The sequence below is a fragment of the Coregonus lavaretus genome (genome assembly GCF_964263955.1).
Source record: "Coregonus lavaretus genome assembly, chromosome: 12".
Taxonomy (NCBI): Eukaryota; Metazoa; Chordata; class Actinopteri; order Salmoniformes; family Salmonidae; genus Coregonus; species Coregonus lavaretus.
In genome coordinates, this window is record NC_139999.1 from 16,219,661 (window position 1) to 16,291,749 (window position 72,089).

The following is a 72,089-nucleotide window of genomic DNA, read 5'->3' on the forward strand; positions in this document are numbered from 1 at the left end:
GGGTATTTAATTCATTTGGTTTCAGTCCTTTGAGTTTGACCAAGGGGCCAGGGTTCCTGTCTAGAAGCACGGTTTCGACTACCCCTACAGTTTTGCTTCGATACTGCAGTTTCACTGACGCCCGGCCCAGAAAGACAATTTCCATAGACGGCCACATAGAGAAGTCAGATTTGAAAATTCCTAATAAGACACTTTAGTCATCACATTTATATTCCTCCATGTCTGCCATGCTTTTGGATGAGGTAATGACGTCGTTGATGCTTGCGCTGCTCCCTGTGCGCACTGAGTGCTAGTGCGCATGTGATGTTGGTCCGTATAAACCGGATGAAATATAGACGGTCCATGAATCGGTGTATGTGAAAGTGAGTAGATTACCTTGAAAACAACTGTTGGACATCTTAGACGCAGTCTCCAGTTCTTATTATACCTCAGTAGTGGCGCTGCAGTGGATAGCAGCCGTCTTACGGGCTCCTGACCAATTCTGCTATTTTGTGTTTTTTTTACGCTGATCTTAACTTTTTTTTGCACATAATGTCTCCGGCATCATTTCCTATGACCGAAAACAGCTTCTGGACATCAGAACAGCAATCACTAACCTTGATTTGGATTAACATTTCTACTTCAACAAGTCAGAAGCTCTGGACATTATGCTTATTCCGTACCAGGCCCTAATCCCCGAGACTCGAAAAAGGAAGCAGCGTCAAAAGAGAGGCATGTGAGGCGGCATCCTGACGATACTATGTAGGCGAGCAAATAGACCGCCAATGCCCTCTGTTCTATTGGCGAACGTCCAGTCACTTGAGATCAAACCGGGACCTGAAAAACTGTAATATCACATGTTTCTCTGAGTCGTGGCTGAACGGAGACATGGATAATATGTATCTCGCTGGTTTTTCTATGCATCGTTAAGACCGGACGGCAGACTCAGGTAAGGGAGGAGGGGTGTGTCTCTTTGTTAACAACAGCTGGTGCGCAATCTCTAATGTTAAGGAAGTCTCAAGATTTTGCTCGCCTGAGTTAGAATAGCTCATGATAAGCTGCAGACCATACTACTTACCAAGAGAGTCTTACCATCTCTATTTTTCATAGCTGTATATTTACCATTCCAAACTGATGCTGGTGCTAAGACTGGACTCAACAAGCTGTATAGGGCCATACGCAAACAAGAAAATGCACATTCAGAGGCGGCTCGTGGCCGGTGATTTTAATGCAGGGAAAATTGAAATCCGTTTTACCCCATTTTTACCAGCATATCACCTGTGCAACTAGAGGCGACAAATCTCTAAATCACCTTTGCTCCACACACAGAAACGCCTACAAGGCCCTCACTCGCCCTCCCTTTGGCAAATCAGACCATAACTCTATCCTCCTGCTTCCTGCTTTCAAGCAAGAACTCAAACAGTGACGCGCTCAATATGTAAGTGATCCAATGAAGCGGATGCTAATCTACAGGATTGTTTCGCTAGCACATACTGGAATATGTTCCGGGATTCCTCCGATAACATTGGGGAGTTTACCACATCAGTCACCGTCTTCATTAATAAGTGCATCGACGACGTCATCCCCACAGTGACCGTACATACATACCCCAACCAGAAGCCATGGATTACAGGCAACATCTGCACTGAGCTAAAGGCTAGAACTGAAGCTTTCAAGGAGCGTAACACTAATCTGGACGCTTATAAGAAATCCTGCTATGACCTCCGAGACATCAAACAGGCAAAGCGTCAATACAGAACTAAGATCGGATCCTACTACACCGGCTCTGACACTCGACGGATGTGGCAGGGCTTGCAAACTATCACGGATTACAAAGGGAAACCCAGCCGCAAGCTGCCCAGCAACACGAGCATACCAGACGAGCTAATTGTCTTCTATGCTCGCTTCGAGGCAAGCAACACTGAACCATGCATGAGTCACCAGCTGTTCTGATGTGAGTAAGACCTTTAAAAAGGTTAACATTCGCAAGGCCGCAGGGCCAGACAGTGTTTTCACTGACATTTTCAACCTATCCCTGACCTGGTCTGTAATACCAACTGGTTTCAATCAGACCACCATAGTCCCTGTGTCCAAAAAACGCCAAGGTAACCTGCCTAAATGACCATTGCCCCGTAGCACTGACATCTATAGCCATGATATGCTTTGAAAGGCTGGTCATGGCTCAAATCAACACCATCATCCCAGACACCCTGGACCCACTCCAATTTGCATACCGCCCCAAAATATCCACAGATGACACTTTCTCTATTGCACTCCACACTGCCCTCACCCACCTGGACAAAAATAATACCTATGTAAGAATGCTGTTGATTGACTACAGCTCAGCATTCAACACCATAGTCCCCTCCAAGCTCATCACCAAGCTCAGGACTCTGGGACTGAACACCTACCTCTACAATTGGATCCTGGACTTCCTGATGGGCCGCTCCCAGGCGGTGAGGGTAGGCAACAACATATCCGCCACGCTGACCATCAACAAGGGGGCCCCTCAGGGGTGTTTGATTAGTCCCCTCCTGTACTCCCTGTTCACACATGACTGCGTGGCCACGCACGACTTCAACAGCATCATCAGGTTTGCTGACAAAACAATGGTGGCAGGACTGATCAACAACGATGATGAGGCAGCCTTTAGGGAGGAGGAGAGAGACCTGGCAGTGTGGTGCCAGGACAACATCCTCTCCCTCAACGTCAGCAAGACAAAGGAGCTGATCGTGGACTACAGGAAACGGAGGGGCGAGCTCGCTCCATCCACATCGATGGGGCAGTAGTGAAGCGGGTCAAGAGCTTCAAGTTCCTCGATGTCAACATAACTAAGGAATTAACATGGTCCACACACACCCACACAGTTGTGAATAGGGCACGACAGCGCCTCTTCCCCCTCAGGAGGCTGAAAAGATTTGGCATGGGCACTCAGATCCTCGAAATGTTCTACAGCTGCACCATTGAGAGCCTCTTGACTGGCTGCGTCACTACTTGATACGGCAACTGCAAAGCACCCTACCGCAAGGCGCTACAGAGGGTGGTGAGTACGGCCCAGTACATCACTGTGGCTGACCTCCCTGCCATCCAGGACCTCTATACAAGGCGGTGTCAGAGGAAGGCTCAAACATTTTTCCAAGACTCCAACCACCCAACCCATAGACTGTTTTCTCTGCTACTGCATTTACATTTAGCAGACGCTCTTATCCAGAGCGACTTACAAATTGGTGCATTCACCTTATAGCCAGTGGGATAACCACTTTACAATATGTTTTTTTATTTTTTTTTTATTTTTTTTATTTTTTGGGGGGTTGGGGTGGGGTAAGGGGTGGGTAGAAGGATTACTTTATCCTATCCCAGGTATTCCTTAAAGAGGTGGGGTTTCAAGTGTTTCCGGAAGGTGGTGAGTGACTCCGCTGTCCTGGCGTCATGAGGGAGCTTGTTCCACCATTGGGGTGCCAGAGCAGCGAACAGTTTTGACTGGGTTGAGCGGGAACTGTGCTTCCGCAGAGGTAGGGGGGCCAGCAGGCCAGAGGTGGATGAACGCAATGTAAGTGGACCACTGCAAGTCTGGAACCAACAGGACCCTGAACAGCATCTATCCCCAAGCCATAAGACTGCTAAATAGCTAATCAAATGGCTACCCGGACTACCTGCATTGACACATTTTTGCACTAACTCTCTTGCACTGACTCTATGCACATACTTTGGACTCTACCCACACACTCACACATACTTACACTGACACCACAACATACACATACACATACACACACGCACTACATACGCCCACACACACATAACATGTGCACACATACATACTGAGGCCACACTCACACACACTCACACATTCACACACACACACACACACACACACACACACATACACACAAACACACACACAAACACACACACATACACACTTCCACACACACAAACACACTTCCACACGCTGCTGCTACTGTCTTACCTATCCTGTTGCCTAGTCACTTTACCCCTACCTGTACCTCTGTTACCTAGTACCCCTGCACATCGACTCGGTACTGGTACTCACATTATTTAGCCATGTTATTTTGACTCATTATTGTTATTCGTTATTCACTGTGTATTTATTCCTTGTGTCACTATTTCATTTGTTCTTTTTTTTCTTTATCTTTAACTCTGCATTGTTGGAAAAAGACCCATAAGTAAGCATTTCACTGTTAGTCTACACCTGATTAGGCCCACTCAGCACTTTTATTCAATAAATCCGGTGGCACCTTTTGGAAATCCTGTGCCTACCCATCACCTCCTCCCTTGGCCGTGAGAAAAGGTACCCTCTGACACATCAACCATGTTAAGCATAGTGAAGGCCTACTATTTTGCTACATTGTATAACGAGTTATAGCCCCACAGACTAGACTAGCTGTTTCCATATCAGACATGAAAAAATATATAGCATATGAGCACTTCATAAGCCATGGCAAAATGTCTCCCGAGTGGCGCAGTGGTCTAAGGCACTGCATCGCAGTGCTAGCTGTGCCACTAGAGATCCTGGTTCAAATCCAGGCTCTGCTGTAGCCGGCCGCAACCGGGAGACCAATGGGGCGGCGCACAATTGGCCCAGCGTCGTCCAGGGTAGGGGAGGGAATGGCCGGCAGGGAGGTAGCTCAGTTGGTAGAGCATGGTGTTTGCAACGCCAGGGTTGTGGGTTTGATTCCCATGGGGTATGAAAATTAAAAAGAATAATGTATGCACTAACTGTAAGTTGCTCTGGATAAGAGTGTCTGCTAAATGATGTAAAATGTTTAGAATTACTGGAAATTTGCTTTACAACTGCAAAATTGTCTGTCTGCCCATTGGCAAAATGTGTAGAATAGCATGAGATTAGATACAAAACTGCACATTTTTCTCTCTGCCCCATGGCATAATGTGTAGAAGTTTGCTGCCTTGAAGAGCCTCGCAAAACTGAGGTAGCTTGTCCACTGACTCTAGCCTCAACTGTAGGCCAAACTCAAATCTAGGCTGTCTTCACACTGGCTCAGTTCGGATGTCCTGTTTATTGGTTGCACACAGGCTACATTAGAAGCCTACAGCTTTCTGAACCATTGAGCTTTCAACACATGATACATTTTTTGTAGGATATTGCATATAGGCCTAGAGCTAAATAGATGTAGTAGATATAGCTAAATGCAGTAGCCCTACTGTGGAATACATTTGAATTGGGCTATTGACTTTGAATCCTGGTCTTAATTTAATAATCATCTCAGGACGATATGACTTTCATAACATTCACTATGCAATCACCATGAGGTATTACACAAATTACCCTGACAGTCATGAAATAAAACTACAGCTGAAACTCCCTCCATTTGGATGGCTGTGACTAATTCCAAATGGGCAACGCATATACATTACCGTGTGCCATGTTATATATATATAAAAAAAATTGATCTATTTGGCTTTGAATGTGGAAATTAGAGTATGCAGGGTGTGTATTGAGAGCCTGACCGGTGGTGCATTTCATTTGCCCGCGTGTTTTCACGTGTCACCAGTGAGCGCTTCACTGCCTCTGCACAAAGGCTGAAGCCCGGGGATGCGCAGAATGTAAATACATCTCAGCTCAGAGATCACTCTGTCACAGTATTCCTCCAGACTGGCACCATTTCTGGAGTGTCTTAGTTGTTGAAAGCACCTGTGAGTGAGAAGGCGACGTCGGAGCTGGAGCTGGAGCTCTGTGACTAGCTAATTGCGTGGGACTTGCGGGACTTTTTACGAGAAGTGTAGTGTGCTCGGACTGGGATTCTGCGGACCAGCGTTTATGCACAACCTCTCGTTGGGATCCTGAATGAGAGCGCCAAAGCTGTTATGAAAATGTATATTTTTTAGAAAAATACCACCGCTTATGTCCGGCTCATTTCTCTGATCATACAATTTCATGAAGAGGAAAAAACATTCTGTTTAACAACTCGGTAAGTATTTATTAGTTGACTTGATAAGCTTCTACATAGGTCAAAAAGCTATTTTAAATGTCTCTCATAATAGTGTATACATTGCATGTGAGTATGAGTGTCTATCAATTCCACAATCCCTCATAGGCTATAGCCTACTAGTATTTTTCGACATGCTGGGAAGTTTATTTTTCATTATCAGTAATTGAAAAGGCAGTGTGAAATATCCGAATTATTTCATAGTTAACAATGTTATGGTAACCGCAACGTAAATCACACGGTGCCTATAGCCTATAAGCACATTGTTATGGTTGGTTTGTCATGCTTCCCATTTTCACTTATGGTCAGTGGCAAGAGTGAAACATAGAAACAACACCCTGATTCAAGCATTTATTCAACTTCCTATCTTCTGAATTGTAGAAAACGCTATATATATATATTGAAGTGTGTGAGGGGGCACCAGCAGACATTACGGGATATATAATGGTTGTGCATGATCATCTCATGCATAATGCTGATATAGTAGGCTGCTCCAGGCTACTGAGATTTATCTTGCTGCTCAGGCTCAGGGGCTGCTTTGCTTTGTGCCATGCGGTCAGGGAAGGTACTGGAGTCTTCATAGCTCTTGACTGCAGATAGGCTATAATGCTGTTGGTTGCAACAGAGTCCCTTTCTCCACATACAATTCAGTCAGATACACCTTGTGGCTCTTTTGCACACCAGCTTTTCAATTTTAAACCGTGATTAGTCATCCAACACATAATTAAATTATGCTTTTAATTATGTTGTTATGCTTTTAATTATGTTGTTATGCTTTTAATTATGTTGCTGGCATTGTATTTTTTATTGTATTTTTTTTATTATGTTGCTGGCATTGTATTTTTATTGTATTTTTCCTGATAAGTACTTTGACACCTCTGACTGTGTGGAATGATTGCCTACAGGCTGCCCTCTGGGGGACCTTTGTGACCAAAACCGTCTCACGTTTGTTCTATTTCCTCTAGCTAAATACATATATTAATGTCTCAAAACTCTATCTCTTCTGGTTTGACCATATTATGGACCCCTTAAAAAAAGACAGAACACCAGCTGCAGCAGAATTGCACATGCTCAGCCAATAAACATCTTCAAAGTATGAGCTATTCATGAAGGATTTTGATCGTTCTCTTCTCTATTCATGTTTATTTATAGATTTCTCTCACATGCTTTGCTCATCTCATTTTGTGGCTAACAAGCACAGCCAAATGAGAGGTGAAAACATCATAAGCACCTATGGTTCTGAATTATTCCTGAACACTGCAATATACCCCTGACATCTATTACTACAGAGGAAAGGGTTGTGTCCCTTTTTATTTGAGCTCAATTGGTTTTGAAATCCCTTCTGAAGAACATCAGAGTGGCAATCTTGGTACAGTAAGTGCATTTCTGTTTGGAAAAATCTATGAGGTTTGAATATAGTGCTGTAAATTTAGTCATTTAGCAGACATTTTAGTCATTTAGCAGACGCTCTTATCCAGAGCGACTTACAGTTAGTGAGTGCATACATTTTCATACTGGCCCACTGTGGGAAACGAACCCACAACCCTGGCATTGCAAGCGCCATGCTCTACCAACTGAGCTACAGGGGACTAAACGGTTGCAGATATCCAGAGATCTAGGTCTAGTCTAGAGAGAATGTTCCCTCTACCTCTCTTCATGCCACACCTCCCTCCAACCCAGTGATGTATCTATGGCTATTTGGATGGGGGTCTGGCGATATGCCACCACGATGATGGGGTTGTTGAATGGATCACTGCTCCCTGTCTCACTCTGAGGTTTTGTATCATTTCAGCCAGTAGTTTTGAAAGTAGTGCTCATGAGCCAAAACAGGTCCCCGAAATTTGTGCACAATTGTGAACTACATCATCCGTCAATTCGTACAATATGTTACAAATTTGTAAGTGCTTAAAATCCCAGACTGCCTCTTTAAGTGCATTTACTTGTCTGCCTGGCCCCATGGTTTGCAACAGCTGTTGGGTTCACCGATGCATTGGCCCCTTGGTTAACATCTGAGGGAATGACTGGATTATACTGTTTGTTGTCTTTTGAACAGTGTGGCCTTCCATGAATTATTATGTTTTTCACAGTTATAAGAAGCTTCCTTCTTTGGGTGACCAGATAATTATCAATCACCTCACCCTTTGTGCACAGCTGTTATTGGGGGGTTAAACAAACTTTCTTCTCCTGAAAATATCTTGTTACATAAAATGTAGTTTAATGGATTACATTTGTGACATATTGATTATGTCTTCAAATGCAAGATTGTTGATAAAAATCGTAATCTTTACAAATCATTTTCAATTTTGAGGTTTGGCGTTACTTTCTCGTTTTCAGTTAACAATTTATCTGTTATACTATACTGTAGCTACATAGAACAATTGTGACTCAACATCACTATAATGTTTCTTTGACTGACAGAAGTGAGAAACGTAATAACATTCGCCTCGTCTTTGAGCTCGGTCTATATTACTCATTGATGCGATCTGTGCATTTTTGGTCTTAGTCACAGCCAGTTTGTCAGTTTCTAATCACATGTTATCTTATGCACACATGTACGTAACGACATGCCAATCAGTCATCTTTATGGAGCGTCTCAGTGTTCTGCATTATGTGATGTGCTTCCATGGCAGCCGCACTTGAAACAGCAGACAGAGATATCTCAGGAGAGGTATTCATTTGATTATGTAAAACCATTATTTCATTGGATGGAAATGGTACAAAGCTGTAAGGAGAGGAAGGGAGGCAGTAAAATAAGAGGTTACAAAATAAGTCAATACACTGAATTGGTCTTGGACAAACACCATTCAGTTACTCAGCTCAGAGCGTTTAGACCATCATTGCGAAACAATCTCAAAGACTTCTTTCAATGGCCTTGTTCCATTTGATAAGTCTTTATTACCCAACTTTGATATACTAACCATGTGCAATGCAACATTTATTCATACTCATTGGCCCATGTGAAATTAAGTCTACTCAGCAGCCGGATCACTGGATAAACTAAACAGTGAGGCACACTCAGATGACGATGATCTCATAATCTTTCTTGGGTAAATCACAGCTCATGGTGGAACTTTGAACTGAAATCATGTCTCTGGTTGATGCTGACCGTAGAGATTTTCCAGCGGAGTGCAATAATAGTGATTACACCACAATTATATGTATCCTGTCTTAAAAAGAGACAATCTTCAATATGAATGAGGTTTTAGATGAGGCTGTCTTGTCATACATCTGATTTTCTAATCTAACTGTGTAACAGTGTCTCCTTTTGAGATGTACACTACAGTACTTGCTGGTCCAGCTTTGTTTGCCATAGGTCTTGTTGCATCAGAAAACAGCTCACCGTCTCTCTCATGTTGTGATGGAACCTCTCTCCTTTACTCCCGCCCTTATTGGATTCTTTGCAATTATGCGTCCCCTCAGGGAAAACGAATGCCTTTAACCACCTCGCCTATCATTTATGCGCCAAACAACAGCCCCTCTAACCAAGAAGTCATCTCATTTACTCTGGGATACGTTTAGACAATGACTTTCATTAGGCTTAGCTATTGTGAAGGTGAAACTGTGATGCCTCATTACATTTGGCAGAGCAATCTTGTATTCATAATTTCACTTCACCTCCGCCAGTGTATAATGATATCCAGCCACCCTTACCACTACAGTACATGGCCAAATAGAAGACAGACAGTAATTATAATGCATACCTACACTGAGTGTACAAAACATTAAGGACACCTTCCTAATTGAGTTGTGACCCCCCCCCCCCCCCCCCATGCTGACTCATGTTGACTCCAATGCTTCCCACAGTTGTGCCAAGTTGGCTGGATGTCCTTTTGGTGGTGGACCATTCTTTATAGACACAGGAAACTGTTAACTGTTAAGCATGAAAAGCCCAGCAGCGTTGCAGTTCTTGACACAAACTGGTGTGCCTGGCACCTACTACCATACTCCGTTCAAAGGCACTTACATTTGTTGTCTTGACCATTCACACTCTGAATGGCACCCATACACAATCCATTTCTCAATTGTCTCAAAGCTTAAAAATGCTTCTTAACCTGTCTCCTCCCTTTCATCTACACTGATTGAAGTGGATTTAACAAGTGGCATCAATAAGGGATCATAACTTTCACCTGGTTTTACCTGTCATGGAAAGAGCAGGTGTCTTTAATGTTTTGTACACTCAGTGTATTTGCAGTATGAGCTCTTCATTTTTGATGAACTCAGTGGAGATATTTTGCTTGACATGTTGACTGCCAAGCTTGACTTCTCTCACAAGCAGGGGATCCAACATGTCAAGCAATGTCTCCACCAGAGTATGTGAGCGGATCAGAGCTGGAGCGGAGCGTGCCCAATTTGACTGGAGCGTGGAGCGAGATTCCAAAAGGCTGGAGCGTCGGCCTTCTTGCCCGCTCCAATTTCGCTCCAGTAGTGCTCCAGTAGCGATCACTTCACGAGTTCAGAGCATGCCCGCCCCAGCATGCATTTGTAGTCTACTTGTGTGCTGCTAATAGCCCCTTGCTTTAGCTACTGTCATGGAGTTCACTAAATGTTTTCATTAAGAAACTGATAAAACACACAGGTGCTAAATCAAGGTGACTTACAAAGATGAGGACCAAGTGCAAGAGAGGGAGTGCGGTGATGTAGTGCCCACAACTAAAGAGTAATTGTGGAATCTGAAAAGACACTTATCCCAAAAGTATGATGGTGTACTTACTACGTGCACATGCTAAAAGAAAGGAATGAGGTTGGTAGATAACTACAGTTGAAGTCGGAAGTTTACATACACTTAGGTTGGAATCATTAAAACTTGTTTTTCAACCACTCCACAAATTTCTTGTTAACAAACTATAGTTTTGGCAAGTCGGTTAGGACATCTACTTTGTGCATGACACAAGTATTTTTTCCAACAATTGTTTACAGACAGATTATTTCACTTATAATTCACTGTATCACAATTCCAGTGGGTCAGAAGTTTACATACACTATGTTGACGGTGCCTTTAAACAGCTTGGAAAATTCCAGAAAATGATGTCATTGCTTTAGAAGCTTCTGATAGGCTAATTGACATCATTTGAGTCAATTGGAGGCGTACCTGTGGATGTATTTCAAGGCCTAACTTCAAACTCAGTGCCTCTTTGCTTGACATCATGGGAAAATCAAAAGAAATCAGCCAAGACCTCAGATTCTTTTTTTAGACCTCCACAGGTCTGCTTGATCCTTGGGAGCAATTTCCAAACGCCTGAAGGTACCATGTTCATCTGTACAAACAATAGTACGCAAGTATAAACACCATGGGACCACGCAGCCGTCATACCGCTCAGGAAGGAGACGCGTTCTGTCTCCTAGAGATGAACTTACTTTGGTGCGAAAAGTGCAAATCAATTCCAGAACAACAGCAAAGGACCTTGTGAAGATGCTGGAGGAAACAGGTACAAAAGTATCTATATCCACAGTAAAACGAGTCCTATATCGACATAACCTGAAAGGCCACTCAGCAAGGAAGAAGCCACTGCTCCAAAACCGCCATAAAAAGACAGACTACGATTTGCAACTGCACATGGGGACAAAGATCGTACTTTTTGGAGAAATGTCCTCTGATATGATGAAACAAAAATAGAACTGTTTGGCCATAATGACCATCGTTATGTTTGGAGGAAAAAGGAGGTTACTTGCAAGCCGAAGAACACCATCCCAACCATGAAGCACAGGGATGGCAGCATCATGCTGTGGGGGTGCTTTGCTGCAGGAGGGACTGGTGCACTTCACAAAATAGATGGCATCATGAGGAAGGAAAATTATGTGGATATATTGAAGCAACGGCTCAAGCCATCAGTCAGGAAGTTAAAGCTTGGTCGCAAATGGGTCTTCCAAATGGACAATGACCCAAAGCATACTTCCAAAGTTGTGCCAAAATGGCTTAAGGACAACAAAGTCAAGGTATTGGAGTGGCCATCACAAAGCCCTGACCTCAATCCTATAGAAAATGAGTGGGCAGAACTGAAAAAGCGTGTGCGAGCAAGGAGGCCTACAAACCTGACTCAGTGACACCAGCTCTGTCAGGAGGAATGGGCCAAAATTCACCCAACTTAGTGGGAAGCTTGTGGAAGGCTACCTGAAACGTTTGACCCAAGTTAAACAATTTAAAGGCAATGCTACCAAATACTAATTGAGTGTATGTAAACTTCTGACCCACTGGGAATGTGATGAAATAAATATAAGCTTAAATAAATCATTCTATTATTCTAACATTTCACATTCTTAAAATAAAGTGGTGATCCTAACTGACCTAAAACAGGGAATTTTTACTAGGATTAAATGTCAGGAATTGTGAAAAACTGAGTTTAAATGTATTTGGCTAAGGTGTATGTAAACTTCTGACTTCAACTGTAAGTGTGTATTTGTATCAAAGTATTTATAAACTAAATGTCAGATCTGTTAAACGTTTCGTTCATTTTTGTTCTATTATCTATACAATAGGCCATCATTGATTTTGGCCCAATAGGCCTGGCATATTCCCACGTTCAAGGAGCTTTCCATTTTGATTTGGTTATTTTGCCTAAAAACTCTGCATCTCTGCTCATCCTGGCAAGAGTGGCCAAAAGGGTGTTTAGTATCCCCAGTGGCTCTGCGAATGTGGAGAGTATATTCTCCAGTGCTGATGAATTCAAAGGCACTAATAAGTCATTTTTCGTTTAATTTGTATTTAATTCTAAGTAAATCACAACCTGTATGCACCTATATGCACCATTTCTAGACTATAATGATTGAATACAATTAAATGTTGTTTAAATGCTGAGCGTTTTATGTCCCTACCAGCCTACTGTGTTGCACTCACTAATGCTTCACAATGTATTCCTTTGTAGGCTATAGCCTTGAAATAATAGAAATAATATAGCCTAAATAATTTATTTTCGTTCCTTCTTAGGCTCCCTGTCTGGCTCCTGACCTATTTTGAGTGTTTATATGCTGTGTAATATAAAATGTAGCCTATTTGAAATTATGTTATCTTCTTACATTCACCTTTTCATGTTTATTCAAATGTCCTTAAAAAACAATTGGTAGATTCAGGTAATGACAAAAATAGATGAGTGTTGGTTAAATTGTGATTTTTATGAATGGAGCTAACAGTTTTTTTTTCCTGTGAGCATGGAGCGGTTTTTAGCGGAGCAGTAGGAAAAGACATGGAGCACAAGCACCGCTCCACGAGCCATGAGCATGTGTTCCAACTGCTCAACTCTGCTCACATGCTCTGGTCTCCACTGAGTTTGTCAAAATAAAGCACTCATCTTGAAAATACTAGAGGAATGCATTATAAATGCATTATAAATACAGTCTGTCCTCTTTGGGTCCCTGCATTAGACTGGGAAGGATAGGATGGGATGACTGAGATGGCAGACAAACTGAGGAATGTGGCACACATCTCTACCCAGTACGATCTCAAAGCGTGTAATCCAATGTGACACGATTTACAGTGGCATAATGCCCCCTAAAACTTGAAAGACACCAGGAAATCCATTCTGAGACACACTGTGCCCCGCAATTACAGCAGATGAGGAACAATTACTGGCACCAGAACCATGGTGCCAAACCAGCACTGGCCGGAATATTATGTAATCTGTAACCAAATGAGATCACCCCCCTGAAGAGTGTGTTCTGGGCGACAGTATAGGTGGCTGCAGGAGGCTGGTGCTTCTTGCAAAATGTGACTCATAACAATGGATGTACAATAACAGCTAGGCCTATATTGCTCCCTTTAAACTGCACACACAATTCTGTAATTGTAGCTATTGCAATGTCTTGGTTTGTAAAACATCTTAAGACGATGAAACCATAGTTTTATATGTGATGTTACTGCTATATTAAGAATGCAAAAGATAGTAGTAGCCTACTGGGTTAATCCACAAAAGTGTCACATTCTCAGTATATGGAGAAAGGTTAGAATGCTTAATCCTGAGAGGCATATCAGTTACCAGTGGTAACAGGGATGTAGGTGAAAGCTTTAGGAAAGAAAGCTTTTACCATTGGAATAATGCTAGAATTGGAATTGTAGAACAATAGGCACCACATCCAGATCAGAAGGCCCATTAGATTTAGATTTTTAGTCATTTAGCAGACGCTCTTATCCAGAGCGACTTACAGGAGCAATTAGGGTTAAGTGCCTTGCTCAAGGGCACATTTACGTCATTTAGCAGACGCTCTTATCCAGAGCGACTTACAAATTGGTGCATTCACCCTATAGCTAGTGGGATAACCACTTTACAATTGGTTATTATTTTTATTTTTTTTATATATATATATATAAATATATATATTTTTATATATATATATATATATATATATATATATATATATATATATATATATACATATATATATATATATATATATATATATATATATATATTATTATTATTTTTTGGGGGGGGGGTAGAAGGATTACTTTATCCTATCCCAGGTATTCCTTAAAGAGGTGGGGTTTCAAATGTCTCCGGAAGGTGGTGAGTGACTCCGCTGTCCTGGCGTCGTGAGGGAGCTTGTTCCACCATTGGGGTGCCAGAGCAGCGAACAGTTTTGACTGGGCTGAGCGGGAACTATGCTTCCGCAGAGGAAGGGGAGCCAGCAGGCCAGAGGTGGATGAACGCAATGCCCTCGTTTGGGTGTAGGGACTGATCAGAGCCTGAAGGTACGGAGGTGCCGTTCCCCTCACTGCTCCATAGGCAAGCACCATGGTCTTGTAACGGATGCGAGCTTCAACTGGAAGCCAGTGGAGTGTGCGGAGGAGGGGGGTGACGTGAGAGAACTTGGGAAGGTTGAACACCAGATGGGCTGCGGCATTCTGGATGAGTTGTAGGGGTTTAATGGCACAGGCAGGGAGCCCAGCCAACAGCGAATTGCAGTAATCCAGACGGGAGATGACAAGTGCCTGGATTAGGACCTGTGCCGCTTCCTGTGTAAGGCAGGGTCGTACTCTCCGAATGTTGTAGAGCATGAACCTGCAGGATCGGGTCACCGCCTTGATGTTAGCGGAGAACGACAGGGTGTTGTCCAGGGTCACGCCAAGGCTCTTCGCACTCTGGGAGGAGGACACAACGGAGTTGTCAACCGTGATGGCGAGATCATGGAACGGGCAGTCCTTCCCCGGGAGGAAGAGCAGCTCCGTCTTGCCAGGGTTCAGCTTGAGGTGGTGATCCGTCATCCATACTGATATGTCTGCCAGACATGCAGAGATGCGATTCGCCACCTGGTTATCAGAAGGGGGAAAGGAGAAGATTAGTTGTGTATCGTCAGCGTAGCAATGATAGGAGAGGCCATGTGAGGATATGACAGAGCCAAGTGACTTGGTGTATAGGGAGAAAAGGAGAGGGCCTAGAACTGAGCCCTGGGGGACACCAGTGGTGAGAGCACGTGGTGCGGAGACAGCTTCTCGCCACGCCACTTGGTAGGAGCGACCGGTCAGGTAGGACGCAATCCAGGAGTGAGCCGCGCCGGAGATGCCCAGCTCGGAGAGGGTGGAGAGGAGGATCTGATGGTTCACAGTATCAAAGGCAGCAGACAGGTCTAGAAGGACAAGAGCAGAGGAGAGAGAGTTAGCTTTAGCAGTGCGGAGAGCCTCCGTGACACAGAGAAGAGCAGTCTCAGTTGAATGACCAGTCCTGAAACCTGACTGGTTTGGATCAAGAAGGTCATTCTGAGAGAGATAGCAAGAGAGTTGGCTAAAGATTAGATTACTTGTCAGACAATATTATGCGTGATGCATTGTGAATTCAGTTCAGACTTTGCGAGCATGGCATACGCTCAATGGAAAAACGTCCCTCTAGCTTATGTCTGTGAAACCAGGTTTGAAAGCTTTTGAAAGGGAATATTGAAAACCTTAGTAAGTAACCCTATGCTTTAGGGACATATCACACAGGTCTAAGCAATAAATAAATAAAACATAGGAGTGAAATAATGTAATATACTATATAATTTCAATGGATTATAAGGTAATGGAATAAATATCCGCACACTCAGGACCAATGCACACATTTAAATTAATTAGGCTAAGGTTTCGGATGCAAGACCTTCATCAGAGCATGGATTATAAGGTAAAATGACAAGCAATATCCCACCTCTGCAAAAATGGGAGCATAAAACCTTTTTCTGCCAGTCAAAGGAGATCGAAAGTGTTTTGAAAGGAAAATGTACACTACCGTTCAAAAGTTTGGGGTCACTTAGAAATGTCCTTGTTTTCGAAAGAAAAGCCTTTTTTTTGTCCATTAAAATAACATCAAATTGATCAGAAATACAGTGTAGACATTGTTAATGTTGTAAATGGCTATTGTAGCTGGAAACAGCTGATTTTTAGCGTAGGCGTCCAGAGGCCCATTATCAGCAACCATCAGTCCTGTGTTCCAATGGCACGTTGTGTTTGCTAATCCAAGTTTATAATTTTAAAAGGCTAATTGATCATTAGAAAACCCTTTTACAATTATGTTAGCACAGCTGAAAACTGTTGTGCTGATTAAAGAAGCAATACAACTGGCCTTCTTGAGACTAGTTGAGTATCTGGAGCATAAGCAATTGTGGGTTCGATTACAGGCTCAAAATGGCCAGAAACAAATAACTTTCTTCTGAAACTCGTCAGTCTATTCTTGTTCTGAGAAATGAAGGCTATTCTATGTGAGAAATTGCCAAGAAACTGAAGATCTCGTACAACGCTGTGTACGAGTTTATCTAGAGCAGGTGTTATGGAGAACATTTGAAAGTGTCACAGATGATGGCTGGCTATGCATCTATACCTGGTATTCAAATGTGTTGCATGCCTATTTTCTTTTTGATATATATACAGTATGTCCTTCCTTACTTACTCACAATGTGTCAACATTTGTATTTTCCATTACATTTAGTCATCAAAGGGCATACAGTATAATTAATAATGTAATTATTCAACCATTGCATACAGTAACGTCGTAATGTGCGTATGTTGTCCTTAGTGAGTGGATTTAATTTACAGTGCTTTCACTGTTTGTTTTTTACTTAATGTATTCTAAAAACTATTAAAGAATAAAGAACATGAATAGTGCAACTTTAGCAATACTGGAATAATGTTCTGATGTTGAATGCTTGAAATATTTGGCTCATAATGTCTTATTTTAATTATTTCTATAATTACTTTCCCCTCAGATTAAGATTCTCGTAATCAAGGGAGAACATTCCATTCAGAAGCAATTGGATGAGTCGTATTTGCCCTTGGCAACTGAAGATGATGTTACTATGGAAACGACTTCTGCTGCTATCAATCATTGGTTGCCTTGCCGGTAAGATGTTCTACTACACATTTTATTCAAGATGAGGTATTTACTGTTATAATCCTACAAACTCCTAATCATATATGATTTTCCATTAGTGGGATGATTAATGTTTATATTAATGTTATTACTTGCACAATATTAGTAGGCCTTATTGCTCTTTTTGTTACAAATTAGAAACTGGTATACCTTTTTTGCAAGTTTACTGCAATACCGCTCAATGGAGCACTGATAGTTTGAAGTTGACAGTATGACACTGATGTGTGTTGTCTCTTTGGTCTCATATGGAAATGTAAGAGATCTCATGCTTACAGTGTTGCCTACATCATTTTAAAGTGCTATATGCATTCTCCAGATTTGGCTTGAAAGAACGCTATGAACTGAAATGAACCATTCTGTGCACTGACTACACAATTCTACAGATTTAGTATTGCATTACATTTGATGGCAGTCAGATACCAAGCCTAGATCTAATCTTCTCTTTTGCTGTTTATAAGAAACTGATAGAGACACCCACACAGTATTTGCAACCAAACATATCATATTTTATACTGACATGGTTCAATTGATTAGAATGCAGTTTTTCATTTACGGTAGGCTACTTCCCCTGTTGCCCTTCAGCCATCCCTTGAGCAGCCTACTGCATTTGCACCTCCAGGGACATCTGTGATTCCATTCCTATTCCTGTGTATGAGATGTCAGAGATCCTTATCAGGATCCTTGGGATGGAACTGCGCCTGTATTTCATCACAATCCACTTGCCACACTGACCCTGTGGTCACCTGGGATTGGGATGAAAATCTCTCTCTCACTCTCTCACTCTCACTCTCACTCTCACTCTCTCTCTATCGCTCTATTTTTCCACTGAAAGGCAACCATAACAAATAATAATTATAAATAATAATAATTTATTCAACTTTTATAGCGCTATTCATTACATTAAATACATCTCAAAGCGCTGTAACAAAGAGGAGGTTGAATTGTTTTAGCTTGTACACATGACATTGCAAATCCCAATGTATGTCATTTTAATTGTTTTGAAATAGCATATTGGTAATTTACGCCTATTTCTCAAGGGAAGGTAGTGTAGACTAAATCAGCATAGCTAATATACCCATCAAACTTAGCATGTGACTTTTGTATCAATGGGACTCAGTAAAATGGGGAAGGCAGCACTACAGGCACTAGGGTTGTATGTGAAAAAGTCCAGAGGATATTGAGATAAATCAACCTCACTAGGTATTACATGTCTAAATCATGTTGAAACCATTCCTTACATTTTAAGAAGTAAGGGCCACTGCACACTGGGAATTCAATGTTCTTCAATGATTGATGCAGCAGGGTTTGGAGACATCACACTCGGTTGGCCAAAAAGTTGAAAAGTGTGTTATTGATTGGCCACTTTTGATGGACTGCACTCTGCCTATTGATGCAGCATTCCAACAACTAATCGAACGTGTAGGCTTTAAGGAGCTCAACAATCAACACATACAGTGGGGGAAAAAAGTATTTAGTCAGCCACCAATTGTGCAAGTTCTCCCACTTAAAAAGATGAGAGAGGCCTGTAATTTTCATCATAGGTACACGTCAACTATGACAGACAAAATGAGAAAAGAAAAATCCAGAAAATCACATTGTAGGATTTTTAATGAATTCATTTGCAAATTATGGTGGAAAATAAGTATTCGGTCAATAACAAAAGTTTCTCAATACTTTGTTATATACCCTTTGTTGGCAATGACACAGGTCAAACGTTTTCTGTAAGTCTTCACAAGGTTTTCACACACTGTTGCTGGTATTTTGGCCCATTCCTCCATGCAGATTTCCTCTAGAGCAGTGATGTTTTGGGGCTGTCGCTGGGCAACACAGATTTTCAACTCCCTCCAAAGATTTTCTATGGGGTTGAGATCTGGAGACTGGCTAGGCCACTCCAGGACCTTGAAATGCTTCTTACGAAGCCACTCCTTCGTTGCCCGGGCGGTGTGTTTGGGATCATTGTCATGCTGAAAGACCCAGCCACGTTTCATCTTCAATGCCCTTGCTGATGGAAGGAGGTTTTCACTCAAAATCTCACGATACATGGCCCCATTCATTCTTTCCTTTACACGGATCAGTCGTCCTGGTCCCTTTGCAGAAAAACAGCCCCAAAGCATGATGTTTCCAGCCCCATGCTTCACAGTAGGTATGGTGTTCTTTGGATGCAACTCAGCATTCTTTGTCCTCCAAACACGACGAGTTGAGTTTTTACCAAAAAGTTATATTTTGGTTTCATCTGACCATATGACATTCTCCCAATCCTCTTCTGGATCATCCAAATGCACTCTAGCAAACTTCAGACGGGCCTGGACATGTACTGGCTTAAGCAGGGGGACACGTCTGGCACTGCAGGATTTGAGTCCCTTGCGGCGTAGTGTGTTACTGATGGTAGGCTTTGTTACTTTGGTCCCAGCTCTCTGCAGGTCATTCGCTAGGTCCCCCCGTGTGGTTCTGGGATTTTTGCTCACCGTTCTTGTGATCATTTTGACCCCACGGGGTGAGATCTTGTGTGGAGCGCCAGATCGAGGGAGATTATCAGTGGTCTTGTATGTCTTCCCTTTCCTAATAATTGCTCCCACAGTTGATTTCTTCAAACCAAGCTGCTTACCTATTGCAGACTCAGTCTTCCCAGCCTGGTGCAGGTCTACAATTTTGTTTCTGGTGTCCTTTGACAGCTCTTTGGTCTTGGCCATAGTGGAGTTTGGAGTGTGACTGTTTGAGGTTGTGGACAGGTGTCTTTTATACTGATAACAAGTTCAAACAGGTGCCATTAATACAGGTAACGAGTGGAGGACAGAGGAGCCTCTTAAAGAAGAAGTTACAGGTCTGTGAGAGCCAGAAATCTTGCTTGTTTGTAGGTGACCAAATACTTATTTTCCACCATAATTTGCAAATCAATTCATAAAAAATCCTACAATGTGATTTTCTGGAGAAAAAAAATCTCAGTTTGTTTGTCATAGTTGACGTGTACCTATGATGAAAATTACAGGTCTCTCTCATCTTTTTAAGTGGGAGAACTTGCACAATTGGTGGCTGACTAAATACTTTTTTCCCCCACTGTAAGTATCCGAAACATAACGTCTTAGGCTACCAATAAAAACGTCCAAAATATTTTGAGGTTGGCACAATGATGTAACACTAAGAAAGCAGGCAGAGATTAGTTGGTTATCATAAATCGTACTGCTTCCAAATGGATTCACGCGGGTGCAAGCATGTGACTGACGTTTCAACGTCACATGAAGTCTCCACGCTTTTTGCAGTGCTCAGATGCTTTTTTGTAGTGCCAACATCGAATTAGTTCTGCCAACAATAACGTTTTTCATGGATAAGCTATTATAATTATCGGGGTTAGTAGCACACTATTTAATAAAATTATGGTTTCCTTATCTCTCGTCAAAATCGAATATTTTAATGGCCATGTCGCACTTGTACAGTGTATTAACATCTTGTAATTAAAGACATGGTTTTCAAATGTGTCATCAGTTTTTGTCACCTCTGTTAGCGAGTGCTGGCGTGTCACGATTCTTCGAAGTTTTCACCCTCTACCTGTTTGTTCAGACTAATTTGTTATCCTTAGACGTTAGATGACTGAAATGTCACACATTGATGAAAACCAATTGTTTAAGGCCTGAGTATCACAGCACGTGTTTCTTATCTTCTCCAGCTCGTGCACAAGATGTCCTATTCCAAGGGCCAAAATGGAGGACAGAGCCCAGTGACCTCATTCTCCCCAACAACTCCCCTGACCAGGAAGCCACCATTACATGTGAGGCAGAGGGGAACCCCTCCCCACAGTACAGGTACTGGATTCCATCTATTTACACTATAATTCCACAAGTCAGTGTGGAACTGCCATTAGCTGCCATTTAACAAGTCAATCAAACAGGATACTGATAGCATTAATTGTTATTGATGTGTAGAGAAAAACATTGGGCTGGCCATATTTGCAGTAGAGATACTACAATATCCAAGAAACAAGATTAACCAGACAGTTAACCAGACAGAAAATGATTCATAGGGCATGCTCATTCCAAAACCCACAGATACTGTGGGGAGGTCAGCCAATCATTAGCTTATAAATACTTCAGAGATGTGAGTGTAGTTATCTTTATTACAAATTTGATTTAGGTTGCTCTAGGATTGAAGCTAATGTGTGCTGCACTGCTTAAGAAATCATTAGTAATGTTGGGAGATTTCAGTGACTAATTCTACTCTAGATTCTCTGATATCCCTCCGGTTATTCCCCGGTGGTGAGTCTATCTGAAAATGGCATCCCGCACTGGTTTTGTGGTAGACTGTGTTTCGTAGCTTGGTCAGCATCATGTAAATGCACAGCAAGCAGTCGAGAGAGGCAATAACCTTGTGAGTGACATTCCCTTCTTAAACGCTTACATTTCCTCTAATGCGTCTGTGCTGAAAACATGGTCTTAGAGCAGCAGCAGGGGGTATCATTATACGTGTTGTGCAAGCTGAGCGATCCAAGGATGAGCTGAACCATTACAACTTGAACTGCTTGAAAAAGAAGTCGAGTGGATGTCCCACTATCAAACTTAACAATTGTGACTTTTAGTACTGCTCTGACTATTCAGGCTTAAGTGTTTCTGCACAGGTACAAGCATATATTGTGGTTATGAATATGTTGATAAAATGTGCTGTAGTCAACTGTGACACATAAAGTGGAACAGCTCTTGCATGCTGTGAGTAAAAGCCTCTTTAGATGTTTAAGTGCAGCTCCAAAGTTTCCTGCATTAGTAAAGTAACAGCGATATGTTTTCCCTGGTTTAATATTGGATGGATAAAACATTAGTCATCATAAGCAATAAAAAATATTAAGATTGTTTTTATGCAGGCTAATAACTTACTCCAGTTAAGTGTATCTTAATGAGCTATTTCACACGATTAATGTCAATTCTAAAATCCAATCCAAGACAAATTAAAGACAATCCAAGCTTTCATTGTGAACATGGACAGAACCCAAGTCAATAATTTGAAAAGCAGGACTTCAAGCCCACATTTTATGTAAGGTATTTGTATTAAAACTAAATTAATACAGAGCATAGGTCTTAATAGAGTAGAAGTGAGTCACTTTATTAATTAAACAAACCCCCATGCCAGGGGATTGACATTTATGGCAATACTTTTAAATATACTGCATTGTTTAGTCCTTGGACTCACTGCAAGTGAAGGGATCATTTGTGGCTTTATTTGGTTTTCACCAGCGTATGTTTGACACTGACTGTTCTTGACTTGTGTCCCCTCCGGCAAGAAGAGGACTTTTGTCTCGATGATTAAAAGCTAAACATAAATGTTTAGCATTAGGCCTGCATTTCCCTAACACAAAAATCTCAAGACCTCAAATACCCCCAATGAACTGCCCTAGCTGTCCCTCAGTGCTGCAAATGGCAAGCTTTGACCTCCCACAATTCTGCAGGAACGCATCAACTAATACTACTCAGTTTCTTACTCAGATCTAAGATTTGATTTCCGGTTCTTCACATTTTCCAATTCATGCCAAAGTAACGATATCATACCATTAAAGTGATGCTCTTTAGTAGTGTCTTTCATTACCAGTTCCACTTCACCCCAAATGTCACACCACTCCACTCCACCCCACATGTCACACCACTCCACTCCACCCCACATGTCACACCACTCCACTCCACCCCACATGTCACACCACTCCCCTCTACCCCACAAGTCACACCACTCCACTCCACCCCACATGTCACACCACTCCACTCCACCCCACATGTCACACCACTCCCCTCCACCCCACATGTCACACCATTCCCCTCTACCCCACAAGTCACACCACTCCACTCCACCCCACATGTCACACCACTCCACCCCACCCCACATGTCACACCACTCCACTCCACCCCACATGTCACACCACTCCACTCCACCCCACATATCACACCACTCCACTCTACCCCACATGTCACACCACTCCACTCCACCCCACATGTCACACCACTCTACCCCACCCAACATGTCACACCACTCCACCCCACCCCACATGTCACACCACTCCACCCCACCCCATGTCACACCACTCCGCCACACCACTCCACCCCACCCCAACCCATTCGACCCCACCCCACCTGTCACACCACTCCACTCCACCCCACATGTCACACCACTCCTCCCCACATGTCACTCCACCCCACCCCACATGTCACACCATCCCACCCCACTTGTCAAACCACTCCACACCACCCCACTTGTCACTCCACTCCACTCCACACCACCCACGTCACACCAGCCCACATGTCACACCACTCCACCACACCCCACATGTCACACCATCCCACACTCCCCATTTGTAAAACCACTCCACTCCACACCTCATGTCAAATACTACTGTTTGATTTGTTACAGCATTTTTAAGTCTTTGTTCTCACTTTGGTTGTCACAATTGATTTGTGTCCTTGTAAGTGACCCATAATGAACACTACTATGGGCAGTGTGACTGTCTACTGAATGTACTGCAATGTACTGTAGAACAGAGGGCATAGTGGCCATTGGACAACAATAATAATTAGTTTTTTATGTTCCCGTCTCTTAATGTGACATCAGGGAGATGTTGTCATCATCTCTTACTTTGTAGTCTTGTACTGGAAAAATACTTCAATAGCACTCAGAGGAGACGTTAGGCTATTTGACTTTCTCATTTATTCTGGAAGCGATCACAGCGTGGGGCCAGAGGAGAGAACTTTGCATGCATCTCCTGCCCTGACAAAGTCTCAGACTACTGACATATTAATTCTTCAATTTCAAATACAACCATGTTTAATGATGATATCCAGTATTATCTGATGAGCTGTTAGTCTTATTGTCTGACAACTATCAGGGTTGAGACCAAGGGCCCTCTGTCTCCTGGTCAGCTGTGTGGTTTTTAAGGGCCAGGATTAACTACACTACATATAAAAAAGTATGTGGACACCCCTTCAAATTAGTGGATTTGGCTATTTCAGCCACACCCTTTGCTGACAGGTGTATAAAATAGAGCACACGCCCATGCAATCTCCATAGACAAACACTGGCAGTAGAATAGCCTTACTGAAGAGCTCAGTGACTTTCAACGTGGTACTGTCATAGGATGCCACCTTTCCAACAAGTCAGTTTGTCAAATGTATGCTCTGCCAGAGCGGCCCCGGTCAAATGTAAATGCTGTTATTGTGAAGTGGAAACTTCTAGGAGCAACAACGGCTCAGCCGCGAAGTGGTAGGCCACACAAGCTCACAGAACAGGTCCGCCTAGTGCTGAAGTACGTAGCGTGTAAAAATAATCTGTCCTCTGTTGCAACACTCACTACCGAGTTCCAAACTGCCTCTGGAAGCAACGTCAGCACAAGAACTGTAAGTCGGGAGCCGAGCAGCCGCACACAAGCCAAAGATCACCATGTGCAATGCCAAGCGTCGGCTGGAGTGGTGTAAAGCTCACCGCCACTGAACTCTGGAGCAGCGGAAACGCGTTCTCTGAAGTGATTAATCACGCTTCACCATCTGGCAGTCCGACGGACAAATCTGGGTTTGGCGGATGCCTGGAGAACGCTACCTGCTAGAATGCATAGTGCCAACTGTAAAGTTGGAGGAGGAATAATGCTCTGGGGCTGTTATTCATGGTTCGGGATAGGCCCCTTAGTTCCACTGAAGGGAAATCTTAATGCTAAACCATACAATGACATTCTAGACGATTCTGTGCTTCCTATCCTGTTTCAGCATGACAAAGCCCCCCATGCACAAAGCGAAGTTCATACAGAAATGGTTTGTCAAGATCGGTGTGGAAGAACTATACATAGCTGCACAGAGCCCTGACCTCAACCCCATCAAACACCTTTGGGATTAATTGGAACGCCAACTGCGAGCCAGGCCTAATCGCCCAACATCAGTGCCCGACCTCACTAATGCACTTGTGGCTGAATGGAAGCAAGTCTCCGCAGCAATGTTCCAACATCTAGTGAAAGCCTTCCCAGAAGAGTGAAGGCTGATATAGCAGCAAAGGGGAGACCAACTCCATATTAATGCCCATGATTTTGGAATGAGATGTTCGACGAGCAGGTGTCCACATACCTTTGGTCATGTAGTGAGTGTGTGTGTGAGTGTGTGTGTGAGTGTACATGTGAGTGTGCGTGTGAGTGTGAGTGTGTGGGCCTGCTTTTGCCTGTGTGTGTGGCCTCAGGGGAAACCAGGTGAGGTCTGCAGCTGGAGACAACTCTGAGCATGGCTCGATTCCCTGCCTGTATTTGATGAAGAGGCCTCATGCAACATTGATGTAAACCTCAAGGTCGGCCAGAGTTCATCCAGACCAGGAGCAGCCCATGGCCTGGAGGCTGGAACAGGCTAGGACAGCCACAGCAAATAAGGGAACCATTCTCCTGAGGTCTTGGTTGTTTTTTAGTACCCTACTGTCTGGTGTGTAAAATTCCATCTATTCACTCTATAAGGTTCCACTAATGCTAAGGTCCCAGGTAGATTGTGACTTCAAAGTACTGTCTTGCCTTTATTTGTGAAGCACTTAAGTTGGAGTCCTCATCTGTGGTTGAGTTAAGACTTGAGGGGTCAATGAAGAGGAGATGAGACCATTACTGTTTAGAATGCAGAAAGATTCCCATGGTGTTGGAGTCGTGCTGGTTTTAGTCCTGAGCTGGCAACAGGTTTGAAGGCACAGGCTGCTATACAGGTCAGAGCAGGCTGCTTGCAACAATCATATACTCTCACAGTAAAAATATAATTGGAGCCTGATGTCTAATTTTATGTTTTTGCCTCCATATATGAGGTTTTGCTCATAACCTCACAGCTGATAAGAACCATTTTACTGACTGTTAGAGAGATACACATCACTGCATATGATGATGATGGTGATGATGATGGTGACAACTCAAATACAATATGACTATGCTAACATGGATACTTATGGTTTGGATAGTGGATAGCAAAGGATAGTTATGTCCGCATGGGCTTTAATTGGTGGAGTGATAATAACATCTCAGTGTGATGACTGCTTGGTAATTTGGGATTTATTTCGTATGAGGACAATGTGTGATTTCAGTTATACTGGTTCAGGTTAAATAACTCCACAGCTTCTTGTGTCGTGGTGAAATGACACTAGCAGCAGCACTGTGGTCTACCGTCGTTGTTTACTCCACTCTCATGGAATGGATGCTGTGTATGTGACGGGATTTTCATTCTCTGTCACCTAGCCTTCAACCTCGGGGGGGTTTCATACCAGGCCTTTTCTGGTGGCTACTTAGTGGTGGCAGGTGAGAGGTGTCTCTGACAGCTTGTCCCACTGTTCAAATGGAGCTGAGGCTTGCAGTTTGAGATGTTTGCGCTGCTACTGCTGCTAGATGGGGTCGCTGGCATAGTGACTTGCTGTGTCGTGCATAGACATCCTCACACCCAGCAGAGGCAGAGCCCAGCCATCTGCTCCAGGGGTGTCTGATCTGCTCAGCCTGCCTACTGTCTTCTCCCATTAAGTTCAGATATGCTGGAGTGGCTGCGAATACAACCAGCCATCCAACCCCCTCTCCCGCTCCCCTTCTCCTCTTTATTATAAATCAAATCAAATCCGATCCAATTTTATTGGTCACATACACATATTTAGCAGATGTTATTGAAGGTGTAGCGAAATGCTTGTGTTCCTAGCTCCAACATGCAGTAGTATCTAACAATTCACAACAATACACACAAATCTAAAAGTAAAACAATGGAATTAAGAAATATATAAATATTAGGACTTAGATTAAACATGTGAGATCCTCCTTCTATAGGCTGTATACCTACGGTAACATGATGGATCATATCAACTGAGCCATTTGGAACATGTATAAACAAGCTGTTCTTTTAAAGGAAATTAAGATTCAATAAGTCATCAAACTTCCTTGTTTGTTGCATTCATATTTGTGCGCCCAGTAAACATAGGCTTCATCACACACTGTAACTTCAAACATTAAAAAAATTATTTTGGTATCTGGAATGGTGACACAATAAGTCTGATTAAGTGAAAACCACACTGTGATAGATGAATAATGCAGTCAACAACATGAAAGACAGCTATATCTTTTGTAGTCTGTCAGGCGGGAGTCTGGGGAGAGTCATGGCTGGTTTTAAGGCTGTGTGAAGAATCATTTTCTCTGCTCGTTAGTTTACTGAAAAGGGGAAAAATATTATAGATGTATTTTTCTCATCATTGGAATTGTCATTTCACGGTCCCCGAATGGCATTGTTCAAACTAGCTGGCTCAAAGTCTCATCCTAATCATTCACCATTACTTGCATTCTTAAGTGGAAAATAATCCATACTTATCATGCCTCTCAGCTTTGTTAATTTGTCTTTTTCGTTTTTTGGTTTCTGTCTAACTTTGGAAAAACAAAAATAATTTTTCCATTTTGTAAATTGTTTATTGCAGCAAATCATTAAAGTTGTAAACAGTCCAAAACATTTTATGTTTTACTTTCTTTGACCTCACTCAGTGTATATCCCTGGATGTATCTTAGCTGGTGATTGATTTTTTTAGACAACTTGGAAATATTATCTGTTTTGCTCTACTCATGACTCATGAAATGTATTTTATATCAGTAATGTGAGATGTGAAATATTTTGTATACAATTATGTAAAATAGAAACAACTAGGCCACAGTCTTTGAAATACCAAGGCAGCTAGCTAGGCTAACCCAATACACTATGAATAGTCTCATGCTAAAAACACCAACAATTACAGTGTGATTATATCCAATATTTTTCATTTGATTCAATTGTCTTTATCATGAGGGAATCATAAAGATTCAAACTAATGTTTTGATATTTCCTGTCTCGTGTTGTTCACAGAATAATGGCCACCTGCACCCATCAAATTGATCCATGTTATAAATGTTTGCGAGTGTACATCTCCAGAGGCCCGGCTGCTGATTGTGTTTGCGTCTTTCCAGATGGTCGCTTAACGGAACACTCATTGATCTGGGGAGTGACTACCGGCGTCACATGTCTGGAGGCAACCTGATCATTAACAGTCTGGACAGGGATGAAGACACGGGGATATACCAGTGCACTGCCTTCAACACATGGGGGACTATCCTCAGCCGCAGAGCCAATCTGCAATTTGCATGTAAGGGATTGGGCTATCCCTAACACATCTGTGTGTGTGTGTGTGCGCGCATGCGTGCTTGCACGCTTGCATATGTGCATGCATGTTTGTGTATGTGTGTCTGTGTGAGTGTGTTGCTGTGGCTTTAGCATTCCGATTTCTTGTTTGGTTTGCTTCAAATAGATTTTTTTAAGGGGTAATTGAATGAAATGTCAGATGCAACAAAATGGGTAAGGCAGCGGGTAAGGCAGCTTCTGACTCCATTGATTCTCATTAGTCGCTGTGTTTCCAGCTTGGACAGCATCTGTGCTCACTCGGTATTGACTGATACTTTGCCAATCTATGCCAGCGTCTGCGATCTGGACTTGAAAGGAAAACAACACAAATAAAGCTTACAACTTTGCAAACCAGACACAATCATTTATGTGAATATGAGGCTTTGGCGTGATTCCCTACCGTATAGAGAGCCGACAGACAGACAGTGTAGAGACACCTCTCCCCTCTCACTGATCATGCCGTCTCACTATTGACCATGTCCTAGGGATAGAGAGCCTTTCATTCCCCTTAAGAGATGGACTGCCTTTACCCTTATGGGCTGGATAATGAATCTCACTTGTGGTGCCTAGGTGAGGAGGGAAGCTGCTTGATATTTGTCTAGTAGTTGAATGCACAGAGGTGGTCTTGGAGATAATTTACATGGGGATTGCTGCATAGGCTGCTAGCTTTTCCTCGTAATGAAGAAGCTGCCATAGACAAGGATGGGTTGCCTCCCCCATTTCCTGTCTCCACAATTAAATTGTCATTTTGATGATGTGATTCTTTTTTGTGATGTGCTATGGCCATCAACTTCATCTTACTTTACATTCAATTTCTGAACAACTGTAAAACAACTGTAATACAAGTGTATCAAACACTGGTAGAAACCACACCAGGGAGTACTTCCTTTGTGGTAGAAATAGAATGAACCTGAAGAGCTTGCAAGGTGTTGGATAGGATACCTCTATATGTTTTTCCTGGCTTCCCTCCCGACACATTCTTATTGGCTCTCAGAGTTGTAGTCTGTGCAGAGGAGACATATTAGCCTAGAGACAGGGTAGAGCCAGTCTGCAGAGTGCTGCATTTTAGCTCCAGTCCCTGCTGTGCCTTTCTGTGTGAGGGAGAGAGGAGTAGAGAAGGGCCTCCTCTCCCTACCGTAACTGATTCCTACCTTTTAGTTCCAACACCCACTGTTTGAAAATGAATATTATCATCATGATCAGCTGCAGCTGTGTGGTTATGCTTTCCAACCAGCCTGCATCACCTGTCTGTAGATAGCCTAGCCAGCCTACCTCCTCCTGCTTTAGAATCAGCACCATGGCTGTGAGTTCTAGTTCTCTATTGCTCTGTTAGAAGATGGCCACTCACCTTGTGGCCTGTCCTCTTTTCCCAATTTGTCTTAACGGTCACATTGACTTTCTTTTGTTTGTGTTCGGGGCTGCCCTACAGTCAGTAGGCACATGGGTACAGTGGTTTGCCCATCACTCACTGAAACAGAGTAACGTTTCATCATCCCAGGTACAAGCTCAGTCTGGCAGCTTTTTCCCCTTTCATTTGCAGGGATGAATTGCGCCCAGAGTATCAATTGGGAAGCTAAGTGCGAGATTACACTGCATTTAATAATGATGTTGGTTATTGCTCTTGGCACTGAATCCTGTTTTTGGTCATGTGCTCTGTGTTTGTTCAGTCCCTCCAATTTCCTCCCCTCTTTGTTATCCCTTTGCAAGTTAATCTCCTGCTGCTACCATAACAACTGTGTGTTGTGAGGTATACATCACATACTCAAGTCCATCAATAATGTTCAATGTTACAGTTGCCTTTCAAAGTATTGTATAGCATTGGGTGTGTTCTAAAGCAATCAATCACTGTACCTGTGAATGGTTTCCTGCACCACATGTATTTTAGAGCTTTGAAGAAACCAATGTAACTGATGCATGTGTTGGTGAAAATCTAACCACAGCGGGAAACACATTGGCTGATACTGATTGAGTTGTCAACTGTATTTAGGCATGATGCTACTAAGGTTAGTGCTTAGTGTCCATTATGCTTTATAAAGCATATTCATCCATTCTGTAGTAACACTAAAGCTTGATTTTTGTGTTGATTAGACCTAGATAACTTCAAGTCCCAAATGGCACGGAGTGCTGTCAATGTCCGAGAGGGCCAAGGAGTGGTGTTGTTATGTGGACCACCCATGCATTCTGGAGGTATGTTTTTTCCTTATTAGAGATATCTATGATTAACTGAAAAGGTACCGCTCCTCTGTATCCCATTAAAATCTTTGATGCAGTATTTTAGTGAATATACAGAAGTTATTCGGTGTGCTCACAATCTGTTTATTCATAACACCTTATTTGTTAGCCCTCAAAGCGATCATTCTAGCTAGCAACCTCATATGAAACTTATTGCACACAGATGTCTGCAGAATAAAGCTGTGCTTGTTTGGCCTCTGTTTGTTTTTCATTCTGAACTATTTCCTTCAATTAGAGGCAAATCTGGTGGCAAATGAAAAGATTTTCCTCAAATTGGAGGCTTAACCTGATCCTTAGGCAATACGTTCCCAGCAAAGTGATTTTAAAACCTGGCTTACATAATCAATTGTAACTTATCCCAACTCAAATGGAATGCAGAATTCAAAGGGATGTTTCAAACTAATTTATTCTATACCCTAGAGAAAAAACAAACAAAATACCTTCTGGGATATCTTATTTGTCTTTCATGCTATTTTCAACTTGTACAGATGAATAACTCTGCACATTTGAGATTGCTATTGAAGTGTGTGTGATCGCAACCCTACTCAATTCAACTTTCCTTGGTATTGAATAATGGACTTTGCACATACAGGCGGACCCTGTTGCAGGACCATAATATATGACATTTAGCAAACGCTTTTATCCAAAGCGACTTACAGTCATGCATGCATACATTATACATATGGGTGGTCCTGGGAATCAAACCCACTATCCTGGCGTTACAAGAGCCATGCTCTACCAACTGAGCTACAAAGGACCACTACTCACTTTAATGGGATACTTCAGGATTTTGGCAATGAGGCCCTTTATCTACTTCCCCAGAGTCAGATTAGCTTGTGGATACCATTTTTATGTCTATGCGTGCAGTTTGAAGGAAGTTGCTAACTAGCTCTAGCTCAATTGACTGGAAGTCTATGAGTATCTGCTACTGGCACTAACTGCTCGCGAAACTATCTCTAACTTCCTTCATACTGGACACAGAGATATAAAAATGTTATCCACAAGCTAATCTGACTGGAGAAGTAGATAAAGGGCCTCATTGCCAAAATCCCAAAGTATCCCTTTAAACGTGACCCTTTAGAGGTTCCTCTCTTTTGTATAGTACACAGTGTGCCTACAGTAGGTTTGTGTGCGTGTGTGTGTGTGTGTGTGTGCGTGTGTGCTTGTGCACGAATCCGCGTGTGTGCGTGTGTGCGTGTGTGTGTGTGTGTGTGTGCACGAACCCGCGTGTGTGTGTGTGTGTGTATACAGTCCTGTACAGCTGGAGGAGGTGATAATGGCCTGGTGAAGCCAGTGTGAAACACAATGCGACAGCCTCTCGCTCAGAAATGATCTTATGCCAGGCGTGTTGTTGTCACCATAGTATTGTGTTTTGTTTTGTTTTCCTATTTGAAGAAGTGAATAAGAACCAGTAAGCGTAGCACTGCTCTCATTGCATTGTGAAGCATGAATGTCACGCACAAACTTGAACTCGTTGGGCCCATCGTTATCCACTGACTATAAGAAAACCCTGCAGGTCTTTATTCTTTCTCAGCTGCTTCAAATATTGGAATAGATGTTCTCTCAAATGGCACATTATATCTAATCACATTATATCTACCCCACCTCTTTAAGGAATACCTGGGATAGGATAAAGTAATCCTTCTACCCCCCCCCCCCCCTCTTACCCCACCCCACCCCCCAGAAGAAAAAATAAATAAATAATAATAATTGTAAAGTGGTTATCCAACTGAATGCACCAATTTGTAAGTCGCTCTGGATAAGAGCGTCTGCTAAATGACGTAAATGTAATGTAAATGTATAGACATGGCCACAAATAAAATATTGTTGCTAGCAAAAATGACTGCATTAGGGCTCTGCTTCATCATAAATATATGTTTATTCTCCAGGGCTCAATTATGGGACAGTTTCTTTTTGTGTTGTAGCTATGGCATGTTTGTAACGTTGTGCTTGTTACATAAATAGCCATTGTGTTCAATAAGGAAGAGGTTGTTGCACTATATTTTCATTTTCCTCTTGACTTGTATTTGCTTGACAAGTGCTATCACTGTTCATTACGGCCACATAGCTCAGAGTTGCTTCATCAGAATGAATTTGTTTTGGCTTCAGTGAACCGACTGCCAAAGCGTGATCCCAGCAGCCAAGGTTGCAAGTCATTCTGCTCCCAGGGGGACAGGAGATGAGTGACAGTACGTTGCGTACACACCTTATAGCTCCCTACACACTCTCGCCTCCACATCACGGTTGGTACAGTACCTCGCGCCTGTGAATCTGTGCTCTCTTCAAGATGACTCAGTAATGCTGTGTGGCAGCGCTCTGTGTTCTTAATTATGCTAGGCCTGTTGGCTGAGGAGAAGCATGGCATGTATGAGTCAAGCCTGGAAAGCCCTCTCCCCAGTCACGCAGGGTAGAGGACAGGGCATGTGTCACGAGAGTGCCAGTGAGGTACTGTAATCCATTTAGTTTTGCTCTCTTTCCTTTGACGCTCTTTCTTGTGCACCAATAGCTGTTCTGCTGTATTCGCCTGGTATCTACTTGAAAGGAAACTTTAAAAAGGAGAAGGAAATTGTGTGAAATGCTGACATTATCAGCTTAGAATGTGTTTATTTTGTTTTGTAGTACAGTATTTCATCAATGGGAGATATCTACACTTAAACATTTCGCATACATGCTAAATGATATTTTTAAAAGGGCTATTTTCAAAGTAGACTACTATGTCTACAAACACATTACTGTTCAGTACTACTGCTGTATTTACCACTGTCACATTCCTTTCCCTCCTAGAGCTCACATTTGCGTGGATCTTCAATGAGTACCCCTACTTTGTCCAGCAAGATAGTCGTCGATTCATCTCCCAGGAGACAGGAAGTCTGTACATCGCAAAAGTGGAGCCTTCTGATGTGGGCAACTACACCTGTGTGGTCAACAATAGCATCACTAAGGGCAAAGTCCTCAGCTCTCCTACACCGCTGGTCCTGAGGAATGACGGTAAGATCCCATCCTTTATGTTAACAGACACGCTGATCAGACTGCACAAACTGCCCAGATTAAGTCCCTTATTAAGAGATAGGCGCTACAGTAGGCTACAACATCAATAGTATACCTCGCTCAACGTATGAAGCATTGGCAGACTATACACAGTCTACAATAGACCATTCTTTCCAGATATTCTATAATGCTAATTGTACGTGGTAAAAGACTAAAAGTAACCTTGCCTCCTCAAAGGGAAAAGTGAATGGGTCAAGTTGTTGCAGCTTGAATATTAGATTCAGTCTGAAAAGAAGTCACATCTCCACAGGAGATGAATCCCTACCATCCCCTCCCCCAGGTGTATTCTTCTTTGAATCTTTAATACACCTTTTCCATTTCTCTCCCTCTTACCAACCTCTCAGTGATCGTTTCTGTTCCACACACAAAAACCTTTGTGTTTCTGGGCACATGTTATTGTTGAGCCTTGTCTTCCAGGGCGTAAAGTGTGTGTGCCATTAATCATTGATGCCAAAATGCTGTTTGTGTATTGTTTCCCTTTCATAGGAGCAATGGGTGAATACGAACCCAAAATAGAAGTTCATTTCCCTGACACTGTTCCAGCTGCAAAGGGATCCACGGTAAAACTAGAATGCTTCGCACTGGGAAAGTAAGTCGGAGTGAATGTGCGCGTGTTCGTTTGTTATGCAGGTCTTCGGAATTAGGTTGCTGTTCTTAGGATGCTGGAATATTAGTGATATCACTTATCGTGTTGAAGTCAAGTATCACAGACTCACAGAGGAGTACAGAAAGCAATAGCACATTGTGAGGATGTGAAAATCAAACGTCCTTTCATACATCCAGGAAGGCAAAGCTGTGGGAATTTGAGACTGTGAAAATGGATTAGAGCCAGATTTCCAGATTTGTATGGTTACATTAATTCTAAAGGCGTTGGCAGCCTCCTCTTTAGAGAAAAATTGAATTCCATTACACAGTAGAAGATTCTGTACAGTTAATCACATTTTTTTCTCCTTGTGTTGCAGCCCAGTCCCAGAAATAAGTTGGAGGAGAACCAGCAGCGTCCCATTTCCCAGTAAGGTGAAGATGAAGAACTCCAACGCTGTCCTTGAAATTCCACATTTCCAGCAGGAAGACACAGGGACGTATGAGTGCGTGGCAGAAAATAGCAGAGGAAAAAACACTGCACGAGGTCGTATCGCCTTCCAGGGTAAGTGATCCATTTTATATTGAAGGAATCCAGAGAGACTTATGAGTCAATGTGCTGTTGTAATAGATATCCACATTTGTAAATGGAGGCTTGGAGTCCGAATACTGGCTGTGGCCTCGGTCATCTGTTAGAAAACCTGGCTGTGTGAAGTTTTAATGTCAGGTTCACAAGTACAGTGAAATGCCTTTCTTGCAAGCTCCAAACCCAACAATGCAGTAATCAATATCAATGTAGCACTAAAAATAACATAAGGTAGAACAAAAACACACAAAAAAATAAATAAAAAAGAACACAAGAAAGTAGGAAGCTATATACAGGGTTAGTTCCAATACCATATTTACAATGTGCAGGGGATACAGGATTTATAGAAGTAGATACGTTTAGGGGTAAGGTGACTAGGCATCAGGATATATGATAAACAGAGTAGCAGCAGTGTAAATGATGATTGTATGTGAGTGTGTGTGCGTGCGTGTGTGTAGAGTCAGTATAAATGTGTGTGCATGTAATGTGTGTGTTGGAGTGTCAGTGTATATATAAGGGTAATTTCAGATAGTCCGTGTAGCCATTCTGTTAGCTACAGTATTTAGCAGTCTTATGGCTTGGGGATAAAAGCTGTTCAGGAGCATGTTGGTGTCAGAATTGATGCACCGGTACCGCTTGACGTGTGGAAGCAGAGAGAACAGTCTATGGCTTGGGTGGCTGGAGTCTTTCACAATTTTGCTCTCAATGGTCCAGCTGTATAATTTTTGGAGGATTTGAGGGCCCATGCCAAACCTTTTCAACTTCCTGAGGGGGAAGAATCGCTGTTGCGCCTTCTTCAGGACTGTGCATGTGTGAGTGGACCATTTTAAGTCCTTAGTGATTTGGACACAGAGGAACTTGAAGCTCTAGACCGCTCCACTGCAGCCCCATCGATGTGGATGGGGGCGTGCTCCCCCCCTCTCCCCCCTCCCATTTCCTGTAGTCCACGATCAGCTCCTTGGTCTTACTGATGTTGAGGGAGAGGTTGTTGTCCTGGCACCACACTGCCAGGTCACTGACTCCCTGTAGGCTGTCTCATCGTTGCCGGTGATCAGGCCTACCACCGTCGTGTCGTCAGCAAACCTGATGATGGTGTTGGTGTTGTACGTGGCCACGCAGTCGTGGGTGAACAGGGAGTACAGGAAGGGACTAAGCACACACCTGTGGGGCACCCGTGTTGAGGGTCAGCGTGGCGGAGGTGATGTTGCTTACCCTCACCACCTGGGATTGGCCCATCAGGAAGTCCAGGATCCAGTTGCAGAGCGAGGTGTTCAGGCTTGGTGACGATCTTGGAGGGGACAATGGTGTTGAACGCTGAGCTGTAGTCAATGAACAGCATTCTGATATAGGTATTCCTCTTATCTAGGTGGGTGAGGGCAGTGTGGAGTGCAATTGCGATTCCATCGTATATGGATCTGTTGGGTGGTATGCAAATTGGAGTAGGTCTAGGGTGTCTGGGATGATGGAGTTGATGTGTGCGATAACCAGCCTTTCAAAGCACTTCATGATTACAGAAGAGTGCTACAGGGCGGTAGTCATTGTGGCATGAAGCCTTAGAGTTCTTGGGAACAGGAATGAAGCATTTTATAACATGTGGGGATGACAGACTGGGACTAGGAGAGGTTGAAAATTACTGTGAATATGCTAAATGATCTGCGCATGCTCTGAGAACGTGCCCTGGAATGTTGACCTGATTAAAGACCTTTTCTCACATCAGCCTCAGAGAGCGAGATCACCCAGTCATCTGGGTCGGTGGGGCCCCTCACGCACAGTATGGTGTTGTTATTGTTGAAGCGTGCATAAAATGCATTGAGTTAATCTGGAAGAGAGGCATTGTTGGGCAGATCATGGCTGGGTCTTCCTTTGTAATCCGTGATGGACTGTAGCCCCTGCCACATGCGGTGGGCATCGGAGCCTGTGTAATATGATTCCACCTTATTCCTATATTGTCTTTTTGCTCATTTGATGACTCTGCGGAGGTCATAGACTTCTTGTACTTGTTCCTGTTCTCAGCCGTAGCCTCAGGGTTATCTGCGATAGCCCTGTGTGCGGTAGCCCTGACGTTTAGTTTAACGCCAACCTCTGTTAATCCAGGTGCTTTTGATTGGGGAAGCAGCAATCCTTCACTGTGGGGACAAAGTCGCAGATTAATTTCCTTATGAAGCCGGTGACGGAGGTGGTTAGTTCGTTGATGTTATCGGCAGAGTCTAGGAGTCATGATCTGATTTGCCAAATGGCGGACGAGGGAGGGCCTTGTTGATGCTTGCTTGTGGGTAGAGTAACAGTGGTCTAGGACTTAATTGCCCCTAGTGGCGAGGGAGGCATGTTGATGGAAGTTGGGCATCACGTGTCTTAATGACGCAGAATTAAAATCAACGGCGACAAGAAAGGCAGCCTCCAGATGTAAGTTTCCTCCTTGTTTATAACCTCGTACAGTTCGCTAAGTGCCAGCTTGTTATATTTCTTGTCTTGAGGTGGGATGTATACAACAGTCACGAAAACAGCTGAAAACTCCGTCAGGAGGTAGAAGAGTCGGCATTTGACCATCAGGCATTCCAAGACGGGTGAACAATGGGTCGAGACTTCCACTGTGCTACAGTCAGCACACCATTTGCTGTTGATGAAGAGGCATACCCCGCCCCCCCCCCTCTTGATTTCCCTGACTCTACTGTCCTGGCCGTTCGGTGAATGATGGAATATTCATTCAAACTATTTTTTATTTTACCTTTATTTAACTAGGCAAGTCAGTTAAGAACAAATTCTTATTCACAATGACGTCCTACACCAGCCAAACCCGGACGACGCTGGGCCAATTGTGCGCCACTCTATAATGCTGATATTATGTCAGCGGTCCATGATAACAATTTATTTTCAGTCTTGGCTCCGTTGTCCTTTTAATCGTCATTATGTCTTTGGAATCCCTGTCCCTGACATCTGCATATTCCCTCTTTTCATAGCGAAACCCCATTGGCTCCAGACAATGATCGACGGCGCCCTGTCCATTGAGGAGAACCTGTTCTGGGAGTGTAAGGCAAACGGGAAGCCCAAGCCCTCCTACAGTTGGCTGAGGAATGGAGACAACCTAATGGCAGAGGTATGTATGGAGTCCTGCACGTGAAACCACATCAGCATCTCCACATAGTGTGCCGTGGTTCAGGATCTCTGAACAGCTGATAGGTTTCAAATTCAGTCAGAGTAAGACATCAACAGAAAAATGTATCTGACTTGTTTTAGTGGCTTTTCCAACTTGATGGCCATGGGAAGAATAGCTTATTAGTGGTCTACTGGTATTGACAACATCACTTTCTTTGTTTTTATTGAAGCTGCAGGTCAGCATTTTCTACCCCCTCACCCTATCCTAGTCCCAATCTGAGCATACATACAAGAACAGGGTGCTATGAAGTGTTTTTTCTTCCCCTCTCTTGTCTCTTCATATTGTACAAGTAATTGCATTTGCGCCTGTGGACATAAGAGTCTGCTCCAGCGATACATATGCAGATCTGCTTGCTTTGTCGTCCACAGGGCCGGGTGCAAATCGAAAACGGGGCTCTCTCCATAGCAGCATTAAACCTGTCAGATGCCGGGATGTATCAGTGTGTAGCTGAAAACAAACATGGCATTATTTATTCCAGCGCTGAGCTAATGGTGTTAGGTAAGATAGCTTTCCTCTCTGATTTTTATGTGTCTAGATTGCTGTGTGTTTGATCATATTCTTAAATATAATACTAGCACCCTGCCATTGCCATTTTCTACGTTCACTCGCAGCCTCATTTGATGCCACTTCGGCTCCAGAGTCGAAAATATGAATCTGATGGAGTATCTTATTTTACTTTCATTAATTTCATCATATTGATTTTGATACTAGAAACACATTGCACAGTGGCATCAGAGGGCTTTCTCATGTAGATGACATATCGATTTATTCGGAGAGCTTTGCTGAGTTCTATCTATCTGACTGACCGGATGAGAAATCCAATTCGGTCCTGCTATTTAATGACACTGGGGGTCTCCGATGATGACTGACAAAACGTGACGATGACAGACAAAGCCCAACGTTTAGAGAAGCCCATAGTGTGTAGTGAGGACTGGTCTCTATGGTGGAAGGGGGATATGGCTTCATCACTGAAGCCCTGGAGCAGTTCCTATGGAGATCATGGTTTTTATGCCAGAGGATAGGGGAAGGAGGTAGGGAATGAGTCAATCTCAGCTCAGCACAGTTGATCTGGGAGTTGGTTCAAGTTGTCTTCCTCCCCTATCCCCCCCCCCCCCCCCCCCCCCCCCGTGTCTCCTATAGCATCACCTCCCAGTTTCTCCAAGAATCCACTGAAGGCCCTGCTGAAAGCTCGCTCAGGCAGTGAAGTGGCTCTAGAGTGCAAGCCCCAAGCCTCGCCCCGGGCAATTAGCTTGTGGAAGAAAGGCAATGAGATCTTGCAGAGAAACGAGAGGTAGTGTGAAACCCAGCATGAATTCTCTCTCATTCACATTCAAAAAGGGCAGTTGTGTGTGATTATAATATTTGCAGACGTGTGGATGAATAGGAGGAAAGGCTGATGAGAAGAAAACAAACCCCTGGAGAAATGTAGATATAGATAGTATATGTTGTATGCAGCTTCTGTGCGTATTGAATGCTTAGCTTATGCAAATACCAACATTTCAGTCATTCAGGCTTTCAGTCAGGCTTATTTTGTTTAAATACAAAAATTAACATGCAGATAACCATCTCTTGGATGATAAGCCTGGGGAGAATGATTGGCATTAGGACACCAATTTCACAGGAAATTGCAAAATGCAAAGTCGATTTTCAGTTTTCTCTGTTGGAATACAAGGACAATTTGAAATGATGTTGAAACGAAGGCAATTATGCATCCTAGCACTTGGACTGGATTCAGAAACGGCTCTTCAATTATTTACCCAAGCAACAGCTCAGAATCTCTGTTACTTATCCCCTAGGATTACTCTGCTTCCCAACGGGACACTGAAGATTGTCAACGCAACCAGGAGGGATGCGGGGAGCTACACATGCATCGCTAAGAATCAATTTGGGACTGCGAGCACCACTGGAAGACTCCTTATCACAGGTGTGGGATCATAACGGGTTCTCACAATAAGCCCGAGGCATCTCCCAAAAACCATTCACTTTGGTTCATGATTTTAACGTAATTGCAATTTTTTTTACATCAATAGCTGTCCTTATTGTCGGATATTTTGATGTACTGTCTTGTACTGATAATTGTACTAATAATCCCAGCCTAACATCTAATGAAAGTGATCGTTACTATTCTGTCCCTACAACTTCAATTGGTCATTACTATTTTGTCTGTACACTGTCAAGGTTGTTATTTTGTAATTAAAGTAATTGGAATTGATTTCACTAGAGAGAGTGGTTATATAGGCAATAAGTTATTGTACCGCAATTAAGTAAAGGTCATTATTAATGGGTGCGGTGACGTAATGTGTTGGTGCAGTTATCGGGTACATGATTTGTAAACGTCCGTCACCACCTCCATTGTTTTTCTCAGTAGCTTTTTTAGGTCATACGCCAGCAGCTGAACCCTTTAATCTAATGGAATTTAATTATCCTGACCTTTCCCTTACAAGGCTCCCGTACTCCACTGCAGCCACCATTGGGAATGTATTCTGCTTGCATAATCCTACTTCAAACATTTCGCCCCCAAATTGACCATGCAAATACGAAGTGTCAACCAGAAATGATGTTAAATGTTAGTGAGGCAACAATAGTTTGAAAGTTAAGTTCTAGAAGCAAGATACATGTAGCTATGGTGATCCTTGTCATAGTAATAGTTTGATATAGTTATAATCTTAAACACTAGAGTTTGAGCGTAATGGTTCCCACCCAGAAAGTATTAAGATGCATACTAAACTGTCATTGTCTGGACAGAGCCCACCAGAATCACCCAGAGGCCTGCTAACATGGAGATCATTGTTGGCGAGAGTATCGTGCTGCCCTGCCAGATTGCCAGCGATCCAGCCTTGGATGTGTCTTTCTCCTGGGCCTTCAACGGGCAGCTCATAGACTTCCATGGGGACGCCGACCATTTCGACAGAGTAGGAGGGGTGAGTCATCATTAGCAGTGGACAACTGCTGTGAGGCTATTGTACACTCTTAGAAAAAAGGGTTCCAAAAGGGTTCTTCAGCTGTTCCCATAGGAGAAACCTGTTTGGTTCCAGGTAGAATGCTTTTGAGTTCCATGTAGAACCCTCTGTAGAAAGGGTTCTACATGGAACCCAAAGGGGTTCTACCTGGAACCAAAAGGGTTCCACCTGGAACCAAAAAGGCTTCTTCAAAGGGTTATCCTATGGGGAAAGCCAAAGAACCCTTTTAGGTTCTAGATAGCACCTTTTTTTCTAAGAGTATGGCTAATTTGGAAACTGTATCATCTCTGTATAATAGGTTAGCTACCTCTTAAAAACATAAAAAAGCCCTATCGTCACATAGTAGGCTACTTTCAAGAAGGGTACTAATGAAGGATGTGTTGGGATCAAATCTTAGCAGCAGTCTCAGCATTGAAGTGTTGCTTCAATAGGCTATATTTAATTTCCATTGTTTCAAGCTATATTGCCTCTTTTTCAATTAATCTGCCATGTATATTTCGTCTCCCTGTCCATCGGACAGCTCAAATGAATTGCGATGTTATCCGTAAGACAATATAAAGGTGAAAAGCCACAGTATTTCATAGGAGATCATACTAATCCGTAAAGTGTTTCAACGGTGGAATAAGCCTGATCAATTAAAACTCTTTTTACTTTTCATCCCTCCAACTTCTAATTTCTCCACCTCAAGGGAGAACGTTTTGTTATCATCTCTCTTTGCTGTAATTGAATTTGCATACCTATTTATGAATCTTGTACCCTGAAATAATTTTATAATGAGTTGGCTGGCATTAACCAAGGGCAAGCCTTGGCACCTGTAAAATGTTCATTTCAAATCCTCATTCCTTGAATTAACGATAAGAGACTACTCTTTGTTGAAAATATGTGTTGAGTTTTGGTATTCATTTGTTCTGCACTTGTCTCTGCCAAATTGTTTTAGGGAATCATTTTTCACTGTTTTATGGATTCACTCTTCACCCCAGGTTCATTGTATGGATACAGTTTGAAAAAAAACTAAATGAATGGATTAAAGTTGAGGTTGATATCGGAGTTGAACCCCTCCAATGTCGTGGTCATGCTAAGTTCACTCCTGCGTGGATAGACAAATGGCAATTACAAATGACATTGACATGTGGACACACATAATGAGATACAGTTTTCACAGATTCCATATCCCCATGCCCAGGGAGATTACCAGCTCTTCTCAACAGCTTCTGATGAATTAATTCACATAATTAAACCAGATCTGCCTCATAGCTTCCTGCCTGCCAAGGCATGGGATTTAACCCCTTGTTCTCCAGTTAGACAGCTGCTGGCTGGCATGTCAGTGGTAGACATGGCATGAGCATGTTAGCCTGTCAGAGGAGAGGAGTGCCATGCCGTCCCTTAGCTACACATAAGTGCCGCTTTGCTCCGCTTGGTCTTTGACTCCGAGAGGTGAGGATCCTCAGGCCGTTCATTAGAGGGTCTTCACGGATCCACCTGTACCCGAATACCCGAGACCCGATCCAGGTTCCGAGCGGATCCGGATCCACAACTCTAAATAATGTCACGGGTCTGGGTTGGAACTGATATGATTGTCATGGGTCTCAGGTATGTGTCTTCGGGTCCGTTTGGAATGGGTCTCTATATAAAAAATAATGTATTTATGCATATCGGGTCCGGGTGGGAAAGCCCCAGGTCCATTTCGGAACGGGTCCAACTTTTTGGACCGATGAAGACCTCTAGCGTTCATACACAATTGCAGCCAAGCCGAGCTGTGATCACTGCCCAGTGAGTTGATGAAATCTGGCGTGACTTGAGTGTGACTAACCTGGCTAGCCCTCAGGTGAATCATCTCTGGACAAGCACACTCCATTTTAAAAGGAGTCCTGAAGGATGACATGCTGTGTATGTGTGACAGACCACTTCACCAAGTGAACATTGGCTCTGGATTTTTAGAATGTGAGTCCATCTCCCCAGAGTGATGGGTAGCTTTGCTATGTGCCTAATAATTAACTGCAGATACAGTGACTTGAGAAAGTATTCATACCCCTTGACCTATTCCACATGTTGTTGTTTTACAGCCTGAATTCAAAAGGGATTAAATAGCTTTTTTTCTCTCACTCATCTACACACAATACCCCATAATGACAAAGTGAAAACATGTTTTTAGACATTTTTGCAAATTTATTGAAAATGAAATACAGAAATATCTAATTTCCATAAGTATTCACACCCCTGAGTCAATACTTCGTAGAAGCACCTTTGGCTGCGAATACAGCTTTGAGTCGTCTTTGGTATGTCTGTATCAGCTTTACACATCTGGATTTGGGGATTTTCTCCCATTCTTCCTTGCAGATTTTCTCAAGCTCTGTTAAATTAGATGGGGAGCGGTGGTGAACAGCAATCTTCAAGTCTTTCCACAGATTGTCAGTGGGATTCAAGTGTGGGCTTTGTCTGGGCCACTCAAGGACGTTCACATTCTTGTTCTGAAGCCATTCAATAGTTGCTTTGGTTGTATGCTTGTCCTGTTGGAACGTACATTTTTGCACTCAGAAGCAGGTTCTCTTCAAGTATTTGCCTGTATTTGACTCCATTCATTGTTCCCTCTGTCCTTACCAGTCTCCCAGTCCCTGCCACTGAGAAGCATCCCAATAGCATAATGCTGCCACCATCATGCTTCACAGTAGGGATGATGTTAGACGGGTGATGAGCAGCATTCAGGCCAAAGAGTAAAATGTTTGGCTCATCAGACCACTGAATCTTTTGCCTTATGCTCTCAGAGTCTTTCACATGCCTTTTTCTCAGGAATGGCTTCCGTATGGCCACTCTCCCATAAAGCCCAGATTGTTAAAGTGTTGTAGAGATTGTTGTCCTTCTGGCAGGTTCTCCCATCTCAGCTAAGGAACTCTGATGTTCTGTCAGAGTGATCATTCGGTTCTTGGTCACCTCCCTGACCAATGTCCTTCTTGCCTGGTTGCTCAGTTTTATTCGGACGGCCAGCTCTAGGCAGAGTCTGGGTAGTTCCATATTTTTTCAATTTCCCAATGATGGAGATCAATATGCTCTTGGAAACTTTAAACACTCTAGAAATTGTTTTGTACCCTTCCCCAGATATATGCCTCATCACAATTCTATCTCGGAGATCTACGGACAGTTCCTTGTACTTCATGGTATAGTTTCTGCTCTGACGTGCTGTCAACTGTGGGACCTTGTATAGACAGTTGTGTTTCTTTCTAAATCATGTCCAAACAATTGAATTGGACACAGGTGGACTCAAAACAAGTTGTAGTGACAGCTCAAGGATGATCAAAGGGAATTGGATGTACCTTAGCTCAATTTGGAGTGTCACAGCAAAGGGGTGTGAATATTTATGTAAATGAGATATTTCTGTATTTAATATTCAATAAATTAGCTAACATGTTTTCACTTTGTCATTATGGGGTATTGTGTGTAGATGAATATATATATACATATATATATATATATATATATATATATATATATATATATATATATATATATATATATATATATATATAGGGCTGTCAAATGATTAACATTTTTAATCAAATTAATCAGAATTTTCAGTGGATTAATCATGATTAATCACTATTTGCAAATACACCTGAATCCTAACCATTTTTTTTCTGAAATGCATACCAAAAGATAAATAACAGGACACAGATACATAATTTTCATATTATGTCTGTTTATTAACACAGCCAAATAATGGTGTTTTAAATCAAGCTGAAACATACTACACACCATAATATTTTTCTTTGGCTGTGGCTCTTGACGGTGGCTTATAGAATGAGTCTTGAGACGCCACTTGCAAAACATCAAGGAAACCTGAGTCTTCTACAATGCTAATGGGTCTACAATCCTTTGCAATCCATTTTGCTATTGTGTTGGTCAAATTATCTGAGGTTGATTTTGTTAATTGCCTGCAAACATTCAGCGTGGTCTGGCGCAAACCACTTGCTGAATCTGACGGCCCAGCAAACGCATGTTTGGCGTTGACATGGTACTTCAAGCTTGAACAGCTCCGGTGAAATTGAAACTCCTTCTTACAAATCTTGCAAATAACCTTGTACTTGTTAACTGTACCATCATCATTCTTTTTATATTTGAATCCGTCAATAGGCCCACTTTGCTCACCTTGCTCCATCTCGCCTCTAGCTCCCAACCACTTTCCTGACCTGAATAATTTGTCACACTGCGCATGCGTGAAATGCGTTAAAAAAATTGACGTAATTAACAGCAAACAACTAATTAACGTCGTTAACGCGCTATTTTTGACAGCCCTAATATATATATATATATATATATATATAATTAATAAATGTTTTATTCAGGCTCTAACAACAAAATGCGGAATTAGTCAAGGGTTATGAATACATTCTGAAGACACTGTAAATATGATCCCAAATCAATCACATATGAAGACATTTTACTTGTATCGCTCTTCCACATTAACTTATATAACTGTACTAAGCCTCCATGGCAGACGGGAAAATGTACAGAAGCTATTTCATCACATCTCGCTCATCTTTGGGTTTTTCAACAGTTTATCAGTTTTAGGATCTCAAAGAGCACACGGTTTTATATAGAACAATATTAGCTCCTAGTCTGTGAGACGTAATCATTTCTTATCTACTCTGGCTTATGTAATTATGGAATAATTAGGATCATCTTGCCAATTAGCCGGAATGTGTTTGTCTGTTTTGTGGGTCTTGTGCGAGGCTGAGTAGGGGAACATGCAGTGCCTGAAGGGTAGCTGACAGGATTGTTTGTTTAGAACACAGCTGACGTTCTTGTTGGTTCCTGTGTGTCACAAGACTCAGTGGCCTGAGGACCACATGCAGCTCTGTGCACAGAGCTTCCTCAATGTTAAAGCTACAGTCACACTTAAAAAGAAAAATACATGTTCTGTAATGTAATACATGTATTTATTAGTCAACCTGCAGTAGGATCATGCATGCAATTGCTCAGATAGAATGATGAAACAGTTCAGAGTGTATTTCCTTTAGATTTCTGGATCTTACACCAGATATTCTTGTTTTTGTGTTATTGTTATCCCTTATAGAGCATTTCAGGAGATCTGATGATTCGTAACATCCAGCTGAATCACGGGGGGAAATATGTCTGTGTTATCGACACCGACGTGGAGAACTTGTCCGCTTCGGCCATCTTGGTTGTGAAAGGTAAGAGAACCGACTGTTAAGGTTGTAAGGGTTCCTTTATGGAATTCAAGTTGAGTTCACTCTGGCTATGAGATTCACATTTGTACAGGGACTCATTTCTCAGAAGTGATGACTTTTTAAAAGTTCTTTAGAAAAGTCTGAATGTCGAAATACAATATAGTGTCGGCTGTGAATGTTTGACCTTAGAGTTTGCAATGAAAAATATCGTAAGCAGTTTGACAGAATTAAAATTGATTCATGGAATAAATTGGAGCTGAAATTGGAATCTAGATGGCATACTTCATTTTATAGGCCTATATGAAGAATATTGGTTAATTAAACTTGCTGTCAAGCTACCTTTATGACAAATAGGATGCTGTATTCATATTTTGGTGTGAACTGTGCAGACACATATACATCTATATAATATCTATAAATATCTTACATATTTTGTTTTTACATTTCATGACATGGCATGTTATACAATGTAATGATATGTGGTATTTGTGTAATGAGAACATTGAATTTTTATGACATCTTTTTGAAATAATTGAAAGACAATATTTGGCATCGCTGAATTTGATAATGTCACACACTGTGGCACTTGTACATTTGTGATGGCAGCTTCCACAGTGGTAGTTGATATGTTTTTGGAGTAGCGTATCATATCTCATCATTGTAGCTTATCTCTAGTGATTTACATTGGTATGCACACCCATAACACCCTGTAATAGCTGTCCCAGATGTTTTGGAAAGCCATTGTTTATTACAGAGATAGCTTTAATTGGCTCATTTACATATCGGCAAAATACAATAGAAGCATCTGAATAATGGAACAATGGAGCAAACAACAACATCATGGCATGCACCCATCTTTGGAGTAGATATCCATGAACACTCTCTGTCATTCTTTGCCTCTCAATGTTGCGGTCTCTCTCACTCAATCTGTTTCTCGCTCTCTATCTCTCTTTCTCTCTCACACTCTTTCTCACTTCCTCTCACTGTCCATCTTTCTAACACAAGCATATGTTTAACAAATTGTCCCCTCCCATGTTCCTGTCTGGTGTTAGTGATCCAATGTTCTTAATCACTTCTCAGCCTCACATATCACATGTCTGCATTAAAGGTCCCTGTGAAGCCGGCCCAAGGACACAGCCCTTAATTAGAGGGAGTGTGATGGCATTGGGCCAGCTGTAAAGGCAAGAGGATGATGAGTTGGGAATGGGGGCGTGGTGTTGGTGGTGCCTATGGTGGGGGTGTTGGTGGTGGGGGTGGTGGTGGTTTTTATGGTGGTGGTGGGGGTGTTGGTGGTGTTTATGGTGGTGGTGGTGGTGTTTATGGTGGTGGTGGGGTGGTGGTGGTGTCTATGGTTGTGGTGGTGGTGGTGTTTATGGAGGTGGTGGGGGTGTTGGTGGTGTTTATGGTGGTGGTGGTGGTGGTGTTTATGTTGGTGGTGGGGTGGTGGTGGTGTCTATGGTTGTGGTGTTTATGGTGGGGGTGGGGGTGTTGGTGGTGTTTATGGTGGTGGTGGGGGTGGGGGTGGTGGGGGTGTTTATGGGGGTGGTGGTGGTGTTTATGGTGGTGGTGGGGGTGGTGGTCGTGGGTGTGGTGGTGTTGGTGTGTTGGTGGTGTTTATGGTGGTGGTGGTGGTGTTTATGGTGGTGGTGGTGGGGGTGTTTATGGTGGTGGTGGTGGTGGTGGGGGTGTTTATGGTGGTGGTGCGGTGTGGAGGCTCACTTTGCTTATTGTCTGATTGAGTCAGGTCCCCCCGGGCCACCGGACACAGTAGCGGTGGAGGAGATCACAGATAGCACGGCCCAGCTCTCCTGGAGCCCCGGCAGGGACAACGGCAGCCCTATCACCGGCTACATCATCCAGGCCCGGACCCCCTTCACTGTGGGCTGGCAGGCTGTGGACACAGGTAGCTTATACACTTACCATACAGTACATAACAGAGCACACCATAACAATGCTTATCCAGCATGATAATAATGGTCTACTTTCCACTTCCAGTTCCTGAGGTGATCAATGGCAACACACTGACAGCCACTGTGGTGGGCCTGAACGCCTGGGTGGAGTATGAGTTCAGGGTGGTGGCCCGCAACAGTGTGGGCATGGGAGAGCCCAGTCCAGCCTCAGCCAAGACCAGGACAGAGGATACCAGTGAGTGTCTCTCCTCTACTCTCTCTAAAATACATACGCAGACACACACACACTAACACACACATACACATACTAACACGTACATACACACACTAACACACACATACACATACTAACACACTAACACACTAACACACACTAATACACACACACATACACACACATACACACAAATACTGTAGATATACACAGACCCCTGACATCTGACATGAAATGCTGCTTGAACCAGTTGCTGATGTGACAGATGTCTTGTGATGGACCATTTACTTTGGGCTGGCATCAGGATGCACATGAGCGGTCCACAAATCTGTTTTGCCACCACAGTGCTATGCACGAAACCGTTGTCAAGTAAAATGGCATTTTCTGAATATTAAACTTAACGGCTAAATCTAAAAAAAAGTTGTTTATTCTTTGTGACGTTTGGCAGTTGAGTAGGACCATATACTCCAAAACATGTCGGGTCGCTAGTATCAAGGGAAAAGTTTGTGGAGTGTAAAATAGAAAACAATATTGTGAATGCATTTTAAAGCTGTCTCATGAGGCTAAACCTATGGCATATACAGTGGCTTGCGAAAGTGTTCATCTTCAAGGCAAAACTGCTCCAGCTCCTTCAAGTTGGATGGGTTCCGCTGGTATACAGCAATCTTTAAGTCATACCACAGATTCTCAATTGGATTCCAAGACATTTAAATGTTTCCCCTTAAACCACTCGAGTGTTGCTTTAGCAGTATGCTTAGGGTCATTGTCCTGCTGGAAGGTGAACCTGCGTCCAAGTCTCAAATATCTGGAAGACTGAAACAGGTTTCCCTCAAGAATTTCCCTGTATTTAGCGACACCCATCATTCCTTCAATTCTGACCAGTTTCCCAGTCCCTGCCAATGAAAAACATCCCCACACTTTGATTCTGCCACCACCATGCTTCACTGTGGGGATGGTGTTCTCGGGTTGATGAGAGGTGTTGGGTTTGCGCCACACATTTTCCTTGATGGCCAAAAAGCTCAATTTTAGTCTCATCTGACCAGAGTACCTTCTTCCATATGTTTGGGGAGTCTCCCACATGGCTTTTGGCGAACACCAAACGTGTTTGCTTATTTTTTTCTTTAAGCAATGGCTTTTTTCTGGCCACTCTTCCGTAAAGCCCAGCTCTGTGGAGTGTACGGCTTAAAGTGGTCTTATGGACAGATACTCCAATCTCCACTGTGGAGCTTTGCAGCTCCTTCAGGGTTATCTTTGGTCTCTTTGTTGCCTCTCTGATTAATGCCCTCCTTGTTTTTGGTGGGCAGCCCTCTCTTGGCAGATTTGTTGTGGTGCCATATTCTTAAAATTTTTTAATAATGGATTTAATGGTGCTCCGTGGGATGTTCAACGTTTCTGATATATAACCCAACCCTGATCTGTACTTCTCCACAACATTTTCCCTGACCTGTTTGGAGAGCTCCTTGGTCTTCATGGTGCCACTTGCTTGGTGGTGCCTCTTGCACCCGATCTTATTTAGTGGCTTCATAGCAAAGGGGGTGAATACATATGCACGCACCAGTTTTCCGTTATTTATCTTTTAGGATTTTTTGAAACCAGCTATTTTTTTCATTTCATTTCACCAATTTGGATAATAATAAATAATAAATATTCATTTAAATTACAGGTTGTAATGCAACAAAATAGGAAAAACGCCAAGGGGGATGAATACTTTTACAAGGCACTGTAGTCCTGTAGTTCATCTCTGTTAACAGCCTTATAATTGCTCTCTTCTGGGCTTTGCCTTACAGTGCCTGATACAGCTCCCACTGATGTTGGAGGCGGAGGAGGCACAAAATCTGAATTAGTGATAACTTGGGAGGTAAGTCATCTGTCAGGTTTTGCTGTTCTCTACATAGCCGGGTAATGTTTTTATTGTTCTCTACATAGCCAGGTAATGGTTTTACTGTTCTCTCCATAGCCAGGTAATGGTTTTACGGTTCTCTCCATAGCCAGGTAATGGTTTTGCTTAATTGTGCAGAATTGAATGAAGCAATATTATAATCTGCACTAGAGCCAGCCCCTCTCTTCAGTGCTGGCCATGGAGTGCCATTTCTCCCTTCCAATGTGATTCAACTGAGGGACAGAGATTGTTTCTTTGAAGCCCACTTCATCCACAATTATGTGCTAATGCAGGGAGAAAAACATGAAAAAATCAGTGATTTCTGCTCATCTGTGGGTTGTGGTGTAGGTGTAAGCCAGGGATCATCAACTATATTCAGCTGTTGGCCAATTTATTATTGAGCGCATGGTCAGGGGGCCGGAGCATCATTACAAATAATTTGTAGACTGTAAGAAGTAAGAAGCCCAAGCAGATATAAGACAGTAAGAAGCCCAAGCAGATATAATATTTGACTAAAACATAATCATTTCAAAACTTGCTTACATTTGTATACGATCACATATATCTCTATTATGCGTGGGAATACTTTGGAACAGATTTTCTAAATTAAAATCACTTGGAGCTGATTTGCTGGTGTTTTTAATATAATAATTTTTTGCTCAGAACACTTGGGGGGCCAAATAAAATCACCGCCAGTTGGGGAATCCTTGTGTAAACACTACATCTAATCATTGCAATCACGGTTGAAGCCCTCTTTGGCAGGTGCTTGACGACAAACGCAGGGGTGTCAGTGTCTTGGCCTGTATGCGTTTTAATATCACTATAGTTTTGTGTTTCGCTCCCAGCCCGTGCCTGAGGAACTGCAGAATGGAGAGGGTTTCGGTTATATCATCGCCTTCCGGCCGCTGGGTGCCGTCACCTGGACACGAGCGGTCATCTCCACGCCTGGGGTGGCCCGATACATCTTCCGCAACGACACTATCCCACCTTTCTCGCCGTTCAATGTGAAGGTTGGGGCGTACAACAACCGTGGGGAGGGGCCTTTCAGTTCCATAGCCACAGTGTTCTCAGCAGAGGAAGGTAAAGGAAACGGCTGCCAGTGGAAGTCACACTCAAACAGCCCCTAATCTTTTCATTCTGGAGGCACAACCTTCTAAGTTGGTTCAGATACTTTCCCCCTCTCAAGCTGGGAGTGTCAACTTGATATTAGTTATTGCATCGGTAGATTACAGGAAATCCTAGCAGACACTTTCTACAATGGGCTGTCAGTGAGGTACTGTGTTAATTGAATTTGCCATGCAGATAGTCTTCCCGTATGTCAGTCACAGATCCCAATAAAAACCAAGCAGAGGCAAAATCTCTCTCCAGTGAAACTACAGGTCTATTCTCTGCTTTCCTCTCCTTCCTATTAGTGTGTTTGATGGTGTTGAATGAGTCTGTGGGGTTCTCACCAGCTCTCTATTTCTGCAGTACCCATTGAGGCTCCTAAGAGGGTTTGGGGCAGGAGTGTATCTGCAGCTCAAATTGAAGTGATATGGGAAGCCCTCCCCATCACCCCTGAAAGAGTGCTTGGTTATGAGGTAGGATTCACTAAATTTCCTCAATAAAACAACACATACACATTTCCATTTCTAGTGTTTATATGGAAATCAGTAGCTTTATTTCTTGAAATATCCCCTGGGATGCTGTGTACTGTAACATCTCACTGTATAAGATATCATGAGGAGTTCTGTAACGTCGACAACATCTTGTTAATATGTTGACTCCTATATGTACTGTATGTCACAGTATTGCTTACACACAGCTGCTCTAAAGACCACCACCATTTAGCTGCAGCAGCTTTTAAAGCCGGGTGAGAAAAGCTCTCATCCATCCATTTAAGAACGCAAGAAGAGCTTTTCCTTTTCTCCCAGTGCTCTTTCAATCCTTCTCACCTCTGCCCCTCGGAACAAAACCCTTTGGTTGCCATGGCACTGGCTATATTGTGTTGATACAATAGTGCTATCAGGTCAGCAAACAGGATTTGAGAGAGAGGGGCTTTTAAGGGGGTAAGCTGTTACTATGCATCTTGAGCCTTAGAGGTTGGGTACAGTGGAAGTCATAGGATTTAGAAAGAGATGACACCTTTCACAGACAGATGCATTAGTATTGTTGGTGTTAGTAGCCAAACTGGCAGGATAGGTAAAAACTGCTAGGCACAATAATAGGCCCATCATCTACAGTATGGATCTGTTTTTTTACTCCAGTACGGTATATTATAGAGTTTTTTACGTGAAAAGAATGGTATCTAATAGGTTAATTTAGTTGCATGGCTAAAACCAGGAATATAGATGTGCCTGTCCCAAGAGCAGACTTCACATTTTCTCTCTAATTATTTATTGACTTTACTCTTGTGTCACTTAATACCAGAAACATGAATATTGAAAATGAACCTAAGCTACTAGCATTGGATTATTTCATTTGCTTCATCAAATATATCTTCACCTGCACCGTTAATTGAAAGCTAATACCCTCAAGGAAAGTAATTAAGTTAAAGAGAATACAATATTCCTCCATGCTGTAGCTGGTTGTGTTAATTTCTAAGTACAGAAACTGTATTTTAATCATTGAAAATACAGATTTGTGAGGGGAATACATTTTATTGAACCAACAACAGGGGATCTTAAACACATTATTGTGACAAGAATATCCCTATACTGTGTCACACAAGCACTTTGTCATTTTACTTTGTGGGTTACTCTTGGGTGCCTTTGTAGAATGACCATGGGCTGATACAATTGAGGACCCAGATATCATTCACTGCGAAGCCAGTCCTCTACTGCACACTAAATGGCATTACAGATTGAATGATGAGGATGTTCTAATAATGTGATGAAGTGAATCACTTGTGAGAGTTAAAAAAATAATTCAATTGCTCATGTCTGATATCTCAATCTCTTGTTGTTTTCTTTCCATTGGTAAACAGGTGGTGTACTGGGAAGATGACACAAAGCCTGACACAGTAGGCAAAGTGAGAATCTCTGGAAACTACTCAGCGGTCAATGTGACTGGACTGAACGCTAACACACAGTATTACCTAGCTGTGTGCGCTTTTAACACTGCAGGGACAGGGCCACAGTCTATACCCATCAACGCCACCACCAAGAAGCCAGGTGAGTGAATCTCATTTACATTTACAATTTAGTCATTTAGCAGTTGCTCTTCTCTAGAACGACTTACAATTAGTGCATTCTTCTTAAGATAGCTAGGTGACACAACTACAATTATCACAGTCGTAGTAAGTACATTTTCCTTCAGCTGTTTGGGGGATTGTATATACATTTTTACTTAAAAATTTAGGGAGAACAGAAACTCATTATTTTGTAAAACTATTCACGTATTATATGAACATCTCTCTGTTCCTCTCTCTTTCCTCATCCCTTCTCTCTTAGCACCAGGCCAGCCTCCTTTGAATGTAGAGTGGACCATGATTGGCTCTCTGCTCACTCTACACTGGGGTCCTGTGATAGCCATGGAGACAGAGGCAGAGGTCATCGGATATCGTGTACGTCTCATGTCACTGTGGCTCTATTCTTTTGTCAAACACAACACGACCATCTCAAATCCACTCTTTCCATCATATTGGTAAGGTTTTCCACAGGGACAAAACATCCATAGCTCCAACCAGCCAGCCTCACTGTACTGTCACCAAGCATTAGGAGCCATCTTATCATCCTATAAGCAAAATCGAGTTTAAATTCCCTCACTCCTCACTGCTCATTTCAGCCCATCTTTCATTTTTGATTGTGTGTTTTGCATTGCCGTTTCTAGGTGCTGTTGAGAAGACACCGGTACAATGACGTAAACAGCATCGTAACAAACAAAACCAGGATGGAACTGACGCTGTCTCCCAACGACAACTACCTGATCCAGATCAAGGCCCTGAGTGAGGGCGGTGAAGGTGTGGGCAGCGAACCCATCCACATCCACAGATTAAGTATGTTTGCCATTTCCTCTCTCTCCCCTCTCCACTTCCTGTGTCCCTTGATAAAGCTTTGATGATTATTCAATCAGCCAAACAGAACATGTATTTTGGGCTCTTGCATCCCTCTTCAACCTTGTGTAATAGACTTATTTTGGGTGCAAGAAATGCGACCTTTTTAGAAATGCATGTGCAGTGCAATCCATCTCTGCCATTCCTTGTTGACTGCCCAGGTCTGCAGCATATAACATAGTACAACACCCCCCCCCCCCCCCCCCCCACACGCTAAAGAGATCTGCTCTCTGATGTGATATAAGCCTCATCATCTCTGTATACTTTAATGGCCTATCCTGTTGAAAGACATTAATAATGGAGCTAAGGAAAGCACTACATAATTCACAGTTGCCCTTTGATTTACAACGAATTGTCATCAAATTTAGAAAATAGAGACAGAAACATTTTTTGTTGAAAAGTGGAATTTTCAGTTCTTGAAGAGCTTCTCTGACTGCTGGTTTGTGGTTTCAGGCATGGGTGCACGGGGCTCGGGAGCGTCTAGTCTCAATCCGCTATCGCTGTCTCATCTCTCTGCATTCCTCATCAGCGCTCTCCTCCTCCTCAACTCCTCCTGGTGATGTCTGATCACAGTCATAGCCCTCCTACCGGCCCTCCTCTCTCCCTCTCCCTCTCCTCTAGCAGCCTGCTCCTGCATTCAGATGGGCATGGGTGCAACCCTCTGTGGCAGTGCTGGACAGAACAGGAATTTTGAAGGGGCCATGCATTGAATATTTAAATGACGGTCTGGTAGAAAACATGAATTTGTTTGCATGATATTTTACAGTTTCCTCTCATGTCATAAGTGCTGTCATGCTGTACAGTTGAAGTCGGAAGTTTACATACACTTAGGTTGGAGTCATTAAAACTCATTTTTCAACCACTCCACAAATGTCTTGTTAACAAACTATAGTTTTGGCAAGTCGGTTAGGACATCTACTTTGTGCATGACAAGTAATTTTTCCAACAATTGTTTACAGACAGATTATTTCACACACTAATTCACTGTATCACAATTCCAGTGGGTCAGAAGTTTACATACACTAAGTTGACTGTGCCTTTAAACAGCTTGGGAAAATTCCAGAAAATTATGTCATGGCTTTAGAAGCTTCTGATAGGCTAATTGACATCAGTTGAGTCAATTGGAGGTGTACCTGTGGATGTATTTCAAGGCCTACCTTCAAACTCAGCGCCTCTTTGCTTGACATCATGGGAAAATCAAAATAAATCAGCCAAGACCTCAGAAAATTGTTTTGTAGACCTCAACAAGTCTGGTTCATACTTGGGCGCAATTTCCAAACGCCTGAAGGTTAATCTGTACAAACAATAGTACGCAAGTATAAACACCATGGGACCACGCAGCCGTCATACCGCTCAGGAAGGAGACGCGTTCTGTCTTCTAGAGATGAATGTACTTTTGTGCGCAAAGTGCAAATCAATCCCAGAACAACAGCGAAGCACCTTGTGAAGATGCTGGAGGAAACAGGTACAAAAGTATCTATATCCACAGTAAAACAAGTCCTATATGAACATAACCTGAAAGGCTGCTCAGCAAGGAAGAAGCCACTGCTCCAAAACCGCCATAAAAAAAACCAGACTACGGTTTGCAACTGCACATGGGGACAAAGATCGTACTTTTTGGAGAAATGTCCTCTGGTCTGATGAAACAAAAATAGAACTGTTTGGCCATAATGACCGTCGTTATGTTTGGAGGAAAAAGGGGGTTGCTTGCAAGCCGAAGAACACCATCCCAACCGTGAAGCACGGGGGTGCCAGCATCATGCTGTGGGGGTGCTTTGCTGCAGGAGGGACTGGTGCACTTCACAAAATAGATGGCATCATGAGGAAGGAAAATTATGTGGATATATTGAAGCAACATCTCAAGACATCAGTCAGGAAGTTAAAGCTTGGTCGCAAATGGGTCTTCCAAATGGACATTGACCCCAAGCATACTTCCAAAGTTGTGGCAATATGGCTTATGTCAAGATATTGGAGTGGCCATCACAAAGCCCTGACCTCAATCCTATAGAAAGTTTGTGGGCAGAACTGAAAAGGCGTGTGCGAGCAAGGAGGCCTACAAACCTGACTCAGTTACACCAGCTCTGTCTGGAGGAATGGGCCAAAATTCACCCAACTTATTGTGGGAAGCTTGTGGAATGCTACCCGAAACGTTTGACCCAAGTTAAGCAATTTAAAGGCAATGCTACCAAATACTAATTGAGTGTATATAAACTTCTGACCCACTGGGAATGTGATTAAAGAAATATAAGCTGAAATAAATTGTTCTCTCTACTATTATTCTGACATTTCACATTCTTAAAATAAAGTGGTGATCCTAACTGACTAAAACAGGGAATTTTTTACTAGGATTAAATGTCAGGAATTGTGAAAAACTGAGTTTAAATGTAGTTGGCTAAGGTGTATGTAAACTTCCGACTTCAACTGTATATATGTTTGACACTGATCCTTGAAGATTACTAATGCCTTAAATCCATTTACATGTTTTCAAAAGTAATGTGATGTTTTAAAAAATGGTTTTACCAAATGAAGGTATGTTCACATAATTGTGGTGTCAGCTGCTCAATGGAGAGATATGTTTTGGTTTATATGGGTTGGCTGTCCTTTGATATAACTAACTGTACATGGCATCTTGGGTTATTATGATGAGGTTGAAAAACAAGTAATTATCTAACTGACAACATGCCCAGACTAATGTCAAATTTGAATCATATAATATTTTATAAAGTGATTTTGTAGCTGCAGCTAGACCATTACCTTGTATGCTTTGTGTTTGAGCCGTGTTAACTCATAAGGACCAGTGCTGAATACCAGTTTGGTCACCTGTGCCTCTAAGCCACTCATCTCTGCATAGTGAAATAGAATTAGGCCCCTTACAGAGCTGTTGGCTCTTGAGCTTTAGACCCCTCTCTACAACAAGCTGATGGGACTTGGCATTTTGTTCTGTATCTCATGGTCCTCTTAATAATTGATGCATATCACACTCTGCATTCTGCACACAGTGAAATGTTAAGGTTCCCGAGAATAGAATCATGTGGAGTTACTGTGTCAAGCAAATCCCACTTGTCATTTTCTGCATTCAAATTACCTCTAAATGCTACATATGTCTATCATTTATGACCTCCTGATTATTCAGAATTCCGATCACCAGTCGACAAAATATATATAAATCATAGATGTTTAAGTATAGGACATATATGAGTCCCTTCACTGGAACATCTTATAAATTGAGGGACATATCCACTCTTTCTGAATCATTTTTTGGAAAATGAATTAGCAGAGGGGTGGGGGTGGGGGGGAACTATATAACTGAGTGGCAAAAAATGTGAACCCCATTAATGGAAATTGATTAAAGTTCTATAGATATACTGACACACTGGATATATAAAAAAAAGGGTTGAAAGCTTTACAGAATTAGAGATGGATCAGACTGAAGTGTGGAAGTTTGGTCTGTACATTTATGGGCCTGAGAGATCCCGGGCATAATAAATGTATGATTGAATCTGCAGCATAATTTAGCAGCTATTAAAGCACCTAAATAAATGATGTCATGTTAATGGAGCCTTGACTGGAAATTAAGGGAAAGGTTGGCTGCTGTCATGTCCCTTTCTCAATACACTCTGAGAAAACAGGGTTATTCGGCTGTCCCCATAGGAGAACCCTTTTTGGTTCCAGGTATAACTATTTTGGGTTCCATGTAGAACCCTCTGTGGAAAGGGTTTTACACAGAACCCAAAATGATTCTTCAAAGGGTTCTCCTATGGGGACAGCCAAAGAACCGTTTTAGGTTCTAGATAGCGCCTTCTTTTTTAAGAGTGTATAAAGTACATCCTGAGCTGCAAGACTAGAGAACTGCTACAGTACTCTTTTAAAGAACTGCGACTAGCCTGATGATGAGTGAGAAACTGTTTCCTGTTCAGGTTATTGTACGATGGGTCCACCATCATGAGCTATCATTCTGGGGCCACTGGTGTAAGTTTGCACTTGTAGTAAACAGTCGACTACTGCTATAAGTAATTGTGCCTTCACTGAACTTGGGACTGATTAGGGCTGGCTGAGCAATGATCACGTTGTTATGGGACTGTTCCCGTCATCTGCGTTTGCACTTATTCCCCAAAGTCGAATGAAAGCAGAAGGAAGTGATCCAAGGTGACTGTGTAACTCTGTCTCTCTGCTCAGCCACCAGAGCAGGTGTGCAGGCCCCAGAGGCCCGTAAAGCCCAAACAGTGGATGCAATCAGCCTGTCCTATCTGCTCCTACAGTGGTTTCATAAAGGCCTTTGCTCATTGATTAGACTGCTGCAGCCCAGTCAATGGGATATTGATTTCCCTGCCCCATTATTGCAGCTGTCACAATTCAGCTGCTTGATTGACTGATGCTGGGGCTTCCTGTTGCGCATGTTTTTGTTGGTTACTATTTGAGATGTCCTCCGGATGGAGTGGTCTCTGTGTCCACTCCATCCAGAGGAGACAAGTCAAAATCATAATAATGCAATGTAATATACATTACATGTTTATTTTTTATAAGAGCTACTGTGTAAACTGATGTTTTAGGTAACATCCCCCTACTAGTTTCGAGTACTTTTAACAGATTTAAACTGCTCCACATTTATAAATTCCTTTACTGAAATTCATATGAAAATTAACAGCATTTTGTTAATCGTTAAAGGTCATAAGAGGACAATTATCATGTTCCTTTGTTGTAATGCATTTTTGACTCTTCAGCTCTTTTTTGAAAAACTCTAATCTGAGGCTGAGGAGATACATTCATATAGTAGTGATATCCTTTTCTTTTTCTACAAATGATGAACAATGGCTTTTTAGGTGTCAAACTGTCTGGGGACTTAGACTGTGTAATAATAGTACTGTAAAAAAAAAAAATACAGCGCAGTGTCAAAAAAATTATAGGATAAAACATAGTAACACAGTGTTTAATACAAATAGTATAACTCTTAGACCTTATTCCTGATTCCTATACCCATCACCTATCATTATTTCTGTATGCTGGTTAGTAGAATAGTGTATACTTACCAGTACACATCCTTCACATCACACAGCGCTAGAGTATGTGGATTTACAAATAAGTCCTTTATCAACTTGGCCAAACTGTCCTATAATTTACGTAGCTATATATGTTACACCCTGCTGACTGTAAAATATAGAAGGAATGCTGTACCTTTTTTGGGCTTGTACTTTGTGAATTACTACGAAATACAATCCAAGAAAATGATTGTTAGCCATCAGGTCAGCTGTGTTTGAGTTTACATTTTACAACGTGACATGATAAATACTGATTTTGGTTACTTAAAGATTGCGCTTTAGTTCTGACAAATGTGCTTGGTCTAATGTAAATAGCTTGCATATATATTTTTAAAGATGGCCTACAAAGACAACCTACTGATATTTTATACAACTTGTGGCCCTTGATTTTAATACTGATGTATTAATCCATTATCTCCATGAGATAACTGACCTATAGAACTGCGTTTCATATTGAAAAGTAACTGTTTTGTCTTGTATACTAAAATTGTGCATGTAAATCATTGTTTTGTGCGTTTGTGTTGAATTTTCTAACACTGTAACTTAATAAAACGTTAACTGCAGCAAGTTGTTTACTTTAAAGAGCTACTTCTTTTTTCTCTTTTCACACATACAGTATTTGACCTACAGTATCATCTTTTCAACTGCCACATCAGACAGTTAAAGGTTTTCCAGCACTATTTGACCTTTTACTATTCATTATTAGGCACATTTAGTATATATAAAAAGCAGCCTACAGGCTGGGATTCATTATTTGGCACCCATTTGAGCTTTGATGGTCTTCAGCAGCCCCACTCTGAGAGTGTTGGCAACACAGCCATTGTAAATCAATTTGACGACTTAGCATAATTTCAGAGAGGGGTGACAGAATTACAGATACTTAAGTGCTGTATTATGAAGTGTTTTTTTGTACATGCATGGGTAACACATAGTAATGCCTAATTGGTTCGAAGACAGTTCCCTCATGTAATCTAATGCAGGGATTGCAAAATTCAGTACGTCTTGGGAAAGCTGTGCTCCAGGGATTCACACGTCAATGATAAGCAAGGCTTTTTAGTCAGTGGGATCCAGATAGGATTACTTTTTGCCATATCAGTTTGTAGAACAAAGTACTGCTTCTGCGTGTAATCACTTTTCAACATCAGAGAGAGAGTACAGTGTTCAAGCGCTTTCACTGCTGCCCATATTAACTAGCCTACCACACACACACACACACACACACACACACACACACACAGGCCCAATATTTTCCTTAATCTTAATTAGTTTGAATTATAAATATGAACCAGCGCATGCAATTCATGCAGCCTACTGTATGCATGCTCAATCTTCATTTTTAGAATATCCTAACCTAATGAACATAACGTGGCGATACAAACAAGTGGAATAAAATCTATACAGACATACAGGTAACTGCCAAAATAAAGGAACACCAACATAAACATACTGGGCACACACTGGTTGAATCAACATTGTTTCCACATAATTTCAATTAAATTACATTGAACCAACACGGAATAAACGTCGAATTGACGTCTGTGCCCAGTGGGAAGTGTCTTAATGGGCCACCACAAGCCAGAACAACTTCAATGCACCATGGCAAAGATTTTTTAGACATAACTCTAAGCATGATGGGATGTTAATTGCTTAATTAACTCAGGTACCACACCTGTGTGGAAGCACCTGACTTCAATAGACATTGTATCTGACTCCCGAGTGGCGCAGTGGTCAAAGGCACTGCATTGCAGTGCTAGCTGTGCCATTAGAGATCCTGGTTCAAATCCAGGCTCTGTCATAGTCAATGGGGGGATGCACAATCGGCCCAGGGTAGGGGAGGGAATGGCCGGCAGGCATGTAGAGCAGGGTTATGGGTTCGATTCCCACGGGGGGCCTGTATGAAAAATAATGTATGCACTAACTGTAAGTTGCTCTGGATAAGAGTGTCTGCTAAAATGTAAATGTATCCCTAATTTACTCAAGTGTTTCCATTATTTTGGCAGTTACCTGTATGGACAGTAGCTACAGTATATACTGTATAGTGTATGTCATTACGTTTGAATCTCTACACGTAATTACATATTTTCTTGTTGGTCTCACTCTAAACAACAACAAAAAACCACTCAACAGGTGGATGCTGAAGATTGATTTAAGGTTGGTGCATTGTTTTTTCCTGTGACATTTCGAGGGCTTTGGTAGATTTCAGATAATTTTGAGCGGATCACATTTGAATAGTCGGTGACCATCGTTGCTCACCGCCTTTCAACGTGTGTTGCATTATGGGGATAAAAATTGTCCAACTTAAGCCTACATGTCACCTGCATGAACTTTACAAAAATCACGTGATCATGTTTTGATTGCAGTCGACTGCAAGTTTCTGCAATTGGTCTTCACCAACTTCATCCTGCAGCCATCACCTGCATAGCGGAAGGCTCTATTATCAACCAATCATTAGGGTGTTTTTGTTTAACCCACGCGAACGTGACCAAAGAAGTGACTGAAACAGGAACCAACTTTGACACAATTCATTGATTGTTCAATGTACACACATGTATCTTAAGTTTGTGTGTGTGTGATATGGGGGTTGGAGAAATGTTTATTTCGACATTATAAAGAACAACTTTTATAAACAATGGCAACACTACCATGTTGCACTGAGCCTTTCTGTTGGAAAACCACATCAGTGTCCGACTTTCGGCTGTCACAGATGCACCTTCCCCTACTTCACTCAGAGACTTTCGTCTACAGTCGGTTGCTATCGCCTTGCCACTCAAACCAGCCCAATGCTCTGAATACTGTGTAATTAGGGGTTGAGCAGCATTTTCCTAATTAAGTTGAAATGCCAAGCTCGTCAGACAGTGGCCAACGCAGCGTCTGAATGCCAACCACTGCAGCTATTAGTAAATAAAGTGTCAGTAAAGTAAAGTGGGCCTGTCCTTACTCTAGACATACACGTTCACAGCTTTCACTTTAGCTTTTGCTTATTGCATAAGCAATTTATTTATAATTTTTCTGTTTTAGCTTAATTTAATGTTAAGCATTTTGCTTAACTAAATGCACAACATTTAGTGTGGTGAAAAAACTCACTTAGTTATGATTGATTGTTATTTGGTCTTGAAGTAATACTTAAAAGTAGCAGCCTACCCAAAAGGTTGAAATAGTTTGCTCTTACACATTCAAACATAAGGGCGTACAGTTAGGTCACAGTTTTGATCCCCGGGTCGAAGGTACACATAATGTACCTTCAGAGGTAAACATATGATCTCCCTTGAGACTGTTTGATACTTTTTAGGCTACATGTGTATAAGGTAGGCTACCATCATCTGCGCTTTATGTTTGATTGATTGGTCTATCGACCAATAACATGGAGCTCTGATGTCATCCCACATCATCTGAGGGGGCTCAACATTGTCTTAAGTTGATGGTATCACTCCTACATGACACTCGTCCTGACGTAAGACAATGGGGGCTCGAACGCTTCAAAAGTAATTTGATTTTGCCGCAAAGTGAGATGATTGTGCAATAGATGAACTGTCAACTACCAATCCAAGAACTGGAAAGCTGTTTGAGAAAGTGACTCTAAAGTAGTTTTGGCTTGCTAAGGTGAGTCATTTGACATATTATTTACATGATTTGGTAGTTGACTTACTTAACTTAGCTAGATAGCTAGCGTTTTTAGCATCTTCATATACTGTAGAGAGCTAGCAAAGTTGTATGTAACATTTTCTCATAGTTCACGGGTCTGCTTAAATTATCTAAGAGTAATACGCTGGGAAAGTCCTTTTACGATATACAGTGCCTTCATAAAGTATTCACAGCCCTTGACCTTTTCCACATTTTGTTGATTTACAAAGTGGGATTAAAATGGATTTAACTGTCATTTTTTGGTCAACACAAAATACTCTAATGTCAAAGTGGATATTTCTTTCTAATATTTATAATGGAACATTAAACACAATATATCTTGATTAGATAAGTATTCACCCCGCTGAGACAATACATGTTGGAAACATCTTTGGCAGTGATTACAGCTGTGAGTCTTTTTGGGTAAGTCTCTAAGAGCTTTGCTCACCTGCCTTCCAGTTGAAGCTCGCATCTGCTACAAGACCATGGTGCTTGCCTACGGAGCTGTGAGGGGAATGGCACCTCCGTACCTTCAGGCTCTGATCAGTCCCTACACCCAAACGAGGGCATTGTGTTCATCCACCTCTGGCCTGCTGGCCCCCCTACCTCTGCGGAAGCACAGTTCCCGCTAAGCCCAGTCAAAACTGTTCACTGCTCTGGCACCCCAATGGTGGAACAAGCTCCCTCACAACGCCAGGACAGCGGAGTCACTCACCACCTTCCGGAGACACTTGAAACCCCACCTCTTTAAGGAATACCTGGGATAGGAAAAAGTAATCCTTCTACCCCCCCACCCCTTACCCCACCCAAAAAAAATTAAAAAATATTGTGAAGTGGTTATCCCACTTGCTATAAGGTGAATGCACCAATTTGTAAGTCGCTCTGGATAAGAGCGTCTGCTAAATGACGTAAATGTAAATGTAAAATGATTGTACAATATTTTGCACATTATTCTTTTTGAGATTTTTCAAGCTCTGTCAAGTTGGCTGTTGATCATAGCTAGAAAGCCATTTTCAAGTCTTACCATAGATGTTAAGCTGGTTTAAGTCAAAAATTTAACTAGGCCACTCAGGAACATTCAATGTCGTCTTGGTAAGCAACTCCAGTGCAGATTTGGCCTTGTGTTTTAGGTTATTGTCCTGCTGAAAGGTGAATTTGTCTCCCAGTGTTTGTTGGAAAGCAGACTGACTCAGGTTTTCGCTAGGAATTTGCCTGTGCTTAGCTGTATTCCGTTTATTTTTATCCTAAAAAAACTCCCTAGTCCTTGCCGATGCCAAGCATACCCATAACATGATGCATCCATCACCATGCTTGAAAATATGAAGAATGGTACTCAATGATGTGTTGTGTTGGATTTGTCCCAAACATAACACTTGTATTCTGGACAAAAAATATATATATTTATTTGCCACATTTTTTGCAGTATTACTTAAGTGCCTTTTTGCAAACAGGATGCATGTTTTGGAATATTTTTATTCTGTACAGGCTTCCTTCTTTTCACTCTGTCATTTAGGCTAGTATTGTGGAGTAACTACAATGTTGTTGATCCATCCTCAGTTTTCTAATCTCACAACCATTCAACTCTGCAACTGTTTATAAAATCACCATTGGCCTCATAGTGAAATCCTTGAACAGTTTCCTCTCTCTCTGGCAACTGAGTGAGGAAGGACACCTGTATCTTTGTGTTGACTGGGTGTATTGATACACCATCCAAAGCTTTTTTAATAACTTCACCATGCTCAAAGTGATATTCAGTATTTGCTTTTTTTATTTTTACACATCTACCAATTGGTGCCCTTCTTTGCGAGGCATTGAAAAAAAACCTGGTCTTAAAATTCACTGCTGAATTTCACTACAGCCAATTGTATGTGGGGGTACAGAGATGGGGTAGTCATTAAAAAATCATGTTAACCACTATTATTGAACACAAAATGAATCCATGCAACTTATTATTTGATTTGTTGAGCACATTTGTACTCCTGAACTTTTTTAGGCTTGCCATAACAAAGGAGTTGAATACTTATTGACTTAAGACATTTCAGGTTTTCATTTTAATTAATTTAGAAGATTTTCTACAAACAAAATTCCACTTTGACATTATGGGGTATTGTGTGTAGATCAGTGACACAAAATTTCAATTACATAATTTTTTTATTCAGGCTGTAACACAACAAAATATGAGAAACGTAAAGGGGTATGAATACTTTCTGAAGGCACTGTAGGTTAAAAATTATATTCATATTCATGTTTAATTTACTTCTACCCAATGCCTGTAATTAAGGTTTTCGATTAACAAAAACAAAATGCAATCAAAACCCTTAATGAAAGGCATCAGGGAGAAGTAAACTAATCCACAAATACGAATAGTATTATTGTACATATCTTAAATGAAATCTTGATAAAATAATATTTAAGCCCAGGCAGCACTTTCCCAGCATATTACTATGCAGCTAGGTTGTTAAAACACTATCTAGATAGTGTTTTAACAACCTAGTTCCATTGTGCGCCGCCCCATGGGTCTCCGGCTACAACAGGTCGCGGCCGGCTACAACAGAGCCTGGATTCGAACCAGGATCTCTAGTGGCACAGATGGCACTGCAATGCAGTGCCTTACACCACTGCACCACTATATAACTCCCGAGTGGCGCAGTGGTGTAAGGCACTGCATTGCTGTGCCACTAGAGATCCTGGTTTGAATCCAGGCTCTGTTGTAGCCGGCCGCGACCTGTTGTAGCCGGAGACCCATGGGGCGGCGCACAATTGGCCCAGTGTCGTCTATGGTAGGGGAGGGAATGGCCGGCAGAGGATATAGCTCAGTTCGTAGAGCATGGCGCTTGCAACGCCAGGGTTGTGGGTTCGATTCCCACGGGGGGTATAACATTTTTTTTTTAAATAGAAAAAAACACACACACATTTTTTTTGTAATGTATGCACTAACTAAGTTGCTCTGGATAAGAGCGTCTGCTAAAATGTAATGTATTATACTAGTTATAACTTAAACTAGCTACAGTACAGTTGAAGTTGGAAGTTTACATACACCTTAGCCAAATACCTTTAAACGCAGTTTTTCACAATTCCTGACATTTAATCCTAGTAAAAATTCCCTGTCTTAGGTCAGTTAGGATCACCACTTTATTTTAAAAATGTGAAATGTCAGAACAATAGTAGAGAAAATGATTTATTTCAGCTTTTATTACATTCCAAGTGGGTCAGAAGTGTGCAAAACACTCAATTAGTATTTGGTAGCATTGCCTTTAAATGGTTTAACTTGGGTCAAATGTTTCGTGTAGCTTCCACAAGCTTCCCACAATAAGTTGGGTGAATTTTGGCCCATTCCTCCTGACAGAGCTGGTGTCACTGAGTCAGGTTTGTAGGCCTCCTTGCTCTCACACACTTTTTCAGTTCTGCCCACACATTTTCTATAGGATTGAGGACTGGGCTTTGTGATGGCCACTCCAGTACCTTGACTTTGTTGTCCTTAAGCCATTTTGCCACAACTTTGGAAGTATGCTTGGGGTCATTGTCCATTTGGAAGACACATTTGCAACCAAGCTTTAACTTCCTGACTGATGTCTTGAGATGTTGCTTCAATATATTCACATAATTGTCCTTCCTCATGATGCCATCTATTTTGTGAAGTGCAGCAAAGCACCCCCACAGCATGATGCTGTCACCCCCGTGCATTTTTTTTTTCTTTAGTCATTTTAGCAGACGCTCTTATCCAGAGCGACTTACAGTTAGTGAGTGCATAAATTTTTTCATACTGGCCCCCCGTGGGAATCGAACCCACAACCCTGGCATTGCAAACGCCATGCAAACCAACTGAGCTACACGGGACTGTGCTTCACGGTTGGGATGGTATTCTTCAGCTTGCAGGCTGTCCCCATTTTCCTCCAAACATAACAATGGTCATTATGGCCAAACAGTTCTATTTTTGTTTCATCAAACCAGAGGACATTTCTCCAAAAAGTACGATCTTTGTCCCCATGTGCAGTTGCAAACCGTAGTCTGGCTTTTTTATGGCGGTTTTGGAGCAGTGGCTTCTTCCTTGCTGAGCGGCCTTTCAGGTTATGTTGATATAGGACTCGTCTTACTGTGGATATAGATACTTTTGTACCTGTTTCCTCCAGCATCTTCACAAGGTCCTTTGCTCTTGTTCTGGGATTGATTTGCACTTTTCACACCAAAGTACGTTAATCTCTAGGAGACAGAACACGTCTCCTTCCTGAGCGGTATGACGGCTGCGTGGTCCCATGGTGTTTATACTTGCGTGCTATTGTTTGTACAGATGAACGTGGTACCTGGCTAGACAATCTGGACCCTTTCTTTCTAAAACTAGCCGCCGAAATTGTCGCAACCCCTATTACTAGTCTGTTCAACCTCTCTTTCATAACGTCTGAGATCCCCAGAGATTGGAAAGCTGCCACGGTCATCCCCCTCTTCAAAGGGGGTGACACTCTAGATCCAAACTGCTACAGACCTATATCCATCCTGCCCTGCCTTTCGAAAGTATTCGAAAGCCAAGTTAACAAACAGATCATCGACCATTTCGAATACCACCGTACCTTCTCCGCTATGCAATCCGGTTTCCGAGCTGGTCACGGGTGCACTTCAGCCACGCTCAAGGTCCTAAACGATATTATAACCGCGATTGATAATAGACAGTACTGTGCAGCCGTCTTCATCGACCTGGCCAAGGCTTTCGACTCTGTCAACCACGGCATTCTTATTGGCAGACTAAATAGCCTTGGTTTCTCAAATGACTGCCTCACCTGGTTCACCAACTACTTCTCAGATAGAGTTCAGTGTGTCAAATCGGAGGGCCTGTTGTCTGGACCTATGGCAGTCTCTATGGGGGTGCCACAGGGTTCAATTCTTGGGCCGACACTTTTCTCCGTGTATATCAATGATGTCGCTCTTGCTGCTGGTGACTCTCAGATCCACCTCTACGCAGACGACACCATTTTGTATACATCTGGCCCTTCATTGGACACTGTGTTAACAAACCTCCAAACGAGCTTCAATGCCATACAACAATCCTTCAGTAGCCTTCAACTACTCTTAAACACTAGTAAAACTAAATGCATGCTTTTCAATCGAACGCTGCTGGCACCCGCCCACCCGACTAGAATCACCACTCTCGACGGGTCTGACCTAGAGTATGTGGACAACTACAAATACCTAGGTGTCTGGTTAGACTGTAAACTCAACTTCCAGACTCACATAAAGAATCTCCAATCCAAAGTTAAATCTAGAATCGGCTTCCTATTTCGCAACAAAGCCTCCTTCACTCATGCTGCCAAACATGCCCTCGTAAAACTGACTATCCTACCGATCCTTGACTTCGGCGATGTCATTTACAAAATAGCCTCCAACACTCTACTCAGCAAATTGGATGTAGTCTATCACAGTGCCATCCGTTTTGTCTCCAAAGCCCCATACACTACCCACCACTGTGACCTGTACGCTCTTGTTGGCTGGTCCTCACTACATGTTCGTCGTCAAACCCACTGGCTCCAGGCCATCTATAAATCACTGCTAGGCAAATCCCCGCCTTATCTTAGCTCATTGGTCACCATAGCAGCACCCACCCGTAGTCTGCGCTCCAGCAGGTATATCTCACTGGTCATTCCCAAAGCCAACACCTCCTTTGGCCGCCATTCCTTCCAGTTCTCTGCTGCCAATGACTGGAACGAATTGCAAAAATCTCTGAAGCTGGAGACTCTTATCTCCCTCACTAACTTTAAGCATCAGTTGTCAGAGCACCTTACCGATCACTGCACCTGTACACAGCCCATCTGAAATTAGCCCACCCAACTACCTCATCCCTATATTGTTATTTATTTTGCTCTTTTGCACCCCAGTATCTCTATTTGCACATAATCTCTTGCACATCTAGCATTCCAGTGTTAATACTATTGTAATTATTCTGCACTATAGCCTATTTATTGCCTTACCTCCATAACTTGCTACATTTGCACACACTGTATATATATTTTCTGTTGTATTTCTGACTTTATGTTTTTTTACCCCATATGTAACTCTGTGTTGTTTTTATTGCACTACTTTGCTTTATCTTGGCCAGGTCGCAGTTGTAAATGAGAACCTGTTCTCAACTGGCTTACCTGGTTAAATAAAGGTGAAATAAATAAATAAATAAAATAAAAAACCTTCAGGCGTTTGGAAATTGCTCCGAAGGATGAACCAGACTTGTGGAGGTCTACAGTTTTTTGTCTGAGGTCTTGGCTGATTTATTTTGATTTTCCCATGATGTCAAGCAAAGAGGCACTGAGTTTGAAGGTAGGCATTGAAATACATCCACAGGTACACCTCCGATTGACTCAAATGATGTAAATTAGCCTATCAGAAGCTTCTAAAGCCATGACATAATTTTCTGGAATTTTCCAAGCTGTTTAAAGGCACAGTCAACTTAGTGTATGTAAACTTCTGACCCACTGGAATTGTGATACAGTGAATTATAAGTGAAATAATCTGTCTGTAAACAATTGTTGGAAAAAATTACTTGTGTCATGCACAAAGTAGATGTTCTAACAGACTTGCCAAAACTATAATTTGTTAACAAGAAATTTGTGGAGTGGTTGAAAAACAAGTTTTAATGTCTCCAACCTAAGTGTATGTAAACTTCCGACTTCAACTGTATATGACAAATCTGGTTTACGCATGATTGAGAATGTAGTCTCAGTGGACACGGAAGTTTTCAACTTTCCAGCATCCCAAGCTAGTCATAGATGGATAAAGACATGTTATGATCCCTCTACATATGAAATTATCCAACCTGTGGGAGTTCATGTGCAAGGACAGCATCATTACTGAAGAACAGCTTCATCCTCTATTTTAGTGTGGCTTCTGAGTTCACTGCATTTCTCCTCTAGGTTGAATATCCAATTTTCCCAACACAAAAGGCTGGATATGAATCCTTGGTTTTGACCCTGGGAGGACGGACACTCAATCAGGCTTCACTAATTAGGTGGGCACCTTTTCAACACATGACAAGGGAGCGGCGAAAGGAGGGAGGTTTTGCAATTAATCACACAGGTTTATTAATAGGGTATCTGCTCTGTATCGCCAGACAACAATATGAGACGTGAAATATCGGAGGTTATCTCCATCAATCACTGGCTAAACTGTAGACATCAATTGGGTCCAGCTTTTGGAAACCATCTTTATTTGTGGGAATTGAAGAACGGAATAGACATGGAAGTTGGTTAAGGAACTCAATTAGGTATGCCTAAGTTAGGTATGCCTAAATTAGGTATGCCTAAAACAGATATGAAACACAACGAGATTGATTTGAATGACATTAATCTTATAATAAAATGGTATCAATCTGTTCATCCTACACTGGCAGGTAATGTAGCGTGGGTGGAGAGGGGGTGGAGGTTGAAGTGGTCAGCTCGTTAGGGATGTGAGTCATGACATTACACTGTTTCTTTTCATCCCAATATTCAAATTTACCATAGACTGGTTGGTTGCTTAGCAACAAAACCGACGCGTGTGCATGTCACGACTTCCACCGAGGCTGCCTCCCCTCCTTGTTCGTGCAGGCTTCGGCGTTCGTCGTCACCGGAGTACTAACCACTGCCGCCCCAATCATCATATCAATTGTCTTGTCAATGACACACACCTGGTTCTATTCCCCTAATTTGTCCATGTATAAGTGTTCCCTCTGCCCCCTTGTCCTTGTGGGTGATTGTTTGGTGTGGAGGTTAGTAGCTCGGTGGAGCTCTTGTATTTGGTATCGACGGGAGTATTTTTCCCGTGTGCCTTGTATTTTCCAGTGCACCTGTTTTGTGCTCTGGAGTGTGTTTGACGCATTTCTGCGTAAACCTGTCTTTTTCGGATTAAAGCCTGTTTCTGTGATTTACCCTCCTGCGCCTGACTCCTTCAACACCACCTTATCACAGTGCATCTATGGGACAAAACAGACGGGTTTGGCTTAGATTGTTGACAACATGTAAACTATACTGGACAAAAATATAAACGCAACATGTAAAGTGTTGGTTCCATGTTCCATGAGCTGAAATAAAATATCCCAGAAATCTTCCATACGCACAAAAAGCTTATTTCTTGTTTACATCTCTGTTAGTGAGCATTTCTCCTTTGCCAAGATAATTCATCCACCTGACAGGTGTGGCATATCAAGAAGCTGATTAAACAGCATGGTCATTACACAGTGCACCTTGTGCTGGGGACAATAAAAGTCTACTCTAAAATGTGCAGTTTGTCACACAACACAATGCAACCGATGTCTCAAGTTTTGAGGGAGCATGCAATTGGCATGCTGACTGCAGAAATGTCCACCAGAGCTGTTGCCAGAGAATGTAATGCTCATTTCTCTACCATAAGCTGCCTCCAATGTCATTTTAGAGAATTTGGCAGTACGGCCAACCGGGCCTCAAAACCGCAGACCATGTGTAACCACGCCAGCCCAGGACCTCTACATCCGCAGGATAGTCTGAGACCAGCCACCCGGACAGCTGATGAAACAGAAATCATCTCAGGGAAGCTCATCTGTGTGCTCGGCGTCCTCACCAGGGTCTTGACCTGACTACAGTTCGGCGTCGTATCCGGCTTCAGTGGGCAAATGCTCACCTTCGATGGCCACTGGCACGCTGGAGAAGTGTGCTCTTCACGGATGAATACCGGTTTCAACTGTACCGGGCAGATGGCAGACAGCGTGTATGGCGTTGTGTGGGCGAACGGTTTGCTGATGTCAGCGTTGTGAACAGAGTGCCCCATGGTGGCGGCGGGGGTTATGGTATGGGCAAGCATAAGCTACGGACAACGAACACAATTGCATTTTATCGATGGCAATTTAAATGCACAGAGATATTGTGACGAGATCCTGAAGCCCATTGTCGTGCTATTCATCCACCGCCATCACCTCATGTTTCAGCATGGTAATGCACAGCCCCATGTCGCAAGGATCTGTACACAATTCATGGAAGCTGAAAATGTCCCAGTTCTTCCATGGCCTGCATACTCAGCAGACATGTCACCCATTGAGCATGTTTGGGATCCTCTGGATCGACGTGTACGACAGCGTGTTACAGTTCCCGCCAATAACCAGCAACTTCGCACAGCCATTGAAGAGGAGTGGGACAACATTCCACAGGCCATGATCAACAGCCTGATCAACTCTATGCGAAGGAGATGTGTCGCACTGCTTGAGGCAAATGGTGGTCACACCAGATACTGACTGGTTTTCTGATCCACG

The 72,089-nt window shown here is 42.4% G+C and overlaps 1 protein-coding gene across 1 annotated transcript; it reads left to right on the forward strand.

Annotated features, from left to right (window-relative positions):
• Nucleotides 1-17,187: 17,187 nt before the first annotated feature.
• LOC311138428 (contactin-3-like) lies at nucleotides 17,188-54,754 on the forward strand (the record flags this gene model as incomplete). The annotated part of the gene is made up of 22 exons (XM_084173110.1): nucleotides 17,188-17,242; nucleotides 20,934-21,069; nucleotides 28,203-28,378; nucleotides 30,502-30,600; nucleotides 33,430-33,633; nucleotides 34,180-34,282; nucleotides 34,656-34,840; nucleotides 37,819-37,955; nucleotides 38,384-38,513; nucleotides 39,156-39,306; nucleotides 39,812-39,939; nucleotides 40,761-40,936; nucleotides 46,044-46,161; nucleotides 47,903-48,061; nucleotides 48,154-48,303; nucleotides 50,070-50,140; nucleotides 51,007-51,241; nucleotides 51,632-51,741; nucleotides 53,127-53,313; nucleotides 53,593-53,705; nucleotides 53,972-54,137; nucleotides 54,648-54,754. 22 exons carry the CDS (start codon nucleotides 17,188-17,190, stop codon nucleotides 54,752-54,754), a joined length of 3,096 nt encoding a protein of 1,031 aa, XP_084029236.1.
• Nucleotides 54,755-72,089: the final 17,335 nt, after the last annotated feature.